Source organism: Humulus lupulus, chromosome 4 (genome assembly GCF_963169125.1).
Source record: "Humulus lupulus chromosome 4, drHumLupu1.1, whole genome shotgun sequence".
NCBI classification, from domain to species: domain Eukaryota; kingdom Viridiplantae; phylum Streptophyta; class Magnoliopsida; order Rosales; family Cannabaceae; genus Humulus; species Humulus lupulus.
Window position 1 is genome coordinate 28,980,547 of NC_084796.1, and position 72,089 is coordinate 29,052,635.

The following is a 72,089-nucleotide window of genomic DNA, read 5'->3' on the forward strand; positions in this document are numbered from 1 at the left end:
TTTGGTATTAGACGTTTTATGGGGTTATCGAGTTATGGAAATAAATATTTGGAGATATATTTGAAGATAGAATGTTTATGAGGGAATATTGGGGAAATTTACCATTTTTCCCTCGGGGACATTTTAGGTACCCCGAGCCTTGAGGTAACCTTAGAGACTAAGTTAAATAAAACAAAACATAAGAAACCATGAGAATTCTCTAAACCGACCCTTTCTCTCTCTATTTCTCGGTTTCCTTTTCTCTCTTGGAAGCTTAGTGAGATTTGGTGGAAACTAACCAAAGATTAAGGATTTTGAGCTTGGATTTTGGGAGCTAGGGATTCATTTCTGCTCAAGGTAAACTTTTAAATGTGTTGAGTTGTGTTGAATTGCTGCTGGTATTTTAGAGTGTTGCATGTAAGCTAAGTTGGGAATTGCTCTTGATTATTTGGGTGAGTTTTTGGGTTAGTTTTTGTTGGGTTTTGCTGCTGGGATTGCTCTGGAAATGTTGAGATGATTGAGTGGGATTCTTAGGTTGATTTTGGGGTAAATTGGCTGGGTTTTCGTGGTAAAAATAGAGGATTTTTCTGGGTTCGAAGGGTCGGGCCGTGGCATTGTTCTTGTTGATCTGCGGCCTTCTAGAGCATTTTGGTGGCCAGGAAGAAGGGCGGGTCACGGTGCGCCTGCCCTATTTTGGGGTTAAAGGTCTCTGGTTGGGGGCGGGCCACGGCATGGCCTCATGGGGCTGTGACGCTTAGTGCATTTTTGGGCTTTATAGAGGTTTTAGGCTTGAGAATCCAAAAGTTAAGGCTCGTGATGGATTTTATCATCCAGATTGATAGAATTCAAGGTCCCGGAGACTATAATTATGACCCAAAATTATTTAATGGATTAGAACTTGATGGATGGATATTTTTGGTGCGTTTTGACTAGGGTTTCAGCAAGGCTCGGACAAGGGGACTATGCTCGGGACATCGGTGCTTAGAAAGCTCGGGACACAGGTAAGAAAACTGTTGTACCCATAGAGCTTGTGTTGCAGGGCATGACCCTATATGATTGTGTTGCAGGGCGTAGCCCTTTGATTGAGTTTATTAGTGTTTAAGTATTTGCTTAATTATGTTATGTGTTCATATATGTGAATGAACGGCAAGAGCCAGGAACGGCGAGGGCCGGGAATGGCGAAGGCCGAGAACGGCAGGGGGCGAGAGTAGCGTTTAGCACGCGGAGTGCGAGTTGCCAGGGCGAGACCCTAAAGGATACCTGGGATATCCTCACGGTGAGGACCGCGAACCCAGGGCCTGGTAAAGCACCTGGGACGACATGGTTGTACATGTTTAGCCTGATGATGGCTTGATTATATGTTGAATGTGAAATGTGCTTATGCTATCTGCTTGTGAGGGTTTTCTTGCTGGGCCTCGGCTCATGGGTGCTCTGTGGTGCAGGTAAGGGCAAGGGGAAAGTTGACCAACCATGAGTACGGAGAGCGTGAAGCGACGCGTACATGTTTGGCCTGTCTGGCTACCATGGCTAGGGGGTATTTGATTTGGGAGATGATTGTACTAAACTTAGATTTTGTCGTTTAGCCGACTCTGGTTATATTTTTGAGTTGTAAATTTCTAAACAGTATTTTGGGATCCCAAATGTTAAATTCTTTAATATTTTCAATAAATGGAATTATTTTCGAAGTATAAGACTCTGTTTATGGTTTTACTACACTTTTTTCTTAAAACCTCGATTAGCAAGTTAATGGCACGTTTTAAACTCACTTAGTAACGACTCTAAGGAAATAGGGCGTTACAACTTAGTATCAGAGCGAGTCAGGGTTTATGGTTTCTAAGGAAGTAGGGCGTTACAACTTGGTGTCATCGGTGACAAGATCGACTAGGGTTAGTTGGTAATGATTGACTTATATGCTTGAATATGTGCTTAAATGCCCTGTTTGCCTACTTATTTCGTATAGAGCATGAGGAATGAGTTAACATATGCATGATGACAGGGCATGGCCCGTTGAGTGTTATATGCTATTTGTATGTTATGCGGATTGTTATTTATGGTTGACTGATACGATTTGGGAGGTGGTTTTGGATGTTATTATCTTGTCTGATGAGTGACGTCGTTGATTGCAGGAATATTGTTGAGATGCCTCGACAATCATCAAAACTCCGCAGCAGTAGGGCCGTGGATGACAACCAGGGTCAAGACCCTCCACCTGCCCCACCAAATTGGCAATAGATGTTTACCGAAATGGAAGCAAGATTGCAACGAATGGAGGAAGAACTTCGACAGTTGAGGAAGCAGGCCCTTCCACAGGTCACTGGGTTGCCAATTCAACAGGTTGTGGTGCCAGTGCTAGTTCAACCTGTTGTGGAGAACATGTGGGAACCTTTATATGAGAGGTTCAGGAAGCAGCATCCTCCCACCTTTGAAGGTGGACCAGGCCCACTGCGGGCAGAGCAGTGGATGAATATGATTTCCTCTGTCCTGGATTTTATGAGGGTTGAGGGGAACGAGAGGGTAGCTTGTGCTAACTACATGTTCAGAGAGGATGCTCACATCTGGTGGGATGTAGTAGTTCAAAGGAGGAAGGTGGCAGTTATGAACTGGGAAGAGTTCAAAAACATCTCCAACAGGAAGTATTACAGTGTTGCAGTTTGAGCTGCAAAGGTTGACAAGTTCATCAACCTGACTCAGAACCGGTTGACAGTTACTGAGTATGCTTTGAGATTTGACCGATTGGCGAAGTTTGCGCCAGATTTAGTGCTGACAAATGCAGCAAGAAGAGATAGATTTGTGCGGGGATTGAACGTTATGATCGCAGGTGATGTAAAGATCACCTTGGATCTAGAGACTACTACCTATGCCCAGGTTGTAGACAAGGCCCTTATAGCTGAATGGGCTAAAGACCAGATTTGGAGAGAGAGCACTGTTAGGCGCGATGCTAGAAGGATAGTGCCTCCTTCTATTGGATCCAGTCGGGGTAGTGGCTCCAGTGAGCAGAAGAGAAAGGCCCCAGATTCTTTTGTTCCTCCTAGCTCAGATAGGAAGGCACGGGGTGCTTTTAGTGGCCATCAGGGCGGAGGTGACAATTGGAGAAGTTTTCCAGTATGTCCTCGGTGCAGACAACGACATCAGGGTGAGTACAGTATTAGGGCCTGCTTTGTCTATGGGAGTGCCAATCATCTGAAGAAGGACTACCCACAAGCCAGGAAAGAGGAGCCGAAGCAGGGTGACAGTCTCGCTCCTGCCAGAGTGTGTACTTTGACTCAGACTGAGGCAGAGGCTAGCCCCTCGGTTGTGACAGGTCAGATTTCTAGTGCTGGGTTTTCTTATACTGCATTGATTGATTCGGGAGCTACTCATTTGTTTGTGTCTGCTAGAGTGATAGATCGGCTGTGTAGACCTACTGTTTGTATGCTAGGGGTTTTCAGACTTTGTTGCCAACTGGGGAACTGGTAGTCTCTAGGAGATGGATTAAAGCTTTACCAGTAGAGGTAGATGGTAGGGAGTTGTCTGTTGATCTGATTGAGCTTGTGATGGATGACTTCGATAAGATCCTAGGGATGGATTGGTTATCGAAGTATGGGGCGACGATTGGCTACAAGCGTAGGATGGTGACTTTTGAACCAGAAGGGGAGGTACCCTTTGTATTTGTGGGGATAGTTAGTGGACCACGAATACCTATGATTTCAGCACTAAAGGCTAGAGACCTAATGTAGGAAGGTTGCATAGGATTCCTGGCGAATGTTGTGGATACCTCTAGGATTGTGCCGGTTGGACGGGGTGAGACCAGATTGGTATGTGAGTTTCTGGATTTTTTTCCAACGGATCTGCCAGGGTTTCTGCCATAGCGGGAGATTGATTTTGTTATAGAGTTGGTGCTAGGGGCAAAGCCCGTATCTAGGACACCTTACAGAATGGCTCTAGCTGAGCTGAAGGAGTTAAAGATTCAGTTGCAGAAGTTACTGGATTTGGGGTTCATCAGACCGAGTTTCTCGCCATGGGGTGCTCTAGTGTTGTTTGTCAAGAAGAAGGATGGATCTCTTAGGATGTGTATTGACTACAAGGAGCTGGACAAGTTGACCATTAAGAACAAGTATCCACTGCCTAGGATCGACGATTTATTTGACTAGTTACAGGGAAGAACAGTGTTTTCCAAGATTGATCTCCAATCAAGTTACCACCAGTTAAGGATTAAAGAAGAGGACATACCAAAGACCGCTTTCCGAATGAGGTATGGACATTATGAATTCCTGGTCATGTCTTTTGGATTAACCAATGCCCCAGCAGCTTTTATGGATATTATGAATAGGGTTTTCAAGGACTATCTGGATAAGTTTGTGATTGTGTTTATCGACGACATTCTGGTGTACTCTCAGTCAGAGACAGAGCATGAGCAACACCTACGTTTGGTATTGCAGCAGTTAAGGGAGCATAGGTTATATGCTAAGTTCAGCAAGTGCGAGTTCTGGTTACCGCAAGTTACATTTCTGGGCCATATCGTTAGTAAGGAGGGGATTCTGGTTGACCCAAGTAAGATTGAGGCAGTGAGAGATCGGCCCAGACCGAGCAACGTTCCTGAAGTGAGGAGTTTTCTGGGATTGGCAGGATATTATCGGTGGTTTTTTGAGGGGTTCTCCAGGATAGCTACTGTAACGACCCAAATTTGCTAATAGGGCTTAGGGCCTTGGTTAGCTGCCTGGAAGGCAATAAATGATTTAATATGTTATTATGTGATTATGTGATAGAGATGCATGTTTAGTTGAATTAAATATGCATGTGGGCCCCGTTTGGATATTAGGGGTATGTCTGTGATTTTAGGCGTTGTGGGCATAAATGTGATAAATATGATATGTGTGTGATGTATATTTGTGTAGCACAATCTAAGACAATTCTAGGGAGTAGTTAGCCAGAAAGTTACAACGAGGTTGAGAATTCGACTCAGGGCGAGTCGAGGGGTATTTTGGGTATTAGATGTATTATGGGGTTATCGAGTTATGGAAATAAATATTTGGAGATATATTTGAGGTTAGAATGTCTAGGAGGGGATATTGGGGAAATTTACCGTTTTGCCCTCGGGGACGTTTTTGGCACCCCGAGCCTTTAGGTAACCTTAAAGCTTAAGTTAAATAAAAAAAAAGCTTAGGAAGTGTTTAGAAACTTAGAAACCGACATTCACTCTCCCTTCTCAGCTGAAGATAGTATCTATTCTCTCTCATCTTTACTCTCTAGGACAACTCAAGGAAACAAGCAAAGGAAAGAAAACAGTAAAGAACTAAGAATTGGAGCAGAGCTTGGGAGACTCTAACCAGAAAACCAGGGCTTGGAGCTTGAGGAATTGAAGTTGGGAATTTAGGGGATCAACTCTAAATCATAACTCAGCAAGGGTAAGCTCTAACTTTGAGAATTATGGTTGATTTCTACTATTTTCTTAGGAAATGCATGTGAGTAGGATTTGATCTGTTCAAGGGTGTTTAGTTGAGTTTATGGAGCAGGTTCTTGATAGGTTTTGTTGTTGAAACTGGGCTAGAACCTTTGTGATGATCATCTGGAATTGTTAGTTTGATTTTGGATAAGATGGTTTGAAGAAAATGCAGGAAAAGATGGAGATTTCTGGGTTTGGAGGCGAGGGTCGCGGCCCTAGGAGGGGCAGGCCGCGACTCGTTTGAACGCAGGGCCTTGGGAGGCCAAGATATTCAAGGTGCGCCGCGGCGCTTGGCCAAGCACGTCGTGGCCCGTGCGTGTTTCAGTGAGGTGTTAGCCTCTGTTTTGAGGCTAGCCGTGGCGCTTGTGGGGTAGGGTCGCGGCTCTTAGTGCCATTTTGTGTTTTAAGTGTGTTTAGGCTTGGGAACTCAAAGGTTAAGGCTCGGGATGGATTTTATCACCCGGATTGATAGAATTCAAGGTCTCGGAGATTAGAGTTATGGCTCAAAGTTATTTAATGGATTAGAACTTGATGGATGAATATTGTTAATGCGTTGTGACTAGGGTTTCGGCGAGGCTCAAGTTAGGGGACTGTGCTCGGTATATCGGTGCTCGGAAAGCTCGCGACGCAGGTAAGAAAACCACTGTTCCCATAGAGCTTGTATGCAGGGCTGAGCCCCAATATGTTTGAATTGCAGGTCATAGCCCTTTGATTGAATTTGTTAGTGTTCAATATATGTTTACTATGCTATGAATGCTATTGTGCAAAATGTTCGGCAAGAGCCGGGAACGGCGCAGGCCTAGGTCGGCAGGGGCTGAGAACGGCGCAGGCCGAGGTCGGCAGGGGCTGAGAACGGCAAAGGGTCGGGAACGATGTTGGGCACATTGAGTGTAAGGCCGAGTACGGCAAGGGGCCGGGAGCAGCATTGAGCATGTGGAGTGCGAGTTGCCAGGGTGAGACCCTAAAGGATACCTGGGATATCCTCACGGTGTGGACCGCAAACCCAGGGCCTGGTAAAGCGCCTGGGATGGCTTGGCCTTATGTGTTTAGCTTATTGATGGCCTGTTTATATGCTATGTGTTTGTTATGCATATCTTTTCTGCTTGTGAGGGTTTTCTTGCTGGGCTTCGGCTCACGGGTGCTCTATGGTGCAGGTAAGGGCAAGGGAAGGGTCAACCAACCATGAGCACGGAGAGCGTGAAGTGACGCGTACATGTTTGGCCTGCCTGGCTGCCACAGCCAGTGGTTTTGAGAGATGATTGTATTAAAACCTAGATTTTGTCGTCTAGTAGACTTGGTTTGTACTTATATGTTGTAAATATTTCTAAACAGTATTTTGGGATCCTAAGTGTCAAACACTTTATGATTTTCAGTATATGGAATTATTTTCAAGGTTTATAACTCTGTCTATAACTTAATTACACTTTTTGACCTAAACTCTTTATTAGCGAGTTGAATGCACATTTTAAACTCACTTAGTAATGGCTCTAAGGAAGTAGGGCGTTACAACTACGCCTTTGATAGAAATGACAAAGAAGAAGACAAAGTATGTTTGGACAGACAGATGTGAGAACAGTTTCAAGGAGTTGAAGCGACGACTGATCACCACACCAGTGTTAAGTTTGCCGACAAATAATAAGAAGTTTGCGGTTTATTGTGATGCTTCCAGACAGGGTTTAGGGTGTATGTTGATGCAAGCTGGAAAGGTGATAGCCTACACATCGAGCAGTTAAAGGAGTATGAGCAGAGATATCCCACGCATGATCTAGAGTTGGCAGCGGTGGTATTCGCACTTAAGATTTGGAGACATTATCTATATGATGAGAAGTGCGAGATATACACCGACAATAAGAGTTTGAAGTACTTCTTTACTCAGAAGGATCTGAATATGCACCAAAGGCGATGGCTAGAGTTGGTTAAGGATTATGATTTTGATATCCTATACCATCCTGGGAAGGCTAATGTGGTGGTTGATCCATTGAGTCAGAAAGGCCCATGACAGTTGTTCAGTTCGAGGCAGATATCCGATAAGCTGGCGGAGGAGATGGCTAGAGCAGGTATAGAGTTGGTGGTTAGTCAGTTAGCCAACATCACTCTTCAGCCTATACTCCTTGAGAGAATCAAGGAGGCACAGGGGAAGGATTCCAAGTTAAGAGGTCACAGGAAGAACGTCTTAGTCGGAGCGGCTAAGAACTTCTCTATCTTAGAGATGGGGTTATTGAAGTACAAGGGTCGGATCTGTGTTCCGATGGATTCTGATATCCGGCGGGAGATCTTAGATGAATCGCATACCACTCCCTATTCCTTATATCCAGGTACGACGAAGATGTACCAGGATCTAAGATCTTTGTAATTGTGGTCGGGCATGAAGAGGGATGTGGTGGATTATGTGGCCAAGTGCTTAACTTGTCAGCAGATCAAGGCTGAACATCAGAGGCCAGCAGGGTTGTTGCAGCCTCTAGGGATTCCAGAGTGGAAGTGGGAAGATATCACCATGGACTTCGTGGTTTGTTTGCCGAAGACCGTGGGACAGCATGACTCGGTGTGGGTGATTGTGGATAGGTATACCAAGTCCGCCCTTTTTTTACCAGTCAGGATGACTTATACTGTGGAGCAGTATGCCGAGTTATATGTGAAGGAAATTGTTTGACTTCATGGGGCTCCGAGGTCGATAGTATCCGACAAGGACCCCACCTTCACCTCCAAGTTTTGGGAGAGTCTGTAGAAGGCTATGGGCACGCAGTTACAGTTTAGTACCGCTTATCATCCTCAAACAGATGGGCAGTCTGAGAGAACGATTCAGATATTGGAGGACATGCTATGAGCCTGTGTGCTATATTTTGGGGGATCTTGGAGTAAGTATCTCCCTTTAATTGAGTTCTCGTACAATAACAGTTATCAGGCAACTATCGGAGTAGCTCCGTATGAGATGCTTTATGGGAGGAAGTGCAGGTCATCTATCCATTGTGATGAGACGGGTGAGAGGAGATATCTAGGTCTTGAGATGGTTCAAAGGACCAATGAGGCAATTGACAAGATTAGAGCTCGAATGCTCGCCTCCCAGAATCGCCAGAAGAGTTACTTGGACTTGAGACGTAGAAGTGTAGAGTTTCAGGTCGGTGACCATGTGTTTCTTAGGGTTTCACCTTTGAGGGGAGTGAAACGACTTCGTGTTCCAGGCAAGCTGAGCCCTAGGTTTGTTGGCCCCTTCGAGATTCTGGAGCGGGTTGGAGATGTAGCTTACAGACTGGTGATGCCTCCATCCTTATCAGGGGTTCATAATGTTTTTCACGTATCCATGCTCCGAAAGTATGTATCTGATTCGATGCATGTACTGAGTTATGAGAATTCGGAGCTGGACCGCGATTTTTCTTATGAGGAAAAGCTGGTTCAGATTCTTGACCGGAAGGACAAAGTCTTGCAGAGCAAGACCATCGCCTTAGTGAAATTGTTGTGGAGGAAGAACAAAGTTGAGGAGGCGACATGGGAACTTGAATCAGAGATGCGGGAGCGGTATTCCAAGTTGTTCAGGTAATTTCGAGGATGAAATTTTTGTAAGGAGGGGATAGTTGTAGCGTCCCAAATTTTCTAATTAGGCTTAGGGCCTCGATTAGTGTGCCTGGAGGACAATAAGTGATTTAATATTATAATATGTGAATTTGTATGAATATGTTATTAGAGATGCATGTTTGGGTGAATTAAATATGCATGTGGGCCCCGTTTGGTTGTTAGGGGCATGTTTGTAATTTTAGCCCGTTGAGGGCATAAATGTGATAATTGTAATAATTGTGATATATCTGTGATATATCTGCGTTTCATGATCTGAGATAGTCTTAGGGAGTTGTTAGCTCGAAAGTCACAACGAGGTCGAAAACCTGACTCGGGGCGAGTCGAGGGGTATTTTTGGTATTAGACGTTTTATGGGGTTATCGAGTTATGGAAATAAATATTTGGAAATATATTTGAAGATAGAATGTTTAGGAGGGAATATTGGGGAAATTTACCATTTTGCCCTCAGGGATGTTTTTGGTACCCCGAGCCTTGAGGTAACCTCAGAGACTAAGTTAAATAAAACAAAACATAAGAAACCTTGAGAATTCTCTAAGCTGGCCATTTCACTCTCTATTTCTCAGTTTCCTTTTCTCTCTTGGAAGCTTAGTGAGTTTTGGTGGAAACTAACCAAAGATTAAGGATTTTGAGCTTGGATTTTGGGAGCTAGGGATTCATTTATGCTCAAGGCAAGCTTTTAAATGTGTTGAGTTGTGTTGAATTGTTGCCGGTATTTTAGAGTGTTGCATGTAAGCTAAGTTGGGAATTGCTCTTGATTATTTGGGTGAGTTTTGGGTTAGTTTCTGTTGGGTTTTGTTGCTGGGATTGCTTTGGAAATGTTGAGATGATTGAGTGGGATTGTTAGGTTGATTTTAGGGTAAATTGGCTGGGTTTTCGTGGTAAAAATGGAGGGTTTTTCTGGGTTCGAAGGGTCGGGCTGCGACATTGTTCTTGCTGAGTCGCGACCCTCTAGAGCATTTTGGTGGCCCGGAAGAAGGGCGGGCCGCGGCGCGCCTGCCTTGTTTTGGGGTTGGACGTCTCTGGTTGGGGGCGGGCCGTGACACGGCCTCATGGGGCCGCGGCGCTTAGTGTATTTTTGGGCTTTAAAGAGGTTTTAGGCTTGGGAATCCAAAAGTTAAGGCTCGAGATAGATTTTATCACTCAGATTGATAGAATTCAAGGTCTCGAAGACTAGAATTATGACCCAAAGTTATTTAATGGATTAGAACTTGATGGATGGATATTGTTGGTGCATTGTGACTAGGTTTACAGCAAGGCTCAGACAAGGGGGCTGTGCTCGGGACATCGGTGCTTGGAAAGCTCAGGACACAGGTAAGGAAATTGTTGTACCCATAGAGCTTCTGTTGCAGGGCATGGCCCTATATGATTGTGTTGCAGAGCGTAGCCCTTTGGTTGAGTTTATACGTGTTTAAGTATCTACTTAATTATGTTATATGTGCATATATGTGAATGAACTGCATGAGCCGGGAACGGCGAAGGACAAGAACGGCAAGGGGCCGGGAGTAGCGTTTAGCACGCAGAGTGCGAGTTGCCAAGGCGAGACCCTAAAGGATACCTGGGATATCCTCACGGTGAGGACCGCGAACCCAGGGCCTGGTGAAGCGCCTGGGACGGCATGGTCATACATGTTTAGCCTGATGATGGCTTGATTATATTTTGAATGTGAAATGTGCTTATGTTATCCTCTTGTGAGGGTTTTCTTGCTGGGCCTCGACTCACGGGTGCTCGTGGTGTAGGTAAGGGCAAGGGGAAAGTCAACCAACCATGAGTACGAAGAGTGTGAAGTGACGCGTACATATTTGGCCTGCCTGGCTGCCACGGCCAGGGGCATTTGATTTGGGAGATGATTGTACTAAACCTGTATTTTGTCGTTTAGCCGACTCTGGTTAAATTTTTTAGTTGTAAATATTTCTAAACAGTATTTTGGGATCCCAAATGTTAAATGCTTTAAGATTTTCAGTAAGCGGAATTATTTTCGAAGTATAAGACTCTGTTTATGGTTTTACTACAATTTTGTCTTAAAACCTCGATTAGCAAGTTAATTGCACGTTTTAAACTCACTTAGTCACTGGTCTAAGGAAGTAGGGCGTTACAATAGCCATGGTCGAAATCCTGAAAAAGTTCAACTTCCCCCACATGAAGATGTTTGATGGAACGTGTGATCTCGATGATCATATCACTCAATACAAGCAGAGAATGTTCACCGTTGCCATCCCACGCGACATGAGGGAAGGATGCATGTGTAAGGGGATTTTTTCTAGTCTGATTGGACTAGCCCTCCAACGGTATACTAATTTACCTAATAATTCTATTTCTACTTTTGCACAATTGACTGACACATTTGTTGAGCAGTTTGCTAGTAGCAGCAAACATGAAAAGTCTGCAAAAGACCTCTACATCATAGTTCAACGACAGGGTGAGCCCTTACGAGATTACATAGGCTGCTTCAACAAAGAGAAGGAATCTATAACCCATTGTAATCAGGACACGACCATCTCAACCTTCCACAAAGGATTCCGCTACGACTTAGGCCTATACAAATAACTTACCAAGTATCCTTGCAAGACGATAGAAGACGTTCTCGCCAAGGCCTGAGCACATATCAAATGGGAGGAGGATGAAGTTAACTATTATCACTCTTCTCCAAGGAAAGACACTCGAAGAGACTCAAGGGTAGACTGACGATCCAAGCCATATCTGTATCCTAGCAGATCAGGGAACAGAAGGAGGGAGTACAATCGATCGTCCGAGACACGTCCCTGAGATGGACCAAAGATACCATAATACAATCTTTCAATCTCACCAGCTGAAGTCGTTGGCGTACTGAAAGGACTCAGAGACAAAGTAAAATGGCTGGAAAGGATGAGGACTCCATCTGACCACCGAGACAAAACAAAATGGTGTGAATTCTACAATAACCATCGTCACCGAACGGATGAGTGCATTGCCTTAAGACTTGAAGTATCCAACCTATTAAGTCGTGGTCACCTGACTGACCTACTCACAGACAAAGGCAAACGAACATTTCAGCAAGAGGCAGACAGGTCAGTCGTCCGAAGAAAAGTAACCCCGCCGAAACCACCTACTCATGAATGAACACTGAACGTAATAACTGGTGGCTCTGAGGTAAGTGTTGTAACCAATTCAGCAGCCAAGAGACATGCCAGGAAGACCAACTAGATCAAAGGAGAGTGTAACACCCTAGACAACCAAGATCGTTATATTGTGTGTTTAAAATAGTGCAGGACTTGCTAACAAAGTCACTTGAATAAAGATGTGATCCTAAAGTCATAATCAAGTTAGGGTTAAAAGATTTTGATCATAAACGGATAATTTTCATTAAAATAAATGTTTAGTACATGAGATCCCAAAAATAGGGTTTAAAGGATAAATTTACAAACTTCCAAAAGTTATATACAATCAAGACCATTCTAATGGCAAAATACACATTTTAGGTTTCTGCCCCTGTACAATCCCTCGACCTTGGCGAACGAACAGTTGACAATGTACACCTCCCCCCCAGAGCTCTCCAACTCATGGTTGATTCATCTTACCCTTGCCTTTACCTGCACCACCTACCACCCGTGAGCCAAGGCCCAGCAAGAAAACCATAACAACATAGCAAACACATAAAATTAGTGATGACAATCAATGAATTACAAGCCAATTATCCAAATATTCAACTAGTCATAAGCATCAGATTAACAACATAAAACATATTTATATTCAACAGCTTATCACAATCATCATACAATATTTAGGCTGAGTTCCCCACCCACTGAATCTGGCTCGCTTAGGCCGAGTTCAGTGTTTATCTAGCTGACCTCAACTCACAGTGGTCGAGTCACATCCTATGTGCAAATTATCAGCCCTGGCACTCTTAGGTCGTTTATTTCATGGTCACATGGCATTATTACAATTATACAGCATATGTATTCAAATACATGGAATCTCAGCCCCAACATAGCCACACAAGTGTGTAGTTTTCTTACCTTTAATTCTGATCGAAGATAATGGAATGGTCCCGCACACGATCCTCAGTCCCGAGCGGCGATAAACCTAGTCACAGTGTCCAATGGGTAATTGTTGACTCCCAATCCAAATAAATACTTAGGAGACAGAAACTAGCCTCCGGGATCTCAATTTCTACTAAACCGAGTAGTAGAAATTGTCCCGAGCGCCTAGGTTCGAACCCCCGAACCTTACAAATTCTAGAAACAATTCTCAGGCTAAAATCCCCAGGCGGGTCGCGACTTGCCCCCAAGTCAGAGAGCAAGTACCCAAGCCAAAGGGGGAGGCGAGTCGCGACTTAGCTTAGTAAGTCATGGCATGCCCCCAAGTTAGAGAGCAACCTAGGCCACACGCACCGCAACGCCCTAGGGCTGGGTCGCCTCCTTCGAACCCAGAAAATATGGGTTTTCTCCTCCTTTTTCCCAGCCAAGAACCTCTAAACTTTAACCCATAATTTTACCTAAACAAGCCTCACCAACCACAATCAAACTAGTTAGAGATTCAAGACCTTAATTCACCTACTGAACATAAAACTACCACAATACAGATTGAAGTTTCTATCCTAATTCAGTGACAATTCATCATTCAATTACGCAACTTAAATCCCATTCTAATAAACTCAACTCTCTAGAAAAACCAAGTTATAAACTTACCTTAACTATGGTGGAATCCACACAAGTTCCAGCTTGAACCCCCTAGCTTTCCCTTCTATTTTCCTTCAATGTCCAGCTCAATTCCCCAGCCAATGCTCCTTCAATTTCCCAAGTCTCAAAGCTTCAACTTCTTCAAGAGTGAGAGAGAGAGAAATCGTGCAAATGGGAGAGAGAGTGCTTGAGTTATTTCTACCCATTTCTGCCTTAGTCCCAAGTAACTTCTGAGTTTATCCCTTGATAGACAAAAGATTCTTTTGCCCATCCTTGCTATACTGAATCCTTTAATTATTCTGAGGGTAAATTAGTCATTTTCCCCCAGTTCCCACTAACTCCTCAAATGTTCCTAATATTTTCCAATTAATCCTGTCACCCAATTAACTACCAATTATTTATTCACTATCTAATAATTCTCGATATATTCTTTGAATTCCCAAAAATACCCCTAGGCTGCACTCGAGCTGAGTATTAATCCCCGCTGTGACTATTTCGCTAATCCACTCACTGGGACTCTCTCGAGCCATACACTGCAAATATATCCACATAATAATGTGGTCTCAACAATTTATCACATATAATCGCATTTATGCCCTCAACGGGCCAAAATTACAAATATGCCCTTATAAGCTATAAAGGGCCCACATGCATAACTAATACTCACAAACATCCATGTCACATAGTCATATAATCATATTAATCATGCATGCCACATAATCATGCATCTACACATTGAAATCACACATATACCAATTATGCCCCTCGTCACGCTAACCAAGGCCCTTAAGCCTTATTAGTGATTTTGGGTCGTTACAGAGAGTCCAGCGGGACAGAGAAGAATACCATCAACCTACCAGCTCAAAGCATTAGTTTCTCAACAACAAAGTCAACCAAACTACTAAACTCGCATCACGATGCTCTTGTTATTGCACTTTACATTGCTAACTGTCTTATTAAACGTATACTTATTGATAACACCAGTTCAACTAGCATTTTGTTTTTAAGTGCTCTCAGGGAAATTGGGATAAATGAATCAAAGATCATAAAGAAGACTACAATCCTCATCGGTTTTAGTGGAGAGCAAAAGAACACACTAGGAGAGATCGAGCTACCTATCTATGTCGAAGGAGTCAATCTGTGCACAAGATTCCTGGTAGTAGACTCTCCGTCTACTTACAACGTGATATATAGGTCGACCATGGATACATGAAATGGAGGCAGTCCCTTCAACGTACCACCAAGTTCTAAGGTTCCCTACTAAATGGGGAGTAAAAGAAATCAAAGGACAGCAGAAAGACTCAAGAGCATGTTACCAAACTACCATGAAGGCCAAACCCGCTCAGTTATAGCAATTACAACAAGACAGACTGACTAACTCCCAGATGGACCAACTAGACATGGACGAGCTGGATGAAGTTCAGATACATCCAGACTTCCCAGACCACAAAGTCCAAAAGGATCACGATTGGACCCTGACATCATAACTAAACTCATTGATTTTCTATCTACCTATTATGATTGTTTTGCTTGGTCCCATGCGGACATGACTGGAATTGACCCCAAAATTATTGTCCATAAATTGTAGGTTGACCCAGACTACCCACCAAGGAAACAAAAAAGAAGAAAATTTGCCCCTGAATGGAACAAGGCCATCAGCGAAGAAGTTCAGAAGCTCATTGATAATAGGTTCGTGAGGGAGGTGCATTATCCTGACTGGTTGGCCAACATAGTCATTGTGAAGAAGAAGAAGAAGAAGAAGAAGAAGAATGGAAAATGGCGAGTCTGCTTCAACTTCACAGACCTCAACAAGGTGTGTCCTAAGGACTCATTCCCATTACCACACATAGACATGTCGGTAGATGCCACAGCCGGTCATGAACTCCTAAGCTTCATGGATGCATACTCAGGATACAACCAGATCCTGATGCATCCAGACGACCAGGAAAAGACAGCCTTCATGACCAACTTAGGCATATTCTGCTACAAGGTCATGTCATTCGGACTGAAGAACGCAGGAGCGACTTACCAGAGATTAGTCAACAAGATGTTTGTCAGCTTGCTGGGGAAGACGATGGAAGTCTACATTGACGATATGCTCCTCAAATCCCTCATTGCAAAAGACCATATCAGTCATTTGAAACAATCTTTTGACCTTCTTAGGAAATATAACATGAAATCGAATCCTACTAAATGTTCTTTTGGTGTATCTGCAGGAAAGTTCCTTGGATACCTAGTAACTCAAAGGGGAATCGAGGCTAATCCAACACAAATAGAATCAATCCAAAGGATACCTTCTCCAACGTGCATAAAAGACGTACAAAAGTTAACTGGATGCATCACAGCACTTAGCTGATTCATCTCGAAGTCTTCAGAACGATGTCACCTATTCTTTAACACATTAAGGAAATCCAAGACATTCGAATGTGCGGCAGAATGCGAAGGAGCGCTAACTAAGTTGAAGCAGTACTTAACCAGTCCACCTCTATTATCGAAACCAAAAGATCATGAGCTGCTGTTCGTCTATTTGGTTGTATCTGAAACAACAGTAAGCGCAGTTCTAATCAGAGAGGATGAAGGTAAACAACTTCCAATTTATTATGTAAGTAAATGCTTACTTGATGAAAATATAAAATCTTAAAAAAGATGCGTGAGTCTCAGGTTTCTCTCCATCCATGGTGAGGAGGCGTAAATCTGTGCAGAAGCCAACCAAATAAGATATCATTCAAGAGCTCTCTTCAACCAATTCTCTTCTTCAATCTCTGGATATGGAGATTACGAAGGAGGAGGATGTTGTTGATGCGACTCATGGGTCTGGACCCAGGGAATTCGTCGATAGTGCGATGGAGGATGATGATAATGTTGCGTAGCAGGAATCTGATCCATGGGTCTCTGTAGGTATTTCGAGGGGGATGCCTCATTCTGATGATGCGCAGGGTCCGGTTTCTTGGGCTAATGAGGTTGAGACTGGGAACTTTCAAGAATCGGCAAAAGCAAACTGGGCTAAATTTAAAGAATCTCTGCCTTCATATGGGGGTATGCAGTTGCAATACTCGAAACCAATGCATAGGGATGGTCAGATCATTGTTAAATTGGACTTGGAAGAGATCGAAGTTGAAGCATCCTTTTGGAAATCAGCTTTGATTTGTGTTGTGATAGGAGCTAATCCTCCATTAGCCATCTTTGAAGGATTCATAAAAAGGATTTAGGGCAAACTTGGTATTGAGAGAGTGGCTCGCCTGAATTCAGGTTTCACCATGGTGAAATTTCGTGATGAAGCTACCTGTGACTTGGTACTCAATGCTGGTGTGGTTTACTTCGACAAGAAACCTGTCATCCTTCGACCTTGGACAACTGATCTAGACTCCTTGAGGTCAGTAAAAACAGTACCGGTATGGATTAGATTACCTGAACTTGGGTTACAATATTGGGGTGTCAAGTGTTTGAGTGCTCTTGTTAGCACAATTGGGAAACCAATACCAAGGATAGGACCATGTTAAGATTTGCCCGAGTCTTGGTGGACATGGAAATAGTTGATCAGCTTCCTCATTTTATCAACTATCTCAATGAGCGGGGACAGGTTATGGAATAGCCGATTGAGTATGAGTGGCTTCCAACTAAGTGCTCTAATTGTAAGAAGCTGGGGCACTCTTCAAGCTCTTGTAAGTTTGAAGCTGGAACTGTCTGGAGGAAGAAAGAATCTCATAACATACCAGAACCTGTTCAGCAGAAGGTTGAGGATGCTGTTAATTTGAAGCAGAGTAGTGCTGTAATGATTCAGAAGCCTCCTCAAGCACAAGCTCCAGTTGGTGCTGGGTCGAGTGATATTGGTTGGGCTATTCCGAAAAGAACTGGGAATGGGAAGACTAAAGTTCTGATTGCTTGTGATTCAATAAGAAACTCCTATAGTGCTTTGCAAGAGATTCAGAAGACTCTACCTGAATAGGTCTGTACCACTAATCCTAATGGAGTTTTGCAACATCCTGAGTTGGAATGTTAGAGGGTTGAACAGGAAGAATAAACAGATGTTAGTATTAGATGTCTGTAGATTGAATAAGGTTGGTATAGGAGCTTTAATTGAAACTAAAATCAAGGGGGATAAAATTAAGGATATTATGAGTTCTACTTTCTCTGATTGGAGGTATTATAGTAGTGACTATCTAGAGGGCAGAATTTTATTGATTTGGAAATCTCACCTGGTTCATGTTAGGTATTATTCAGGAGTCTTCTCAAATGTTACATTGTCGAGTTCGTATTTGTATTAGGAACCAAGAATTATATCTTACTATTGTCTATGGTTCCAACTGTTTAGAAGCTAGGAGAGTTTTGTGGAATGATCTGGCTCAGGTGCATTTGCCTATTCAGCCGTGGTTAGTTTTGGGGGATTTTAATGTAGTGTTTGATAGCACGGATCGTTTGGGTGGGAGGCCTATATCGGGGAAGGAAATGGAGGATGCTCAAAACTAGTTGGCTCTTGGTTTGGTTGAAGAAATGAAGGTCATGGGACCTTATTTTTCTTGGTCTAATAACCAAAATGGTGGGAATCGCATTTATTCCAAATTAGATAGAATTTTCTGTAATGAGGCTTGGGTGGATATGTTTCCGTTAGCATCAGCTTTTTCCCATTGGGATGTGGTTTCTGATCATAGTATTTTGCTTATCAAACAAGTTAAAGTCAAGAACTTGGGGATTCAGCCATTTCGTTACTTTAATATGTGGTCTTCTCATCCTCGATCCATAGAGATTGTGTTAGGTAGTTGGACTAAGCCTATCTGTTCTGGGGGTGATTGTTTGTCGAGGCTGGCTCAGCATTTGATTAGGCTCAAACATGTGCTAAAAAGATTCAACTAGAGGATTATGGGGGATGTTGGGTGTCAATTTAAGCAAAGTAAATCTCTATTCCAGTAGGCTCAGAATGCTTTGTTTGCTGATCCTAGCAATGCTTCTTTAGTCTTGGCTGAAAGAGAAGCTTATTTGGAGTATAGAAGACATGAGAAATTTTTTGGGAGTTTTCTTAGACAAAAGAGTAAGATTACTTATCTTCGATTTGGGGATGACAATACGACTTATTTTCATGCTAGTTTGAAGAAAATGAAGATGTCTAATCGCATAGTTTCTTATATATCAGCTGATGGGTCTGTTGTTGATGATTATGAGCAGGTAACTCACCATTTCCTTCATCATTTTCAGAGCTTCTTGGGTTGTTCGGGTAGAGCTAATGGTAACATTGATATGCAAAGTATCTCTTGTGGCCCGGTTTTAGATATGGCTTCCCAACTAGATCTAATTAAACCGTTCACTTTTCATGATGTTAAAATGGCCCTCTCTAGCATTCATCCAGTTAAAAGTCCAGGTCATGATGGGTATGGGACTGGTTTTTTCAAGGCTATGTGGAAAGAAATAGGCAGGGAGGTTTCACTGGCTGTCCTTGAGTTTTTTGAGATGGGTTTTATTCCTCAAAGCTTAAATGACACTCTTTTGGTTCTAATTCCGAAGGTGGACCAGCCTTCTAATGTTGCTGACTTTAGACCAATAGCTTGCTGTCCTACCATCTATAAATGCATTTCTAAGATGCTCTGCAGTAGGCTTGCTTCAATCCTTCCTTCTTTGATTAACCCTAATCAAGGTGTGTTTATGAAGCATAGAACTCTTGCCTACAATGTTCTAATATTTCAAGATTTGATAAAGGGGTACAATAGGAAAAATAGCTCTCCTAGGTGTGCCATGAAGATTGACCTTAGCAAAACTTATGATTCAATTGATTGGGATTTCTTGGAGAATTTACTAAAAGCTCTTTGCTTTCCTAGTAGATTTATTCGTTGGATCATGATTTTCTTGAGAGGCACCTCTGTAACGCCCTACTCCCTTAGAGTCGTTACCAAGTGAATTTTTTAAAAGAAACTTAGTGCAAAGAACTCATTACCGAGGTTTTTAAAACCAAAGTGTGACTAGGCAAAAGTTAAGGCTGTAATATTTTGAAAATGCTTTATGTTGACCCAAGATTTGGCCAACTGACACGGAGTCAGAATATGCTTGATATGGATGAATATAATGAGAAGAACGTAATGACAAAAGTAAATGAGACACAGTGTTTTATAGTGGTTCGGCCCCAAGATCTGGTAACGACCTACGTCCACTTAGACTGATATTGATCTAAGTATCAGAAGGGTGATCAAAGAACTAGGGTTCAATGAGTTTCACTAACCTCTGAAGACAATACAATATTACTAGGAGAATTACTATAGTCTCAAATGATTCAAAAGCCAAAAAGTCCCTTCCTTGAGCTATCTCTTGCTATTTATAGGCTCAAGGTGGATTACAAAAGATTGTTACAGATATTCTTTCCCGAATAATCGGATATTCAGGAGATTGTGTGAGATAAATTCGGGATTCACAAAGATCTTCTCATAAATGTTGCTTTGTATGCGGAACCATCAACCAGCCTGGTCGCAGGTAAGACTGGGCCGCTAACTACTTCTAATGCGTCTTCTGGTCGATAATCTAGCAGAACGTTTCCAGGTGTCAGCCACGTGTCCAGGGATCACTTGCCACGTCATCAATGCTAATTTTTTGGATAACATTTGCCCCCCAAGTTTATTTATCACGAGCAATAAATAAACTTTTGGACGAGCGACTCTTCGATAACCTCGCCTGACGTGTCAGAACCCTTCGTGTGTTCTTGGAAAAAGTAACCTACTTCTGTCTAATCAAGTCTTTTCGGCTCCCCAGAAAAGATTTTGACGGCCATCCCGCTTCCCCATACTTTGAAAAAGGGAAACTAATGATTACACTTTTTAATGCCACAGACAAACTTATATAAGACCTTCGAAGTCTTCCTTTTCTTTTTACGCACGTCATTGTCTTCACAAGAAAACCTAAAAACCAGAGCTTTTACCGTCTCTGGAGACCGTTTCTTCTGCACTTCCAAGACTCAGTCCGAGAGTCCCTTGATCTCCGAAGACCTTTTCTTGGTAAGTTTTCGAATTCTCATGCTTCAGATTTTCGTGGCGCATATTTCTGTATGTAGACTGTTTGAGATTATCTGTTTCTGGTTTGAGATGCTTGTGAGTAGAACGTTTTGTAGGAAAAAAGGGGTACGAGTTAGTTTGATAAGTCAAAATCATATGTTTAGGACGTAAGATTGAAGTAAAAATTCGATCTTTAGGCTAGTTGGAAAATAGGTTTTTCCCGCCCTAAGGGGAGTTGAAAAAGCTTTCTTGAAAAACTTTTTGCTTTCACCCTTTAATCCGTCTTTCAAACTGTTCGTATGGAACACTTTAATTTTTTGTTAGAATGCTGCTGTATAAAAGCTTGGCTTTTTATACTCATCCAGTGTTATTCTAAAAAGCTTTTAAAAGTTTTCTATCCTCACCTCCCCATTCTTCTGTTTGCAGACATTGATGCCAGATTTGTGGGGGGGGTGAGCGGCCTATTGACGACGACCTTCTCGCCGAGCTGCTCGAGGGTGAAGAACAACCAGCCGACCGGGTTCACGAGATTCCCTTCTCACGGTCCTCTACCAGACCCCGTCCTTTTCCTCAAATAGCCCGTTCAAAATCAGTAGGCAAGAAAAGACCTGAACCTGAAAACAGTCCAAACCATCCTGCCCAGCCTGATCCGCAGGCTAGGGCTCCCTCGACCAGTGGTTGAGAAAATCCTATCCCTGACCCTAATATCCAAACTAGGGCCCGCCCTCGACATCAGAATCCTGCCTGATGTCGAGTGGTATACTGCTCCGACCAGTTCAGTGACCATGTGGATGGTTGCTAACTACTTCAGGAAATACCCTCTCACAGGGGTTTCCATTATACGTCATGCCGCAGACCAGAGGGCTAACCTCCCCGGAGGTGTAAACAGCGCCTGGTCTCGGTATCACATTGAGGCGGGAGCTTACCTCCCTCTTCATCCTTTTTATGAGGGGATGGCCAATTATTTCGGTGTCGCCCCCTTCCAAATAACTCCAAACGGATATAGAATGTTGGCCACACTCTATATCCTATATAAACTTAAGAAATGGCCAGAACCTTCGCCTCATGAGGTCAACTATCTTTTTGGCCTTAAATCTAACCCGCAACAACACGGAACGGGTTTCTTCCACTTCTGTCACCAGGAGACCAACCGGACGTTCCTGAGTGATACCACGCACATCTCGAACGTGGGATAGTACAGTAAGGAGTACTTCCTTACACCGAACATAACCAGCAATAACTTGGCCTTCGCTCGAGGAGGTGAGTGCTTGTATTTGACTGGTCGATACTTTTAATCAAGTTGTTCTTTTTCATTTTTCTCAATACTGAAATCTGTCTTTCAGGCCCATGGTTACGTCCGACCCCAACACCAGACATGGTGTTGAGGTCCAATACTTTGGCCAGGATGACTGACGCAGCAAAAAGTGTCAAGATCCTGGTCACTGATGAAAACCTGAGGCGGTCTGGCCTCCTGGCTCCTCGCCATGAAACAAGAGGGTCCGTGGTAGACGATGCCACTACCGAGGGGGTTCCCGAGCAGCAATCACCTGCGTCCCCTCCTCGGAGGAGGCCAATGGGGGTTACTATCAGGGAGCCCACGGGCAATCCTTCTGCAGAAAGGCCTTCTACTCCCCAAGGCAAGGGGAAACAAAAGGCCAAAGAGCCAGTTGTGGACTTGGGGGAGTCTTCTGATGAGAACGGTAACACTATTTTACTTTTGAACAGTTTGCCAATTCCCTGTCACTTGTTTGATGGGGAAGGCAACTTTACATATACTCCTAAATTAGGGCCAGACTTCTTCATGCCATATAGTGAGTGTATGATTAATAGAGTCAATAGTATAGCGACCAATAGTTGTAGCTCGGGTATTCACTTTGTTACCTCTTTTCTATTGTATAAGGAATTTTCATTTGCCTCTTATCTTATCACCTGCTTATGTTTACTTGTACGCAGACATGGCCACTCCCAACATCTTTGACATGTACCAGGCTGAGGAGGAAGAGGAAGTTCCCCAACTCCGGCGAAAGTCATCAAGAAGGCACACCGGCGAGACCAGCTAGGGGCCCACCAAAAAGAGTCGATCCGAAGATCCTCCAAGGGACGCACCCACTGGGAAAACTTCTGCCATCCTCCGACTCCTAGGAGAAACAGACTCCTTCGGCCAAGCCAAAACCTCCGGCTGCGCCTACCGGAGAGAAAATTACTCGGGAAGAAGCTCTCGGGGCCAAAATCTTGAGCTGCACTCTGCGATCAGCCAAGGATCGCCTTGTACACATCGGTAAGAACGACCTTGTCAAGGATGCAATGGTCGAAGCAGAAAATATGTCAGTTGACCTGATCCTGAACAGGATCCTGAATGAGATTTCCAGTGTAAGTACTCCCTTGTCTCTCAAGCCTTAGTCCTTTATTTTATCGCAATAGGCTTTAACTTTTTCCTTTGTTCACAGGCCTTGCTATCTGCTACCACTGCTCGCACCCGTGCCCAAGCCTCTATCGACCAGGCTCGGGCAAAGGCCATTGAGAGGTATCAGGTGAAGGCAGCCGAAGAGCTTTCGGCTGCAGAGGCTAGGCACGCCAAGGAGTTGGAGGCGATGGCTTGAGAGAGGGATGCTACGGTGACAAAGCTGTCAGAGGCTGAAGCTGCAAAGGAAGCTGCAATAAAGTCGAGGCAGCAGTATCGAGATTCCAGCGTAACCCATCTTCGCGAAATCAAAAGGTTGGAAGAGATGCACAAGTCCAAGGACGAGGCCATTGCTACTCTCGAAGGCAAAGTAAAGTAGCTGGAACTTGACAACTCCAAAAATCTGGAGAGGTACAAGAGGACGACGCTCCGATGTTTCTACAACTTCTGGAAACACAATCAGGGTGCCGACTTCAGCTATCTTTCTGAAGATGTCAGGACTGTCGAGTTGGCTCGCTGTGCTGCCCAACTGAATGAAGAGGAGGCAAGGGCTAGGATCCCTGATTCCCCAAGCCTGGATGTCGTAGAAGAAGAAGTTGCTGCTGAGGATGCTGTTATCCAGAATGCCTATGAGGACCCTCCGGCCCTAAATGCCTCTTGAACTTTTTCATTTATTTTTTCTTTCCTTTTGGTTACACAACCCACGAGTCGTGATGTAAAGACAATATTTTTGTTTTAAAACTTTGCTGCACGGGCAGTAAATCTTTTTTCTTTTACTTGAACAATTACATCCAAGCAGTGATGCTTGCAGTGTAAAAGATTATATCTTGATGCTATAATATTTTTATTTATTATAACATTTGTCCGTATGACCGAACTTAGCATAGTACTTTGGCATGATTTAACAAAATATAAATTTTGAAAAATACTCTAAGTACCCTAGCATGCTTTCACTCATTTTGTTCATGTGTTTACATACCTCATGGTACGCTTTGCTATCGATGTGCCTTATATGCCCCCCAAGTGATTGATGAGCTTTAGGTCCTTGGTCACTTGCCTTGACCATGACCTATTCGAACATTCCTGTTCGTGTACAAAAATGATACTTGTAATACAGCAAAACAACACACGTAATGAACAAATACTTGTAAATGTAAATTCACAAAGGTTGGCAAGAATGACTGGCTGCGCCCAGTCCCTTATAATCTCGTATTAAAAATGGATTAAACATGTCTTTACGAGTGATTCTGGAATAGAATCTTACATATACGAGCGGCTAGCCATACAGCGTGGCTAACCCTCTTTGCTAAACTTGTAAAAAGAAAAATTAATACAAGCCAGTCCTTTAAAAAGGATTGTTTACTGATAATACTTGCACATGTGTTCTCCATTCCAATAGCGTGGAACGAGATCTCCGTTTTAAGCGTGCAAGTTTGTAGGTGCCCAGATGAAGGACTTCTTCAACTTGGTAAGGTCCTTCCCAATTAGGTCCGAGCACTCCAGCAGTAGGGTCGCGGGTATTTAAGAAAACTCGTCGTAGCACCAAGTCTCCGACGTTGAATTTTCTTTCTTTAACTTTGGAGTTAAAGTACCGAGCGACTTTTTGTTGGTATGCAGCAACTCGGAGTTGAGATTTCTCTCGTATCTCATCGATTGAGTCTAGGGACTCCATCATTAGCTAGTTGTTCTGGTCCTGGTCGTAAGTCAAACGCCGATGTGAGGGGGGATCTAACTCGACAGGTAACATAGCTTCATATCCATAGGCTAAGGAAAATGGGGTATGTCCTGCCGCTGTTCGGTGGGACGTTCTATACGACCAGAGGACTTCAGGAAACTTCTCTGGCCACGTTCCTTTGGCTTCCTCAAGTCTTTTTGTAACGCCCTACTACCTTAGAGCCGTTACTAAGTGAGTTTTTAAGACAAAACAGTGTGCAATGAACTCGCTAACCGAGGTTTTGAGACAAAAGTGTGACTAATTAAGATTTAAGGCTGTAATCTTAGAAAATGCGTCGTTTCATTTAAAACTGCTAGTATTAAACATTTGGGATCCCAAAATAAGGTTTGAAAACTATTTATATCTTGAAATAAGTTTACAGTTGATAAATCATAAAATCATAGATTATTACAGCCATTTTCAAATAAACCCCCAACCAAAGCAGTCGGGCAGGCCAAACATGTACGCGCCGCTTCACGCTCTCCGTACTCATGGTTGGTTGATTCAGTCATTGCCCTTACCTGCAACACAGAGCACCCGTGAGCCGAAGCCCAGTAAGAAAACTCATGCAGAACATAACATATGCAGTTTACACAGTTTATCATAACAGATAATCCACAGATAAACAAGTCAACCATTAGACTAAGCAAACACGGCCAAGCCGCCCCAGAGCCTTACCGAAGCCTGGGGTATCGGTTCTCACCGCGAGGATAACTCATGTATCCCTTGGGTCCCACCCTGAATATAGCATAACACATGTATCCACCGGGCCCCGCTCTGACTATAGCATCCCATGTGCTAGGTGTTACTTTCGGCCCACGGCCGCCCCGGCTTACGCCGTACTCGGCCCACGGCCGCCCCGGCCTACGCCGTACTCGGCCCTTGCCGTTCATTTCATCATAATCACACATATAGTACATTCGAAATAATCATTCACACACATCATGATTCATTTAAGGTTAAACATTTGCACATAATACAATCTGGGGCCATGCCCTAACCTCGGGTGTTATAGTTTTCTTACCTTTCCAATCAATAGCTTAGATCACCTGACTCCTTGAGCACGATCCCACTCGAGCCTTAGCGCACACCTAGGCACAAACATAGGTCAAAGTCAACACCAAACCCCAAGTCCGAATACCTAGCCTCGGGACCAATCCCGAGCCCCCGGGAAGTCCCAAATCCCCAAAACAAAGTGGCGGAAACAAGCCCCGAACCCTAGGTCAAAATCCATCATCAAAACTCAAAAATTCCCCTCTGTGAACAGTGCAGCGCTACAGCGCTCTAAAGAGGGCGCTGTAGCGCTACAAGCAGAATGCACCCCCCCAGAAACAGGGACTAGCGCTACAGCGCCCACTGACTAGCGCTGTAGCGCTAGTTGCAGCCCAGAAATTCCAAAATCGCATTTCTGCGATTTCTTTCACCCAATCTCAAACCAAACTTCCCCAAATCTTTACCAAACTCAAAATCAAGCTTATGAACACTCTCCATTCATCCCAAGCATCCCAAATCCTCAAATCCCAAGATCATTTATCCCAAATCTCAAAATCTACCATGAACAACCCTAAACCAGAAATTCATGCAAACCACAAAGATAGAGTCTTAGAAATCATACCATTGCTGCAAATTTCAACCTTGATTCAACCCTAGGCCTCCTTAGCTTGCTCTCCCTCAAAGCTTGCCCAGAAATCCCCTGAGATTCCCATCAATCCAGCTCAAAACACAGCTCAAACCATCAAAACCCTTAAAACCGAAAATCTCTAAAACTTACCTCAAACATTGATGTGTTCTTGCCAAATCTTCAAGTCTAACCCAAGATCCTTGATGCTCAGCCTATCCTTGCTCTCCACTAAGCTTTGCTCCAAGAAAAATGGAGCGGAAAGGTGCAAAAATGCACAAACCGACCCTTGTGAAAACCCCTCTGTTTTCCCTCTTTTCTTTCTTTCCTTTTTCTTTCTTTTCTTTCTTTCTCTCCACAGCCAACACTCTCTATAAATCCCACTAAGTGTATAAAGCCTCATTAACCTATCTCAAAGCCAAATGACAAAAATGCCCTTCCCATTAATTCTAAATCCTTTTGTCCAAGTAGGGCCATTTTAGTCATTTTACCCAATTCCCGCTAATCCTCAAGTGTCCCTAATATTTTCCCGTTGCTTTCTAACACTCGATTAACCACCAAATAAATATCCCCCATCATCAAAATAAATCTCAATCTATTCTCTGAATTCCTGCTTATACCCCCAGGCTCGCCCCGAGCCGGGTATAAATTCCTGTCAACACTTTCCGCTAGCCTGCTCACTGGGATCGCCTCGAGTCACAAAGCACAGATACATCCACATACCACTGTGGCCTCAACAATCAACACATATCAATACAGTTACGCCCAATCATGGCCAAAATTACAATTATGCCCTTCTAACACGATCCGGGCCTACATGCACACTAACTTACATAGTCATGCATCTCAGATAAACAAATAGTCATATAACATGCTTTAAATCATAACCATGCATTTAAATCATTAAAATCACACATAAATCCCATCATGCCCTCCTGGCACGCTAATCAAGGCCCTTAAGCCTTATTAGCGAATTTGGGTCGTTACACTTTTCTTCAGGGTGTCTTTAAGAGTCTTATTTACGGCTTCAACCTGCCCATTCGCCTGGGGGTGTGCGACTGAAGAAAAGCTTTTAATGACTCCATGTCTTTCGCAGAAATCGGTGAATAAGTCACTGTCAAACTGGGTCCCATTGTCTGAAACTATCTTCCGGGGCAAACCATATCGACAGACGATGTTCTTGATAACAAAGTCGAGAACTTTCTTGGTCGTGATGGTAGCGAGCGGTTCAGCTTCGGACCATTTGGTGAAGTAATCGACTACCACGACTACGTATTTTACACCGCCTTTCCCTGTAGGTAGGGATCCGATCAAATCTATCCCCCATACTACAAAAGGCCACGGACTTTGCATCTGTTTCAATTCGTTTGGAGCTGCTCGTGGAATCTTGGAGAACCTTTGACATTTATCGCATCTTCATACAAACTCCATCGAATCCTCGTTCATCGTTGGCCAGAAGTAGCCTTGCCTTACAATCTTTTTTGCCAAACTCTACCCCCCAGTGTGATCCTCGTAGAAGCCCTCATGCATCTCTTTCATGAGTTCCTTAGCTTTTTCTTGTGTAACGCACCTGAGTAGTGGCATTGAATATCCTCTTCGGTACATAATGCCATCGACCAGTATGTACCTAGCAGCTCATCTTTGTAGAGTTCTGGCTTTGTTCCTATCTGTTGGCAGCGTACCATTTGTTAGATACTCCAAGTAAGGCGCCATCCATGTATCCTCCATTCGAATCTCCATACTGGACTCAGCTGCTTGTATGCTCGGCTTACTCAGTCTTTCTACGGGCACAATGTTCAAAGTGTCAGCATCCTTCGCGCTTACGAGTTTGGCTAAGGCATCCGCGTTTGAATTCTGATCCCGCGGGATTTGCTGGAGGGTGTACTTCATGAACTAGGCTAGCAGGTCCTTTGTTTTATTTAAGTAGGCCACCATTTTCAAACCTCGCGCTTGGTACTCTCCCAGGACCTGATTCACCACCAGCTGTGAATCACTGTAGATATCAAGCGTCTTTATGCTCATATCCTTTGTCATTCTCAATCCAGCAAGGAGTGCTTCATATTCCGCTTCATTATTTGATGCAGTGAAGTCGAACCTGATGGGGCAATGAAATTGATGCCCTTCCGGCGTTATCAATATCACTCCCGCTCCAGCGTGGGATTCGTTGGATGAACCATCCGTGAATAGCTTCAATGAAGGAGCTTTGTCTTGAGGCTTGGGTGCTTCAGGCTGTTCACACTGCTCGCTGTTTGGGAGTTCGGTGAACCCTGCAATAAGGTCGGCCAAGACTTGTCCCTTGACTGCTGCTCGCGGTGAATAAGTTATATCGAATTGTCCCAGTTCGACTGCCAATTTTAACAATCGCCCAGCCGCTTCTGATTTTTGTAGGACTTGCCGAAGGGGCTGGTCAGTTAGAACTGTAATAGGATGGGCTTGAAAGTAGGGGCGTAACTTCCTAGAGGCCAGGATCAAGCAATATGCTAACCTCTCAATTGGTGGATATCTTAATTATGCCCCAATCAGTCTCTTGCTGTCATAGTAGACTGGTTTTTGTACGCCTTCCTCCTCTCGCACTAATACCGCGCTGGCAGCCACTTCAGTAATCGCCAGATAAATAAACAAAGTTTCTCCTTCAATTGGCTTTGATAAGATGGGAGGCTGTGCCATATGGGCTTTCAAGGCCTGGAATGCCTGCTCACAGTCTCTTGTCCATTCAAACTTCTTATTTCCCCTAAGTAGATTGAAAAAAGGGACACGCTTGTCTGTGGATTTTGAAATGAATCTACTTAGGGCTGCGATTCTTCCGGTTAAACTTTGTACATCTTTGATCCAATCTGGCGACTTCATGTCGATCAGGGCTTTTATCTTGTCGGGGTTGGCCTCGATTCCTCTTGAATTTACAATAAACCCCAAAAACTTCCCTGATCCAACTCCAAAGGAACATTTGAGGGGATTTAACTTCATTTGGTACTTGTTTAACACACTAAAGCACTCTTATAAATCCCTCACATGCCCTTCTGCCTTCTTCGACTTTACCAGCATGTCATCTACATATATCTCCATGTTTACACCGATTTTCTCCTTGAACATGTGGTTGACTAGCCGTTGGTAAGTCGCACCTACGTTTTTCAGTCCGAAGGGCATTACTTTGTAACAATATAAGCCCGTATCGGTCCGAAAGCTGGTGTGATCCTCGTCAGGGGGATGCATGCTAATCTGGTTGTAGCCTGAATATGCATCCATGAATGAGAGGATCTCGTGTTCTGCAGTTGCATCGACCAGCTGGTCGATCCTTGGGAGTGGGAAGCAGTCTTTTGGGCAGGCTTTATTGAGGTCTGTAAAATCCACACAGGTCTGCCACTTGTCGTTAGGCTTGGGAACCAGCACTGGATTGGAGACCCACGATGGATAAAATGCCACCCAGATGAACCCATTCTCCTTTAGTCTTTCGACTTCTTCTTTTAAGGCCCTTGATCTATCTTTATCGAGCAGCCTTCTTTTTTGTTGCACGGGTGGAAAGGTCTTGTCTATATTTAGGACATGGCTGATTACTGCAGGATCTATCCCAGCCATGTCTTTATGGGACCAGGCAAAAACCTCCTGGTTCTTTCGCAAAAATTCCACCAGTGCGTTCTTCGTGGTAAGCTCTAAGTTTCTCCCAACCTTTACGACTCTGGTTGGGTCTTTTTCATCGAGTTGGACCTCCTCCAGGTCATCGACGAGTCCAACATTTTCTCCAAAATCCCCAAAGTGAGGATCTAAATCTTTATCCTCACTTTGGGCAACACCCTATTTGGTGACTTCATCACCGGATTGGGCTTGTGTATCAACTGCCATCTGCAACCTATCTGAGGTAGCGTTATTCGATGTTCCACTCTTCGCCTTTGTGATCGAGGCGTTGTAGCACTCCCTGGCTTCCCTCTGGTTTCCCAACACGCGTCCTACCCCCGCGTCTGTTGGGAACTTCATGGCTAGGTGCCACATAGAAATGACGGCCCGTAGATCAACCAGTATGGGCCTTCCAATAACGGCGTTATACACTGAAGGACAATCGACCACTACAAAAGTGGCGAGTAATGTCCTTGTTGCAGGCGTTGTACCCGTCATTACTGGGAGTTTGATCAATCCGGCTGGGGCGAGTCCTTCTCCAGAGAAGTCGTATATCGTTTGATTGCAGGGCTCCAAGTCCTTAACGGACAGTTTCATGCGTTCCAGTGTTGATTTATACAGGATATTCACTGAACTTCCTATATCGACCAGTACCCTCTTCACGATCATATTGGCCATCTGGATGTCCATGACCAGCGGATCGGAATGTGGGAACCTGACATGTTGGGCATCGACATCAGAGAAGGTTATTTCACCCTCTTCTGACCGAGCCTTCTTTGGTGCACGGTCCTCCACAGTCATCATCTCGATGTCCTGGTCGTGGCGCAGAGTCCGAGCATATCGTTCTCTGGCCTTTCCGCTATTTCCCGCGAGGTGCGGGCCTCCACAGATGGTTAAGAGTGTTCCAGCCACGGGGGCAGGCTGTAAGGGTGGCGAGCGTTGGCGCGTGGACGCTTGCTCGTTGCCACCCGGAGCTTCTCGTTGGGAATTTCTCGAGGCCCGTCCGTAGTCGTTATGATAACGACAGAACTTGGTAGTGTCTCTTTTCGAAATGTCCTTTCAAATGGGGCCAGGTTTTTTGTAAGGCACACTAGAACTTATTGCCTGATAAAACTCTCCCCGAGACTCAACGAGGGCAGTGTAGTTAGTGAACCGAGGTTCATAATGATTACCCTTGGCTCATTTGTTGTCGGAGGTGGAAGGCTCGTTATATGGCCGTTTTCCACCATTCTTGCCATTGCCGTTACAATTCCCATTGCCCTTGCCGTTGCCATTAGGCTTGGACCCGTTGGCGGCGTTGGCGGGTTCGGAAGCCTTCTTATCCTTGCCTGAGGGCTTTCCATCGTCGGCAATGGCTTCTTCGAGCTTGATGTAGCGATCAGCCCGGTCCAAAAATTCTTGGGTAGTTCTCACCCCTTCCTTTCGGAGACTTTTCCAGAGGGGAGAACGGCATTTAACTTCTGCAGTTATCGCCATCATTTTGCCTTCGTCTCCGACCGTTTTCGCTCCAGCTGCTGCTCGCATAAAACGCTGGATGTAGTCCTTCACTGACTCCCCATCCTGTTGGCGAATTTCAACCAACTGGTTTGCTTCGATCGGATGCACACGACCTGCATAGAACTGTCCGTAGAACTGCCTTACGAACATCTCCCAGGAAACTATGCTTGTGGGTGGAAACTTAAAAAACCATTCCTGTGCAGCTTCAGAAAGTGTTGCAGGGAAGATCCTGCACCGAGCGTCTTCGGACACTTTCTGAATGCCCATTTGAATTTCAAACTTGTTGACATGAGAGACTGGGTCTCCATACCCGTCAAAGTTTGAGAGTGTAGGCATTTTGAACTTGCTTGGGGTTTCGGCATTAGCTATCCTCCGTACGAAAGGAGTGCCTTTCCTCCTATCGTGGTCGATGTAGGATGTCCTTCCCCTGACCAGCTGTTGCACTGCCTGGTTAAGGGCGTCTATCTGGGCCTATACAGCGGCAGGAATCGCTGTGGCCTCTGTTGCCGGGGGGACGTTCTCGCCATGTCGCTCACGGCGGTCGTTGAGTACATCTCTTAGGTCCTCTTCTCTTCTCCGCTGCTCGCTACCCCCGAGCCGGTTGAAGACATTATTTTGTCTGGGCTGCCCCCCAGCATCCCATCTATTGGGTTGGTCATCTTGAGGTACCTGGCTCTTGCCTTTACCTCTTTCTTCATTCCTTCGGCCAGCGTTCCCTTTGCCTGAGTCAGCCTCATTATATCCATGGCCATCCCTGAACCTCAACTGGCTATGGTGGGATCGACTGTTCCCTCGATTTCCATTCCTGGCTGAATCGTCCCGAGCGTTAGAGGGCGGCCTGCGCTGGTCGTGGTGTCCCCGTGCATCATCGTGCCGTGGGGGACCCCGGACCGCAGAGCCTAACTCTGAGTCCCTCCTGTTACCAGGGGATACTGTCCTCTGTTCGGTAGGTTTGGCCCATCATCCCTACGGTGTCTAGGACTGCGAGGCTGATGCTCGGCCTTATTCTGCCTCTGTTGCGGGGGATTACCCCGAGCAGCTTGGGATGGTGGCTGCACCTCAGGGTCCAGCGGGGCGTCGTCATGGGGCGCTTGAGGCTGCTCGGGCCTTTGCGGACTTGAAGGCTGGATCGGCGGGCTTGGATTACGACCCCTCTGGGGTGGTCCATCACCAGGTTGGTCAGGTTGCGAAGCAGGTGCGGGCCGATTCCTTGCCAGCTGCAAGGCTGCTTCGAGAGCTGCCATGGCTTCGTTCTGGCAGCGGTCCATCTCCGCCTGTCTTTCGCTTAGCTCTGCCCGCTGCCGTTCAATCTCCTGCTGCTGCCGTGCCACAACTCAGGCAGCAGTCTCCTGACTGGCTCTCAGATTAGCCAACTCTTCTTGCAACGCGCCCAGGGTACTCTTCAGCATTGCATTATCCATCTCTTCCTCCTCAAAGTCCAGATGTGGCTCATCCTCCGCCACGCTTGCAGGAGGAGGTGGCGAGTTTGACGGTGCAGCGGCGGCCGCCTGTCCAGTTTTCTTTGTAGCTTTCGCCATCGATTTTTCTCAGCAATGATATGTCAAGCTCTCAATGAAAGCACCAGAATGTTGACCCAAGATTTGGCCAACTGACACGGAGTCAGAATATGCTTGATATGGATGAATATAATGAGAATAACGTAATGACAAAAGTAAATGAGACACAATGTTTTATAGTGGTTCGGCCCCAAGATCTGGTAACGACCTATGTCCACTTAGACTGATATTGATCTAAGTATCAGAAGGGTGATCAAAGAACTAGGGTTCAATGAGTTTCACTAACCTCTGAAGACAATACAATATTACTAGGAGAATTACTATAGTCTCAAATGATTCAAAAGCCAAAAAGTCCCTTCCTTGAGCTATCTCTTGCTATTTATAGGCTCAAGGTGGATTACAAAAGATTGTTACAGATATTCTTTCCCGAATAATCGGATATTCAGGAGATTGTGTGAGATAAATTCAGGATTCACAAAGATCTTCTCATAAATGTTGCTTTGTATGCGGAACCATCGACCAGCCTGGTCGCAGGTAAGACTGGGCCGCTAACAGCTTCTAATGCGTCTTCTGGTCGATAATCTAGCAGAACGTTTCCAGGTGTCAGCCACGTGTCCAGGGATCACTTGCCACGTCATCAATGCTAATTTTTTGGATAACACTTTACTTTATTGAAAACTTCAAGTATATAACAACTGGGATCCCAAAATAAGGTTTGAAAACTATTTACAACTTAAAATAAGTTTACAGTTGACTAGTTATTAAAATCACAGATTATTACAGCCATTTTTCGTAAATACCCCCAACCAAAGCAGTCGGGCAGGCCAAACATGTACGCATATCTTCATGCTCTCCGTACTCATGGCTGGTTGACTCATTCTATGCCCTTACCTGCAACACAGAGTACCCGTGAGCCGAAGCCCAGCAAGAAAACTCATACAGTTCATGACATGTGCAAATTAAACAGTTAACATATCCAGTAATCCACAGATAAACAGGTCAGCCATCAACTAAGCAAACATGGCCATGCCACCCCAGAAGCCTTACAAAAGCCTGGGGTTTCGGTCCTCACTGTAAGGATATCCCATTTATCCACTGGGTCCTACCCTGACTATAAGCATCCCATGTGCTAAGTGTTACTTCCGGCCCCGCTGCCGTTCTCGGCTCATTAACCGTTCTCGGCACCTTTGCCGATCTCGCTACTATAATCGCATATAGTATAATTCAAATAACATTCAAACATATAACAATTCAATAAAAACTATACCACAATCATGTAACACCATTTAGGGTCGTGCCCTGCATTAACACTATGGGTCCATGCCCTGTCCTACGGGTGCTACAGTTTTCCTTACCTGTATCCCGAGCTTCACAATGCACCAAAGTCACGAGCACGGTCCTCTATCTCGAGCCTCTCCAAAAACCTAGTCACAACACATATAAAACACTCTTTAATATTAACCAATCCAAAACCATTTCCCAGGACCATTCCCGCACTCTCGAGACCTCTAATTCCTTAAAACAATACCTAGGAACCATCCCCCGAGTCCCCGAGCAAAAGCCCTAAAAACCCAATTTTTGGCTGTCAAAATTGGCCTAGGGCCACGGCACTCCCTTCAAGGGCCGCGGCGCCCAGCGGCTTGCCCTCCTCCTGATGCAACCTCGCGCCGCGGCGCTCCTACGCAAACCCAGAAATCTGGGTTTTTCCTTTGCATTTCCTCTAGCCAAAACACTCCCAAATCATCCCAAACTCACACCTAAGCCCCAAAACCAACTCAAAACTCCAAATAGACCACTCAACAACCCATAAACATCATAACCCAGCTCAATAACACATTCACACTTAAAATCCACCCATTTGATTTCAAATTCAGAAATTTAAACCCATAAACCAAACCCATAAACCAAAGCTTGAAAAACTTAAACCATGCTTCAAATTTCCTAAACCACAACAGAAAAAAATCTTAAAATTGCATAGAATCCTTACTTTAAGTGGAGAATTCACCCTTTGCTTCCTTGATTCATCTCCAAGTTTCCAAATTTCAGCTCCTTCTCCTCTTCTTCTTCTTCTTGCCCTAGCTTTTCTTCTTCTAGTTTTTCTTTTCTTCTCTTCTAATTTTATCAAAACCAAACAATGACAAACCTAAACCGAGTACCCCATATAACCCAGCTGCAATTTGTCTAAACCCCTTGCCAAATGACCATTTTACCCCTCCTTACCTATCCTTTCCTAACTAAACCTCAAGGGCTCACTTGTCATTTCCTATCCATTACAATTCTACTATTTCTCCATCTAAACCTGTTACTCTCTATGGTTACTAATAGTTACCTAAGTTACCATATTACCAGTTACCATAATCTCTCAAGAACTAAGTTACAAAATCCCCGAAATACCCCTAGGCTCCTCCCGAGCCGTGTATAAAATCCCGTTGTGACTTTTGAGTTAACTAGCTCTCCAGGACCGTCTCGGCACGTGCATCACAATAATAACACCACTCTCACGTGGTACAAATCACATAATACAATTATCACATATATGCCCTCAGCAGGCTAAAATTACCAATTTACCCCTATCATACAAACGGGGTCCACATGCATATTTATTTCACCTAAACATGCATACTAACCACATAATCATTTAAATTCACATAAATTAATGCAATATAACAATCATTACCCTCCAGGCACACTAATCAAGGCTCCAAGCCTTATTAGCAAATTTAGGTCGTTACAACTATCCCCTTCTCATAAAAATTTCGTCCTCGAAATTTACCCAAACACCTCAGTCAGTAAACCCACAATCCTGACCATAATTTCCAAGGCCCACCGCCTTTACTTTACTTCCCAACAACACTCTTATAGGAGTAACAATCTTGCTCCACAAGATCTTGTCTAACAGCCATACTCTCGTTAGCCCCTCGTTTACACCGCAACCCTGTTGAAGCTTCAGGGTCTGCTTAGATTACAATGACCACTACATTGTCTTATTCCTGATTCCAGAGATACCCAAAAGTCATCACCTCTACTAGGTGGGATCAATTGGTAGGCCCCGCTGGCCTAACCCTTGGTACAACTTCAGAATTTATGTTGAATCGAGAGTCAGAACTCTCCCTTCTTTCTCTGAACACCATACAAATCCTCGTCTGTTATTACGTAGAGAGATGCAAATCTTTCCTTCCGGAGCTTTATTTCTCTAAATTTAACAATTTACAAGCTCATTTATTCTTCCAGATAGGCAGACACTCCTGCCTTAAGAATTCTAACAACCTCTTTTGGCTTTCTCTTTGAACCAATGTCAAATCGTAGTATTCACTATCTTTCACCTCTTACCATGTCCCATGTCGTGTTACCTTAACAAGACGCCAGTATTGTCACCATGACTTACTCATCAAGGATTACACATCTCTAAATATCTCAAGTACTCGCATACTCAACGCTTAACTCCTTAAGATATCTGATAAGCTTTCAGACTGCTATTCCACTTGCAATCAACTGATAATTCCAGATTCCCACTCTGTTCTCTTTATTCTCTAGTTCCTTTCTAAAATTTAGAATACTATAGGGTCTCAGTTCAGTACCATCGACGTTCTACCCTGATACCAGTTCACCTGAACCAACTACATTAACTCATTCAGCTGAGTTAAGACTTTTCATTTCCAAACACCTTACTTAAAGTCTAATGTGGTCTATTCCTACGATAGACCACCACATCACTTAACCCCTCAGTGTCCAAAGAAAACACTAAATTCTGTCACCCGTTCAACCCTCCCGGTACAACGTACCCCAGGAGGTGGAATGATATCCATTCAAAATTCTCATTCATATGCCAAATTCTAACTGGATCCTTCACTCGATCCTGGTATCCTAACTTGTACCACCATGGCAGGGTCCTTCCCTGCTTCAACCAAAGCCAACACTTTGGATTCCATAGTTCAGTGACACTCACCAGCTACTCATTACCTACTAACGTTATGCCAATCTCAGTCGTTGCCTTGTCCATTCCATTACAATTTATAGCGTCATTCCTTGACTGCCACACGCCTCCCAGTTAAGAGTTCCGCCTCCAATTAAATTTCCCCCTCGTACAATCGAGGATTTCAAACACCAATTACCCATCTGTTACTTTTCACTAAATCTGGGTCTCAACGTTATCTTTCTTCCTAATACCCAACACTCAAGTACCTTATGCCATGCATAACTGTCAACCTAATGTTCCAAGTATATCAACCATGTTCCATTCTTTCACCTCCCGCAAGGTTCGATCCATCCTCGTGTCAATTTGCGCCTGGGCGTGCCCAATCCGTGATGCACTCCCACATTTCCATATCCTCATCATAGATCAGGTCCGTTAGGCTATTCCTTAATGCTTAACTATAACTCACCCATATATCTGCATCACTAGGTACCAATCAACTCTTACCTTATCTACTGAACTCCGATTTAACACCATTCATTTCGTCTAACTTCAAGATTTTACTGTTCTTCCCGTCTCTGATGTAGCTGTCTGCGAAGATACTTATGCGATAGATGAGGCGCTTGCCAATTCTGTTATGCTTTCTATTCTTCAAACGTTCTTCATTAGCTTCTTTGTGACTTTAGATCAAATCTTCTCATACATGTCCTTTCTTCTTGTAGCTCTACTTTGAGTACTCCTCACGAAACCCAAACTGACACTTCACAGAACCTTACCTGTGCTGTTGTAGCTTGAACCAATCTAGAATCTTTGTTACCAACTCCTCACACCTTACTCAGTACAAAATAAAAGTTCCTAAAATGTCTCTTTCTTGATTTCCAGCTGTTAATAACCAGGTCATAGATCAACTCCTGCAGACATTGCCCCATCTTGTACCCAACATCAAACTTTTTGTTCTTAACCGACGATGCTAACAATTCCCGCAGTATAATGCCCTGGCTACTCCAATGGTCAAATTTCTTCGATTGCTTCACTAGATTTTTCTGTCAGCCAATAACATCTTTTACAACATTCCTGATACCAATCCTATCTGTAGTTCGACCTTGAAGTACCCCCAATCTTCCTTTACATACCCATATAATTTTCCCACTAGTCAGCTCAGTTCCACCCAGTCTCATTAACATACTCCAGATGATATCCTCTACAATCCATGATTATCCCTTAACTGATTAACTCTCTCACTGTGACTCATGCCGAGGCTCCCATAAGACAATCTCTGTTGTTATTACTATGCACTTCTTGATCACTTGCATCCCAATTCATCTGCCAGAAGTTTCTAATTCCTTTTTAATAAGTGTTACTACCTTCAGCCTCTCATATAGCACCCATGAGGCAAACTCTCTATGTCTAACTCCCACTCGGAACATTCTCAATACCGAGTTCTTCCAGTTCGTTACATGACCAAAGCATAAACCAGTCAGTTAATACTCATCCTCGAGGAATCCGCCTCGAACTTTGAATGTATCGATGCATTCTTGTTCTCCATTCCCTCACCATGGGAAATCCACCCTAACATGTCGAGTCATTCTATGTAGAAGTCATGCCCTCACTTGGCCTCTTCCCAGGTGGCATCTCCTGCCTCTGATGCATAGCAGATAACTTCCCTGGTTCCTGTCACCATCTTGATAACTACCTTTTCAATCAGGCTTCTTTCCATTCTCAAATTAGGTGCCCTAGCACTGTCTGGGGTCCTTCTACCTCAAAAATTGAGAATCAGCCCTTGCTGCATTCTATCAATAAAAGTACCATCTTATCAATCAGACTTTTCCCCCTTTCTGGCAAAACCAGAAGCCACAGAACTATCCGGGGTTCTTTTAACTCGATTACCACGAATCTATCTTTACTAACTCCATCAAAGGAAGCACTGCCATTGCAGCTCTAGCACTCATGTTGTATGCATCATTCATCAGTTCTTCGAACCACATGGCCCTCTCCACTGTCCCCATACAGATGGTGAGTACACACATCGGAGAGGCACAAATACCTTAGACTATTCCAGATTTTAAATCCTTAAAAGGGTCATCATCATATTCAACTGCATCCGTCTGTATCAATTTCCCGAAACGAATTACCCAATTTGCAAAGCCCAAAAATTTACACTATTGCCACTATATCATTCCAAACCAATCTTATAAGGTCTCCATTCTCCACAGTTCAGATCATGCCTTTATAACCTCTTCTATCAATTCATCATCTAGGTTCTTTCCAACCCATCACGCCCATGCCTTAGCCCAAGTGCCATTACCAGGTATCCCTCTAGCACAATACTTAACACAACCCTTTAGTCATGGGCTCTCATCCTCTTATAACTGAGGGTGGAATTAACTTTTCCCATCCACTAATAACTTCTTTGTCAACCCGAAATTTCCTCAAAACCAAAGGATAACACCCTTTGAGCCTTTCATATAATTTCCTTATTTGTCCATACCCTCACAATGAACCAACACTGGTAACCTTACAGTTAAAGCATACAAAGAAGCTATTTTCCCAGAGAAATCCGCTGTTCTTCTATCCCATCTCAACTAATAAACTCCACAGCTTACTCACATACTAGTGACCCTCTGCTGCTGCTTTCAGGGATAAATGGAGATCTCTAACTCCAACTTTTATCTAGAATCTCCCCTTCAACACAATATCAGATCCACTTAGCCATACTAGGAACAAACAATTTGAGTTCAACTGCCACTACTGACCAAACTCCTCAGCCCTGTGGTTCATACTCTGAACCAAACCATAACTAGATCCAAATAACCACAATTATCATGCACACATAAAACATATTAAGCCAAATCCACAATGCCATACCTTTAGCTACCAAATTTTAACACAACTAAGCATACTCAAGTTTCATCATGCTTCATACAAGCCAATAAACAGATATTACATATGGATTCAATTTAGACAATTAACCACATACACTCAATATGCAAACCATTATCCCAATATTCATCCACATGCATAATAATGTCATTCAGCATGCTTTAATCTCAACATGCAATAGTCAAGGGCCAAGCCCTAACAACATCTCATGCATATGTTAACTCATTCATCATGCTCAATATAAATAAGCAGGAAAACAGGGCATTCAAACATTTGTTCAAGCATGTCAATCATTCATACCAGCCAACCCTGAGTCGAGCTTGTCACTAACAGCGAGCGTACATGTTCGGTCGATCTCCAGAACCAATAAACCTTGGCTAGCTCTGATACCAAGTTGTAACGCCCTACTCCCTTAGAGTCGTTACCAAGTGAGTTTTTTAAAAGAAACTTAGTGCAAAGAACTCGTTACCGAGGTTTTTAGAACCAAAGTGTGACTAGGCAAAAGTTAAGGCTGTAATCTTTTGAAAATGCTTTACTTTATTGAAAACTTCAAGTATATAACATCTGGGATCCCAAAATAAGGTTTGAAAACTATTTACAACTTAAAATAAGTTTACAGTTGACTAGTTATTAAAATCACAGATTATTACAGCCATTTTTCGTAAATACCCCCAACCAAAGCAGTCGGGCAGGCCAAACATGTACGCGTCACTTCATGCTCTCCGTACTCATGGCTGGTTGACTCATTCTATGCCCTTACCTGCAACACAGAGCACCCGTGAGCCGAAGCCCAACAAGAAAACTCATACAGTTCATGACGTGTGCAAATTAAACAGTTAACATATCCAGTAATCCACAGATAAACAGGTTAGCCATCAACTAAGAAAACATGGCCATGCTGCCCCAGAAGCCTTACCAAAGCCTGGGGTTTCGGTCCTCACCGTAAGGATATCCCATTTATCCACTGGGTCCTACCCTGACTATAAGCATCCCATGTGCTAAGTGTTACTTCCGGCCCCGCTGCCGTTCTCGGCTCATTAACCGTTCTCGGCACCTTTGCCGTTCTCGCTACTATAATCACATATAGTATAATTCAAATAACATTCAAACATATAACAATTCAATAAAAACTATACCATAATCATGTAACACCATTTAGGGTCGTGTCCTGCATTAACACTATGGGTCCATGCCCTGTCCTACGGGTGCTACAGTTTTCCTTACCTGTATCCCGAGCTTCACAATGCACCAAAGTCACGAGCACGGTCCTCTATCTCGAGCCTCTCCAAAAACCTAGTCACAACACATATAAAACACTCTTTAATATTAACCAATCCAAAACCATTTCCCGGGACCATTCCTGCACTCTCGAGACCTCTAATTCCTTAAAATAATACCTAGGAACCATCCCCCGAGTCCCCGGGCAAAAGCCCTAAAAACCCAATTTTTGGCTGTCAAAATTGGCCTAGGGCCGCGGCACTCCCTTCAAGGGCCGCGGTGCCCAGCGCCTTGCCCTCCTCCTGATGCAACCTCGCGCTGTGGCACTCCTACGCGAACCCAGAAATCTGGGTTTTTCCTTTGCATTTCCTCGAGCCAAAACACTCCCAAATCATCCCAAACTCACACCTAAGCCCCAAAACCAACTCAAAACTCCAAATAGACCATTCAACAACCCATAAACATCATAACCCAGCTCAATAACACAATCACACTCAAAATCCACCCATTTGATTTCAACTTCAGAAATTTAAACCCATAAACCAAACCCATAAACCAAAGCTTGAAAAACTTAAACCATGCTTTAAATTTCCTAAACCACAATAGAAACAAATCTTAAAATTGAATAGAATCCTTACCTTAAGTGGAGAATTCACCCTTTGCTTCCTTGATTCATCTCCAAGTTTCCAAATTTCAGCTCCTTCTCCTATTCTTCTTCTTCTTGCCCTAGCTTTTCTTCTTCTAGTTTTCTTTTCTTCTCTTCTAATTTTATCAAAACCAAACAATGACAAACCTAAACCGAGTACCCCATATAACCCAGCTACAATTTGTCTAAACCCCTTGCCAAATGACCATTTTACCCCTCCTTACCTATCATTTCCTAACTAAACCTCAAGGGCTCACTTGTCATTTCCTATCCATTACAATTCTACCATTTCTCCATCTAAACCTGTTACTCTCTATGGTTACTAATAGTTACCTAAGTTACCATATTACCAGTTACCATAATCTCTCAAGAACTAAGTTACAAAATCCCCGAAATACCCCTAGGCTCCTCCCGAGCCGCATATAAAATCCCGTTGTGACTTTTGAGTTAACTAGTTCTCCAGGACCGTCTCGGCACGTGCATCACAATAATAACACCAGTCTCACGTGGTAAAAATCACATAATACAATTATCACATATATGCCCTCAGCGGGCTAAAATTACCAATTTACCCCTATCATACAAACGGGGTCCACATGCATATTTATTTCACCTAAACATGAATACTAACCACATAATCATTTAAATTCACATAAATTAATGCAATATAACAATTATTGCCCTCCGGGCACACTAATCAAGGCTCCAAGCCTTATTAGCAAATTTAGGTCGTTACAACCTCCTACTCATTACTGTTAAATGGTAGAATCCAAGGGCAATTTAAGGGAGGTGAAGGGCTTAGGCAAGAAGATCCTCTTTCTCATTTGCTCTTTGTCATTGTGATGGATTACCTTACTTCAATGTTAATCAAAGCATCCAATGATAAAGGTTTCAGATTTCATCATATGTGCAAATCACTCAATCTTGTTAATCTTTGCTTTACGGATGATTTGCTTATTTTTTGCAAGGCTAATCCTCAATCTGTGCAGATTTTGAATTTAGCTCTTGCTGAGTTTACCTTGACTTCAGGCCTTTCTATCAACCATAGTAAATCTCGTATTTACTTTAGTGGGTTATCCGATGCTGCTAAGGAGTCTGTGTTGAGCTGTACCAATCTGCGGGAGGGGTCATTTCCACTGAAGTATCTTAGTGTCCCTCTTAGGCCTACCAAATGTAAAGCATCTGACTTTGAAGTTATTCTCAAGAAGATTAGATTGTGTCTTAATTCCTGGGCCAGCTAAAACTTGTCTTATGCTGGTAGAACTCAGTTAATTCAATCTGTCTTATTGGGGATTAGAAACTATTGGATGAATATTTTTCTATTGCCTCAACATGTGGTTAGAGATATTGATCGTATGTGTAGGAATTTCTTGTGGGGTGTGAAGGGAACCCGCAGCAAATTTCACCTGGCTTCTTGGGAATTTGTCTATCGTCCTAAAGCTTATGGAGGGCTTGGGTTTGGAGAAGGGCCTGCTTGGAACAAGACTATGATTGCAAAGCTTCTCTGGGCCATTTCCTTTAAACAGAACCAATTATCGGTGAAATGGGTGAATACCATATACTTAAAAGGAGTGCCAATCAGAGACTATACTTTGAAACAAGATGATAGCTGGTATTGGAGAAAATTGATCAAGCTGAGTCATTTTGTGTCTGGACCAGATTTGGAAGCTGTTGTAGTGCACGGTCAGCTCAGGTTGGGTAAACAATATACTCATTTTGTTTTTGGTGTGAAGATTGAGTATGGGCATACCTTTTGGTGCAAATTTTCAGTTCCTAAGCACCGTTTTGTTCTGTGGCAAGCTGTCAATAACCACTTACCCACTAGAGATTTACTCCATAGTTCTCATGTGAATATTACTTCCTTGAGCTGCCCTGTTTGCTATCAGATGAATGAATCTCATTCACACCTCTTTTTTTAGTGCATTTTCTCTGAGAAGATCAGACAGGCTATTGCTAACTGGTTGGGAAATGCGATTTGGCCTGGTAATTCTAATGATTGGTATGATTGGTTGGCTGGTTGTAGGCGTGATTGGCTGGGCCAGGTGGTTTTCGCTACTCTTGCAGCTACTGTCTATTTTATCTGGTTTAATAGAAACAAATGTTATTTTGATAATTGTTGTTATCCGGTTACCAAAATTGATCAACTGATCTGGTTTTCTATCAAAACCATAGTTCTTAATTCCATTACTAGGAAGTTGCCTACTAGAGAGAGAAAAATGTTAGATTTTGTTACTACTCTGTAATTTGTTTTGGGGGAGCTTTTGCTCTGGCCTTTGTTTGTAATGTGTTGGTTGATCATAAATTTTCTTTCTTGATCAAAAAAAAAAAATTCCTTACTTGATGCAGAAACTCGATACAGCCAACTGGAGAAGCTGGCACTAGCACTCGTCCATTCAGTAAGAAAGCTACGCCCATACTTTCAGTGCCACCCGATAATAGCACTGACTACATTCCCTCTCAAGACCATTTTACACAAACCAATCAGGTAGACTAACCAAATGGGCAATCGAACTTAGCGAGCACGACATATCATATAGACCACGAACATCGTTGAAGTCTCAGGTATTAGCTAATTTCATTGCCGATTTTACACCTAACAATCAAATCCAAGCAGAAAAAGAACTCTACTGCCTAATTAAGGGACAGTCAGGCGGCATTTGGAAACTCCACACAGACAGCTCAAGTAACGTAAGAGGAAGCGGACTCGGACTTGTTTTGACCTCCCCTCAGGGAGAATCAATCGAGCAATCAGTCAGATGCGGGTTTAAGGCTACAAATAATGAAGCAGAATATGAAGCGATGATTGTTGGACTTGGCTAGCCAAAGCAATTTGAGTCAGAAAAATTAATGCGTTCAGCGACTCACAGCTGGTAGTCAACCAGATGCAAGGAAGCTACTAGGCTCGAGATGATAAAATGACAGCATACCTCAATAAAGCCAAGGAGCTTCAATCAGGCTTTGACAAGTTCACCATCAGCCAAGTACCAAGAGGAGAGAACAATCATGCAAATGCTCTAGCCAACCTCGAGTCATCCATCCAGACAACCAACCATAAGGCAATTCCAATAGTTTATCTCCAGTGGCCAGCATCTGGAAGGGTGAAGGATAGCTGGTCAGTGACATCTCGACTGATCAAACATGGATGACTCCAATACTAGAATACTTGGAAAGAGACACATTTCCTGAAGACAAGAATGAGGCACGACAAATCAAAGCTCAGTCAGCTCGCTTCACCATCATACAATGTAAAATCTATAAACGGTCATTCTTTGGTCCTTATCTAAGATGTATTAACCCTGCAGAGGCAAAATATATATTGGCTGAATTACATGAAGGAGAGTGTGGAAACCATTCCGGAGGGTGGAGCTTGGCACACCTAGCCCTAACCCAAGGGTATTACTGGCCGACCATGAGAGCTGACTCCTCTGACTATGCAAGGCGTTGTGATAAGTGCCAGAGGTTTGCTCAAGTGACTCGTTAGCCTCCAGAACGCTTGGTGGCAATCACTTCTCCATGGCCCTTCATGAAATGGGGAATGGACATAGTTGGCACGTTACTAATTGCACCAGGACAAAAGGTCTATATGCTCACAGTAACAGACTACTTCAGTAAGTAGATCGAGGCAGAATCCTACCATCAAGTCAGAGACAGAGAAGTAAAAAACTTCACCTGGAAAAACGTAATATGCCGATTCAGTGTACCCAAGGAGATTGTAATAGACAATGGGTCTCAATTCATTAGCCCTGACTTCCAAGACTTCTGCAAATTTTGGATTATCAAGCTCAGCTTCTCAACACCAAGGTACCCCCAAGCAAATAGACAAGCAGAGTCATCCAACAAGACTATCATAAATACTATCAGGAAGTGCCTTGAGAAAGCAAAGGGGAAATGGGCAGATGAGCTGTCGGAAGTCATATGGTCCTATCAAACCACAACAAGAACTTCAACAGGCAAGACACCATTTTCACTAGCCTACGGAATGGAAACAGTCATCCCGACCGAAAGCGAAGTTCCAATAGCTAGATACCAATTGACAACCGAGACAGAAAATTGGGAGAACATGTGCCATGAACTAGACACCATCGACGAGAAAAGAGAAAAAAGCACTCTTAAGAATCTCAGCCTACCAGTGAAGTATAACAAGACATTACAACAAAAATATCTACACTCGATCATTCGAAGTGGGAGATTGGGTATTACGGAGAGTATTCCAAATAATAAGGAAGCAGGAGCGGGTAAGCTCGCCCCAACCTGGGAAGGTCCCACCAAGTCACTAAGGTAGTCGGACATGGAGCGTACAAGCTATGAGCCCAAGATGGACGAGACATCGGTAACAGCTGGAGCACTGTCCACTTAAAACAATATCATCCTTAACTAAACTCTGTCTTCTTCCATCTAATTTATTCACAGTCTTATGAGACTTTCAACCAAGCTACATATTGACACTATCATGCAGGGAATTAGAACTATATTTGGGCTTGATCCCTGCAAAGGGTATGTAGGCAGCTCCACGAAGCGCAGCCCCCTATCACAACCATTTTTTTTTTTACTATGAACAGATCAATAAAAAATCCAAGTATAAATCGACTATGTAACTTCATACTTAGATTGGGGGGAATAAGATACTAATACTTCACAAGTCATATAGCCAACCGACATCTGATACAACAACTTATAGAACGCTAACATAAGCTACAACTAGTCAGGATACAATGAAAAAAATAGAAAAAGTCTCATGTTTACAACACTATATAAGAAAAAGTCATACAACAACTAAAAGTACATAGTCATCTCCCAACAGAGAACTTGAACAAAGGAAGAGCGAGTCATCCGCAACTAGGTTATGAGTAGTCATGACGCCAAAAGAAGCTAACTCTTCGACCCGGGTCGTCTCTTCAGCCTTCATCTTCTCCAATTCCTCAAAATCTGCAATGTACTTAGGAACATCCCAGCTATGAGTCTTACCATCCTGAAACTCACTGGCCATTACGCCACGACACTAGATCTCAGCCTCCAGTCCAATCACTAACATCCAATTCTCCAACGAAGCTACCTCAGCTTTCAAGACATCAACTTGACCAAGAGTCACCCTCGGCTTCTTAGCATCAGCTTCCTTGGATTCTAGCTGAATCCTTAAGTCAGCTATAAGTTGATCAGACTCCTTCTTGGAATCTTTCAATCGACCAACTTCACCTCGAAGATCATTTCTCTGACCTCTTACTTCCTTCAAAGTTGCCATTAAGCACTTGATCTTCTTTATCAGCCAAACGACCCCCTACAAACCCTGAAAAATCGCAAAAACGTAAGGCAACATGAGATATCAGCTAGTCGACACAAAATAACCTAAGGGAAATCCCCATACCTGGAACAAATGGGAAACAGTAGTGTCGATTGACCCATCCATACCGACTTGCTCCATCCTTTGATTATCTTCAAGCCATAGCAGCTTGCTGATCTCTCCTAAGTGAGGTCCAATCTCATTATAAACGACAACATTGGAAGGGGATGAAAGGGCAACAGTGTCACTGAACACGCTGAAAGACTCAGCCTGCAAAGCCTTCTTCTTCTTTCTCGCCTAACTCCACGTCAAAACAGGAGGATCAACAGGAGGCGCGATGACCTCCCCGTCAGCATCAGAGCTCCTAACATATTATTTCTTCGCTTGACGTAAACGTTCCAAGGCATTGGAACCAGTTAGAGGAAGTGTAAAGGGTCGAGACATAGCTATGTCTGCAAACAACCACTCATTTGTCATCAACTTAGTTGACAAATTGGGATTATATCCCAAGACTTCTAAACTTCTCTTGATAAACACAATACGAGGATTATCAGGACTTTGGAGAAGAGGAATACCTTTAGGGAGTTATTCAACAAAATTCCACAAAGAACTTCGACAGAGACTCGATTCAGACAACAAATTACTCCACTCACGCTCTGCCTCTGGAATAGCAAGAATACTCTTGAGCCAACTGGAAGACTCCCTCGAATCCCAAAGGTACTCAACCTGAATTCTACTTGCAAAATAATAGAAGATCAACAAAAAAATAAGAATATGCAAAGAAACAGATTAATAAGCAAGCATAAAAGACTCACACGCAGGAGACCATGAACATGGTATCCTACAATCAGTCGGTAACCCCAACGAGACGAAATGGACGAAGAAGTAACGATCTTCCACTTCTAATCTCCATTCTTCAAACTAATAATTAGAGGGGGATCATTCCCCCTGGCCGTTAACTAGTACCTACCCTTGTCATTTAGATGTGTCTTCAAATAATAAGCTCTCAGTAAATCAGCCATCCCAAACGTTATGTTGTGTCTTTCACAGAGGACTTTGAGAGACATCAAAACCTGCCATGAATTAGTCATTAGTTGTCCAGGCAAAATCTCTTGGTATTCACACAACTCAACCACTAATCTGGGGATAGGAAACAGATACCCTTCCCTAAAGGGAAGTTCATATAGACACACCCAACCAGGTAAGTGCCAGTTAGGCCACTCTGCATTAGCAGGAGCATGCAGACTGATGGAATCAAGAATCTCATAATAATGATGAAGATAGGGCAACTCACCTAAACTTATCGAGGACCTAGGATTAGAACTAAGCATACTACCGAAACCGGGCATACCACCATCGATAGGTTCATTAGAATTTTTTCCCCTTCCATTAGCATCACCTAAAGGACGACCGCCCGATTCTACTATTGTAACTCGGTTGCAATCAAACATCTCAGCAGAACTCTGAAATTGAGAACTAAAATCTTCTCCACTAAACGAACAAGACAGTCGAATGACTGAGTCAGCATGACTATCACACCTACTTGTAGACATAATGACCTGATCACCTAAAGCAAACACAATAACTAAGCTTTGAAGGAACATAAAAAAGACATAAAGAACATTCAGCTAGAAATGCAAGTAAGAACCACCAAATGACTCATCAATCAGTCAGACGGACCACTCATTAAGACTCAATTAAGAAAAAATAAGATATCAACAGTACCAATAGACCTAACATCGAAAAAATACGATGAAACAAGGAAAACAGACTATTATACCAAATCAAATTACAATGTGATAAGTTAGACAACAATTGTAACTCCCTGATTACCCCAGAACAGTTACGGTGAACGGTGAACCGGAAATTTGACCCACTACCCAAGTCCTTTGGTTAAAAACGTGATCTAGGTACCATTAACAGGTTAAGGTGAAAAACCAATAAAAAAGAAAGGGTACATTTTATTAAGTAAATAAGCTACTCATGAGCCCTTTTAAAATGTTTACAAGTAGTCCAAGTTACAAAGGAGTTCCTACAGTTCCAAATATACAAACTCCGCCGGCCTAAGCGGCAAAAATAGGGTAAACCCCTAGTCCCTCCGAGAACTCCTTGACCGTGGCGGTCAAGCGGCCCTGTATGTACATTACATCGCCCAAGCTCTCCACTCCAGGCTGGCAAAGCTTTTCCTTTCCTTTACCTGCACCACATAGCACCCATGAGCCGAGGCCCAACAAGAAAACACAATATAGCATGATATAATATCAACAATAATCGTAGTTATTCCTTCAGGATTATCAGTCCAACAAATAGGTGACAATAGCCAAAAGTCACAGTAATGAGCATCGCTCCCTCTAGCCATGTGACGATAGGGTCACCAGGGCTTAACTGATAGGTGATTCTTTCATAAACTTGATCAGGACAGGTGCATGGTGATTGGTCACCAACCTAACCTTCCTCACGACTCTAGAGTCGTGACTATGGACAACGTCCCTTAGCCTTGTGACAAACAGTCACCGGGGTCATATACCTTGGCTATAGTTATCTGGTCGTAGACCAGGCAAGCGCTTATAAGTTCCTCGACCCTAGGGTCGAAATGGCATTAATGCTTCAGAGCCATTCAATGCATGATTCTCGACTTTAGAGTCGGTCCCTGACTAGTCAGTGTCTCAAGCAGGTAATCGGCATTCAATAGCATTTAATATGCAATCCATGTCCACATATATCAATCAACACGCCTTAATATCAAACCATGCATGTCATGTACCTATACAGGGTGCAACTGTATTCATACACTGTTTTCTTACCTCTGGTTCGAGTGAGTATTATAATATGAATGACCCCTGAGAACGATCAACCTTTAAATTCCTCGACGGTCACCTGGTCATAACCAAAATATAGGATTCATCAATAAAAATGATAACCAAGGGTTCCCAAACCAAATCCCAGCCCCCGAGACATCAAATACTACCCAACCGGGTACTAGGTCCAACCCCGAGGCCTATGGTTTGAATCCCCAAGCTAAAAACCATTTTTTAGCAAAATTAGCCTCAAGGGCCGCGGCTCTCCCTGCTTCTGCGCCGCGGCGCGCCTCTAGACAGAGAGGCTCCCTGCCTGCCAAACGCCAAGGGCCGCGGGGCTCCCCTGCTGCGCCGCAGCGCCCAGCCCAGAATGGCTAAGTCGGCCACACGAACCAGTTTTTCTCCCTGTGCAATTCCCTCTCAAACCAGACCTTTAAACCCTCATAGAACCTCTTCCTAACCCACAATTGAACCCCCAAACAACACCCTTAGCTTACTCACATCAAACCCCAAACAAACCAACACCAAAACCCCCTTTGATTCTCACTTCCCACATCAAACTCCATGAATCAAAAGCTAGAACAAAAACAGAGCTTAATTTGAATTCAATGGTCAAAGCTTACCTTAGAACCTGTTTTGAACTTCCCACACAAGCAGAACCAAGTCTCCAACCCAGCCCTAAGTTCCTTTAGCTTGAATCCACAACTAGAGCTCCAAAACCTCAAAGAAGCAATGAAGAGGGTGATGTACGGGAATGGAGGAGGCAAAACTCTATTTTTCTCTGTTTTATTCCACAGCCTTCAGCCACTAAACCTTATATATATCCTCCCCTAAAAAGACCAAAATGCCCTTGTGACATCTAAAGCCTTTCAAACTACCCTAGGGGTAAAATTGGTACTTCTAGCTTAACCCGTTAATTATAATTAACGCTTCCCAATTCCCGCTAATCTCAATATCCTCAAACACCAATATTTCATAACCCGTTACCCTAAAATCCCCGGTAACGTTATAACCTTTAATATCACCCCGAGACTCACCCCGAGCCCCGAGCTCAAACCTGTTATGACCAAACTGACAAATCATGTTTAACGATCGTCTCATGTCGGAATACTCGAACCAATCCAAATTATAATGTGGTCTCACAATATATCATTATTGCACATACAAATATACAATTATACCCTCAACGGGCCAAATTACCATAATACCCCTGTAAACAAATGTGGACTCACATGCATGCATTTAACATTATATTATAATATAATTCTCATAAACATGCATAAACATATTTAATGGCATAATTAAACAGTTATGGCCCTCCCGGCCTACTAATCCAACCATTAACCATAATAGGGAATCCGGGGCATAACAACAATCAGTCAACCTTATAGTCTTTACCAGACAGTCAGACAGACCACTCGGTTAGAGGAGAGAAACACATGAATCAGACATACATAAATCCTAAATGGATAAACAACAAAAATGAAATTGTCACCACTACAACCAGATCAAACACAAACAGAAATTCTATAGGATCAAACAAAAATAATAGTTTGAATAACCTAATCTAACGTGAAGAACACGAAAAACATGCATAAGAACATTAAAAGGAAAACAAAAGGGATAAAATTTACCTCTTGAGAGCTCTTCCACTCCACACCTTGCACCTCCCCTCCAAGCCTTCCTCAAATGTGTGCAAAGGTGGAAAACAAACTCCCCTTATATAGGCATACAACTTCGTTAGATGGATGCCATGTGTCAAACACCAGAAGGCCATGCCAAAGGAAACTCAAATTTTCTTAAGAAACATTAAGGGGGGGGGGGGGGGGGGGCTAGGGAAACTTGGCAAGCCACTTGACAGTGTGTTTGGGAAACTAGATGATACACTTGGCCACGAAGGTGGAGCACTCAGCCCGCTCAGCCGTCTCTCCTGGGCACACAGCCTCCTCGGCCCGTTCGGCTGTCTCTCCTGGGCATGTGATCGCATAACAGGCCACTCGACCTGACTCACTCGGCCACCACGCGGACTGCCTGGCCGAGCCATCCAGCCATTCGGCCGGACTGTAGAGCCACACGAACACCTGGCCACCAGCCCACTCGCCCATCTGACCAAAAGGCCACATGACCACTCGGCTAATAGCCCATTCGGCCACTCGACCCATAGGCCATTCGACCACTAGGCCACTCACCCCACTCGGTCCAACCAGCCACCTAGCCACTTGGCCACCTGGATACTTGGACACTCACCTCGCTTGGCCAGGTAACCTTAAGGTTTCACAGTGCTTAGAATTCGACATTATAGACTCTCTAGCTAGAATGAATTCTAACTAGAAAGTGAGGGACAAACTGTAGTGGACAAAATTCGTCTACAATTAAAGTCCAACTAGTCAGCCAGACTAGCTCGCCAGGCCTAATAAACCACTAAGGCCCTAAACCAATGTAAATGGGCCACACATATTGAATAAGCCATCTAAACGAACCAGCTGGCACCTAGGCCCGAGTCCGGGTGCATTCAGTCAGCCAGAGACGTTGAAGCTGTCAAAAAACCTGCTCCTCTTCGCTTTATTCTCTTTTACTCTCTTATTGAAATAAAGGCTATTCTCTTTCTGATCGATCTAGTCAAGCAAGTCGAATAAGTCAGTCTGATCTGACCGGAGTTGACCCAGCTGTTCAGTCCCGCCGTCATCGCCACCATTACTTTGACCATTCCATTACTCATCTATCCATCACTATTTGATTATATCCATAATAGTTTTATTACTTTCAATTAGCTTTCGTTACAACCCGACTAACTTGAGCGTCGGAGTCCCTTTGACTGACACCCTACTGGTGCTCCCAATTGAATTCTCGTCTCTCTCTTTGTTATTGACAGGTTGCTGATGCCCATATAATCAATTGTGGGAAATCACATCTACAATTTTTAAATATAAATGACAAAAAAAATTAAGATTATATATTATTATAATACTGATATTTTATAATATTTGAATTTATATTAATAAATATTTATTTTTAATTAATTTTAAAAGTATATTTTGTTAAATATTTAAAATATTTAGTTAAATGTAGAAAAGAAACTGTAAAAAAAAAAAGTTAAATAAACACTTTTTTGTATAAGAAATTAGGAGAGATACGAAGATTTTGCTTATCAAATGAAAAAACAATGTCGTATCTTCAGCACGTGCGTGGAAAGAGAGAGAGCCCCCAAATTCACGTCGGCTTGTGCTTGTGATGTGGAGCACACCAGCACGTGCGTCGTAGAGTACATTTCATATCAATTCATCCCCTTAACCAGAAAAGCTCGAACAAAGAAGATCTCATATAGACCGAAACCAAACCTTTCTTTTTTCCTTAAAACCCATTTTCAAAGTTTGGATTTTTCACATTATCATCTTTAAACAGATCCATTTTTTTTTTCCTATTACAAAAATCCTGATCCAGGAGGATCGAAATTCACTAAAATCACCGATCATCATCACCGGAAGCTCTCGGCCTCATCGGCATGGCCGGCGCCGCCTCGGCGCTCTTCCTATTAGACATAAAAGGCCGGGTTTTGATCTGGCGTGACTATCGAGGCGATGTTACTTCTGTTGAGGCTGAGCGATTCTTCACTAAGCTCATCGATAAGGAGGTTTTTGCTTATTTCCCTCTTTCTTATACCAATTCGAATAATGAATTACGAAATTTCACGTTATACCATTGATGGCTTTCGATTTTATGATTTTGGGCATTGTTGGATATGATATGCTCTATGGTTACAGGGAGACCCACAGTCTCAGGATCCGGTAGTCTACGATAATGGCATTACATACATGTTTATTCAACACAACAATGTTTATTTAATGGCTGCTTCACGGCAGAACTGCAATGCTGCTAGCATTCTGCTCTTTCTTCACCGCGTCGTTGATGTATGTCACCAATCTTTTTTTTGGTTTGGGTTGGGAATTGCTGATTTGATTGATGCAGTTAATTCTATATTAGGTTAATTTGCCTTTTTCACGACGTAGGTGTTTAAGCACTATTTCGAAGAGTTAGAAGAGGAGTCCTTGAGAGACAACTTTGTGGTAGTGGTATGTGCTATTCATTGCATCACTCAGTTCGTGTTGTGTGATATTGAATATTGTATTGTTGAATAATTTGGCTGGTACTTGTGATTTTACAGTATGAGTTGCTTGATGAGATAATGGACTTTGGTTTCCCTCAATTCACGGAAGCTAAAATCCTTAGCGAGTTTATCAAGACTGATGCTTATAGGATGGAGGTTACTCAGCGACCTCCTATGGCTGTCACTAATGCAGTTTCATGGCGAAGTGAAGGCATTCGATACAAGAAGAATGAAGTAGGTTTATTGTGGGCGGTAATTGCTTCTCATTGTTTTTTACGATGTTTGGTGTAGACGTGACATGTGGCCTCTTTTTCTTTTTTTTGTTTCAGGTATTCTTGGATGTGGTCGAAAGTGTGAACATACTTGTGAACAGCAATGGCCAAATAATACGCTCAGATGTAGTTGGGGCGTTAAAGATGAGGACATATTTGAGGTACTAGATTTTTTTCCCCAGGTATTATTTGTAATTATGCTTTAAAACAAGTAGGCTTCATGGTGTCTAATTGTATGAATTTGGCTTAAATTATTTTTTCAAGTTTTATTTCCAAGATAAAATATTTAAGTAATGTTAACCTCCATATGTTGTTGCCCTGTATTTATTCAATATGATACACTTCTCGCAAGTTTCTATCTCATTTTTGTAGTGCAATTTGAGTTGGAGCAAGTAGTAGTTGCATTTGTTTGCAGCCATGTACCTGCTTCCATGAGCTTGGTGCTGTTACTTACCGCAAACATTTAGGACTTTCACTTGGCATGCAGAACATGGGTGTTTACTTTCTTTCTTTTTTTCGGTTATCTTTCCAATTACTAGAGCCTTCACTGTGTTTTGTGAACATTTTGTTATTATGAGCAATACCAACGGAAAATTTTTAATTTATTTTTAAGGCCACTTTTTTCCCCTTGAGTCAATCTTTTCTACTTATGGCCCTGTTAGTATCTTCCAACTTCTGTACTGTATATTTATGTGGGAGGGCTCCTTTTTTTTTCTTTTTGCCCCCCTTTCCTAATGCTTTTAAAAAACTTTCATACATCTAACCTTTTGTGGATTAATCCAGCTTACTTGCTTGAACTCTTGCAGTGGTATGCCAGAGTGTAAGCTAGGCCTTAATGATAGAGTGTTACTGGAGGCTCAAGGTCGAACAACAAAAGGGAAAGCTATTGATTTGGATGATATTAAGTTCCATCAGTATGTTGCACCTTTCCCAATTTTTGTTTCTCTTGTTTCTTGGATTACCTTCATTTTTTTTGTTGGAACCATTGCAGACCGTTAATATGTTTCAAGTCAGACATTCTAATTGCTTTTTTATTTTCCCATAACATTCCTTTTTGGTTGCCTAAACCTGTTAGGTGTGTACGTTTGGCTCGATTTGAAAATGACCGAACCATATCCTTCATACCTCCAGATGGAGCTTTTGATCTCATGACTTATAGACTCAGCACTCAGGTTCATTTCACATTTAGTGAACTTTTAATTGTATAATATTGTTTATTTATTTGTTAGGCTTATATATATATATAATTATTTCGTTTTGTGTTTGGCAGCCAATGGTAGTGATTAAACTGCTTTCTCATTTTACATCCAATATAGTATTTGTGACTCTGTTTCCCCCCCTTCAGGTAAAACCTCTTATTTGGGTGGAAGCACAAGTTGAAAGGCATTCTAGAAGTCGTATTGAAATTATGGTAAAAGCAAGGAGCCAATTTAAGGAGCGCAGGTGGAGCTTTCACTATGTTTTCCTTATTATTTATACATACAATTACATACATATATATAAAAAATATATAGTTATATATATATGTCTAATCTATCTCTTTTTCTATATAAAAAGTGTGTAGATAACATAAATTCTTGTTTTTAAGGGTTTTATTTTTTTGTTAACTTTAATTGAATATACTTTTAAAAGTTATTAAAAATAGATATTTATTAATTATATTAATATAAATTTAAATATGATAAAATATCATTATTATAACAATATATAATACATAATTTTTATTTTTATTAAAAAATTTATTATTTATATTTATAAATAAAACATGTTTTTTTATTACTTAATGTAACTTAACTAAATATATATTTATATTAAATAACAACAAACATTATAAATATATTATATATAAGTATCGGGTGTACAAATAATATGAGTGTAACTACATAAGAATTTGGAATAACATTTATCTTCTATCAAGACTATAAAACTAAACCAATTATAAATGTGTGATTTGATTAATATCATGAATATTTTATATATTAAATAGTGTAGTTTATGATCTAAAATATTATCATATATATATATATATGTATTTTGAAAAAACCACTAACAATGTTTAGGATTAATTTTTATTAAATGTGTTTATGTCATTCTTTTATATATATAATATTGTTTATTTATTTAAAATTTATAAGACAATCATAAAACCTTGATATATTTAATAATTTTTTTAAATAAAACTAAGCAAGTGTGCACTTATTATATATAGGTGGAATTCAATTTTTTCTTTCTTAGTATTGAGTAGCATCAAGTTTCCTTTCCAATGGTTAATGGCCATACTTCCTACAAATTGCAAATTGGCATTCTTCGTTGTATATTTCCTTTTGTTTTGCTTAGAATCGGCGTTAAAGGACTACTTTGGTTGCCTTACATATCAAATTTAATTTATTTGTCTAGTCCTTTTTAGATTTGTGAGGGATGTTTATCAAGTTTCTGATTTAAATCGCTATGAACTATGTGGTACAGCACTGCAACAAATGTGGAAATTGAATTACCTATCACTTCTGATGCTACAAATCCTATTGTCCGAACATCAATGGGGAGTGCTGCTTATGCTCCTGAGAGTGATGCATTAGTCTGGAAAATAAAATCTTTTCCTGGTAATAAGGTAAGATCATGCCAAGAGTTGACTCTCGTACCATTGTATATACTGTATATTTGATTATTATAAAGTCATCAAGTTTTTGCATTGATTTTTGCAGGAATATATGTTGAGGGCTGAGTTCACTCTTCCTAGTATAACTGCTGAAGATGCAGCACCTGAAAGAAAAGCTCCCATCCGTGTGAAGTTTGAAATACCTTATTTTACTGTCTCAGGAATTCAGGTATGTTTTCTGAGCATTGTTATATGGCCCAACTTGTAATCTGGTTTATTATAGTCTCAAATTAGAACTGGAATTTGAAATCAGAATCATAAATACTTGCACCAGAAACAGGTTGGCTTATTTAAGGTGAAACTAAATTTGCTGAATATTCATGTAGTAAATTAGAGTTGAAATATATCTTGAGTTGCTAGTGACTAGTGACTAGTGACTAGTGAGAGCAGGGTTGCTATGTTCTTAGACTTGCTATTTTGTCAATCAAGATAGTGTTATTTTTATCATATGCAACTCAGTGAATGATATGGAATGCAGTAACAATGCAAGGTGGGTGTATAAGGGAGGTGCCATGTTTGAGGGGTGGTAGATAAAATAAATAGATCCTGCTAGTAATATAGAATATGGCCATGTTTTTTACTATGTTTGATCATTTTTAGTAGGTTTCTATCTTCTCTCAAGAAATGTATTATAAGTAATAAGTTATAATCATCAATATGTTTGAGCTTGTGGGTGTGGCAATGAATTCAAGTGGTCCAACTCATGGTTACAAAACTTTGTGTGTGTGTAATGAAAAGAATGCAGATATTGAACATGATAAAAGGTTGATTTCATGAACACCAAAATCCAAAATGAGATAGTCTTAATGGAGTAGCTCAAATGTTCAGATGTGTGGTTTGCTCCCACAATATTTGAGGTTTGAGTCCTTCATGGGTACTGACAATGCAATTGCGATAGTTTTCTGATCCTAAAATATTGTAGGGTTTGGTGGGAGTTTAGTTAAATAAAATTTTTTTTTTAACCAAAATGAGAAAGGCTTCACCAGTCAGTAGTCATTACCATGCATGCACAATTCCACCTTCGTTCATTGTTCCTTGGAAAGGAACAAACTTATATAGACTTAATTATCGTTAATTTGAATTATGATGTTTTGAATAATATGAACATTTAAAACTGGGACTTTGTAGGTTCGCTATCTAAAGATCATCGAAAAAAGTGGATACCAGGCTCTTCCATGGGTGAGATACATAACAATGGCTGGCGAGTATGAATTAAGACTCATTTAAAGGCTACTCGAATGTGTAGATTTTGTTTTTACTTTGAGAAGTTTCCTTCAATAATTTTGGTAATAGTGATAATTCTCCTCTTGTGATCTCGCAAAATTTTTGTTCAAATTGTATGATCTGTTTGTCATGATGCAAATGTTGTACCAAGAATGTTTTTTTTTTTAATATGCTTCTTTTTCCAAAAATTTTGTTAGTATTGATATAATTCAGAAGCAAGAATTCATTCAACACTATTCTTATTCACTTTTATGTTGAATATTGATAATCCCCCAGTCCTATTATGATTTCTTTTTTCTCCAACTGAAATGTAGTCTATCCTATTAAATTGCCTAAAAATATATCTTAGATTTCGATAACTGCTTATCCCAAGCATAGGTTTATAATATCATATTCCACTTATTTTAATTTAAATTGAAATATATAGAGAACTTGCTACTAAATTGCACTAATTGTGTTATAGCATGTCCTGTTGGGCATCCAAGGCTGCTATATAGCAATGCTCTTTTTTAATTTATCATGTGTCCTGGACAATGTAAAATAAAAAATTTAATTATATTATTTTTTAAAATGAAAATCACTTACCGCCATTATTACATCAGTTTCAATTCTTAATATTCCAGTATTAATTCATAATTTTAGTATAATTTTTCTATTGTCAAGTCATGAACCATGTGAAATTACATAGCTAATGCTCATATAAATATAAATGTATATATATATATATATATTTGACAAACTGATGCTTATATTTTAACCAATGATATTATTCTATTTTGAGAAAAATTGGTGTGCTATATTTATAAATAATGTAATAAACGAAAAAAATATTCAATTATAGATTTGAATAGCATTTAATATTTTTCTCCTATTTCAACATTAATTCATTTTATTTGTTATTTCGATGACAAATAAGTCATAACATGTGACATGTGAATGGAATAGTTTTTTAGATTTGAATACTCATTCATTTTATTATCATCTAATCTATTGTTATATCATCTCTATTTTTTTTCTTCATATTATAGATATTGTTTCATGTGAAAGGCTCATACAAGTTGATATATAATTATTAGTACAATTAGATCTTATACTAATTTTCTTTATAAAAATCAATCATGAAAAATGATACTTGAATTTAAATAAAAATAATTATTTCTTTGATCAATTTTTGTATCAAAAGTGATGAAATGAATACAAAATCAACTTATCGTTTATCTAACAATTATATTGTAACATAATACAATCAACGAAAATGATTCTCGGAGTTCAAAATTTATTAATAATGATGAAACTCATAAAAATATTCTCACAGATTTTAATAAAACTATTGAGTCCTATTATATTTTTGTCTTTTCTCCAGCGGTTACATAGTAACCTATAATGCATATAAAATCAACTCAAATGATTATCAAATTTCAAAATTTAATTCTAACTCATTAACACCTAAAAAATGTCGCTCAATTTTTGAACAAATAGTGATGAAATATTCCCATATATTTTAATGTAACTATTATTCAGTCTCACTATATATTAATCTAGTAATACTTTTTCTAATTTTATGAAAAATTTGAGCAACTATTTATAGTATCATAATTTTTTTCTCTGTAATTAAAACAAAAGATGAATTATTATATAACAAAAATAAATTAATAATATAGTTTTAGTTTCTTTATTATCTTAAACTTAATGATGTGTTATAGCGATTATATATATTTTTTCTTCAAACAAACTCGATATCACCACAATATATAATATTTTATGTCTCTTCAAAAATGGTATGTTTATATAATTCACCTTAAATTATATATATACATACACACATGTATTAAATTACGAGAAGTTTACATAAATATGAGAAAAATATATATAATTTCTAAATTTATGGAAAAAAAAATAATTGTACAAAATATAGTAAGTTTTGGAAAAAAAAGTTTAAAATATGGTAAAAAATTACCATAAACTTAATTATCTTATTTTCTCTTCTCTCCTCACGATCTCTCTCTCTTCTCATTTCTTTCTTTCTCCTCCCCCATTCAGTGTCCATCTCTGATTTCTTCCGGCGATGCTACCTCCACCGCTGCCTCCAACTATGACGACGACGAACTGATTTTTCTTCTTCTTCTTCTTTCTTTCTTTCTTTCTTTCTTCTTTTTCTTCTTCTTCTTTCTTTCTTCTCATTCTTCTTCTTCTTCTTATTCGGTCTTTCTTATTCTTCTTTTTCTTTCTTCAAATCTAGTTTTATTCTTTTTCTTCTTTTTCACATCTGATTTTGAACTTCATATTTGATTTTTCTGGGTTTTTTTTCTTTCTAAATCTGTTTAAGTAACCAGGTACTTGACTTCATATTTGATTTGATTTAAGAAATGTACTTAAGAAAAGTTGACTGCTATTATTTAGTGTAGACTAGGGTAGTATAAGAAGCTATGTAGTTAGCTGATTAGTTTTTTTGGTTGAAAATGGCAAAAGTTGTCAAAAGGTTCTTCCCTCTGATGTTTAGGTCAATTGGATATAGGTTTAGCAGCCAAACGTTCATCAAATAAGGTTCTAACATAAATATTTATGTGTTTATTAATTATTTAAAGAAATAGAACTAGAACGTTTGCTCAAAAAATGTATCGATAGGTTTACAAAATTTATTCAGAATACAAGTACAAGAAATAAAAAAAACAAGCAAACAAAACTTTTAATTTTTCTGGGTTTTTTTTTCCAAATCTGTTTAAGTAACCAGGTATCATGACGCCTGATTCATTTTATTCATATCAGATTTTTTTTAGACCTAGGTGTAACCAGTTACAATAGCGATTAATTTTGATTTTTTGGTTAAGATTTGATTTTGTTTTCACACCTGACTAAGCAACCAGGTACCATAGTAATTGGTTATTTTTTTTAGATTTGATTTTTTTTTTCAAACCTCGCTGTAACTAGTTACGATTATGATTAGTTTAGATTTTTTGTTTGAATCTTATTTTTTTTCCAAATCTGGCTAAGTAACCAGTTACTATCGCAATTGTCTCTGATTTTTTTCATTTTTTTTTCAGACCTAGTTATAACCAGTTACCTTCACCATCAATTTAGTTTATTTTTTTCATATAATTTTTTTTTCTTCCAAATCTCACTAAGTAACAGATTACAATTCAATTGATATTTTGATAATGGTACATTACTTAAAAAAATAAAAATTATTTTTATAGTTGTAACGAGTTACTACAACACCTCTCAAATAATAAAACTGATTTTTATAGTTGTAACCGGTTACCACACATCATTAAAAAAAATGGACAGTAGCATAAGATTATTATTACAAAAAAAAATCAAAATTGTTTTGATAGTGGTAACCAGTTACTGTGGATAAAATGTTGATTAAAGAAGATAACAAATGGAAGAAAAGAAGAAGAAATGAGAATAAAAAGTAATTGGTTACACCTAGGTCTAAAAAAAATCAGATATGAATAAAATGAATCATGCATCAAGGTACCTGGTTACTCAAACAGATTTGGAAAAAAAACACCCAGAAAAATCAAATATGAAGGCCGATTCATTTGGGTTTCTTACATATCAAAAGAGTAGTTTTCAGATAAGCAGCTAAATGATTGCAGTGTCATAGAGGCTTCCTTTGTGAGTGACATTATAAGAAGATTGCATATGGAAAAGTGTGGCCTCCGCCTTTTATTTCAGCATGATGAAGATGAGTTTAGCTATCTCACTTGTTTTCATCCCTTAATTTCATTCTCCTGCAAAATAAGATTCAGTGGTCAACCCACGTTTAGTTACAAAATCAAACATGTTTGAATTTTTTTTTTTGTGGGAGGCGGCACTATGGACTTGTGGATATTGATTGAGCCAAGAAAATGAATCCTTACTAAAGAATGCTGGGTGATCTCGTACGCAGTACAACACATGGAGCCATAGTTGTATTAATTTTATTTTATGCATTTATATTATTATTTTTGACTTTTTTTAATTTAAAGTTGATCAATCACCTCATTGATAGTTGGATACTGCTTTAATTTCATTTTCTTTTATACTAATACATTTATTTTTATGCTTTATCAAATCTGATTTGATAAAAAAATATTTTATCAAATATAAATGATAAAAATTAATACAAATAAATTAAAATTATAAAAAATAATCTCAAAATAATAAAAAATAGGTACTACAAAAAGTATAAAAGATAAAATATGGTATGCAAATAAAATTTTACAGATATATGGGAAAAAAGCTCCCATAAACATGTAAATAAAAAAAATATGCCACAAAAAACTGCCATATTTTTCAAAATTTATAAAAAAATCTCATATTTGGTGTAATTTCCTCATTAAATTACCACTTAAAACGGTCTTATAAATCAATTATTTTAATTATTTTTTAATTTACTTAATACTTTTTTTAATTTTTATATTAAAAAAAGTGAGAAATTATTTGAAGTATCACAATTTTTATTTTAATTTCTCTTTTATCTTATGTAGTTAGCACAAACGATAAATCATTACACAATAAAAATAAATTAATATTATATGGTCTAAATTTTCTTTATTATCTTGAACTTATAAATGTGCTAGAGCCTCTCTATTTTTTTTTCTTCATTCAAACGAACTCAATATCAGCACAACATACATAATCTTTTATATGCATCTTCAAAAATTATGAACATGACTTTGTTACATAAAAAAATAAGTGATACAATATATATGCTTTTTTGTTACATTATATTTACAAGTTTAAATAATATAAATATATACTATAAAAAATTAATATACATATATCAATATACAAAAAATCTAATTTTAATATTGGTGTAAATTTGATGAACTCAAAAGATTATAACTAATTGGACAAGATTGTATTAATCAATCACCCATATAAGAAGAAAAAAATATTAATTGTTGGACAAATCAAAGTGGACGAAAGATGAATACTTTATTTATAGCCTACAAGTGTAACGCCCACATGTGAGATTTTTACAAAAAAAAAGAAAAATCATTACTCAACATATACAAATAAAACTCAAATTCACCTAAATTCTAATAAAATAGATGAAATAGTTATACAAAATTATCGAATGTCACATTACCTCTCCAAAGACTTCGCCTGGATATTTAGAAAAAAAAATTATATATTTCTTTCAAAATAAATTTTTAATAAAATAAAAGGAGAATTTTTTTTTATTGATACAACAAATATAAAAACTGAAAAGAAAAAAATACTTTCAATATACAAAATATTTAACTTATATTATAAAATTGCATCTTATCATCATTGTAGTTAATGTTCTTGTTCAATAAAATAAATCAAGGGGTGTGAAATTTATGTTAATATGTTTCTTATATTGTGATTTACACATTTTTTTTTATATAATTTTAAATTACTATTTTTTTTAAAATTGTATCTTCCAAATTTGAGTCATCTAATTCAAAGTTAAATTCAAAGTGGCATGTAACTTTGTTAAGATTAATGCCCTAAAAGCATGTAAAGATATTTTATTGAATTAAATAAAGAATAATTTTATTATATTTAAATATTATAATTATTGTTTGAATTAATTATATGATAATATCAAGAAAATTTCTTATTTATTCATGAGAATATGACATTGTATTAGTACGAGAGAATTAAGATCATATATAATAAATAAAATAATCAGCAACATATTAAAGTATGAAATCTTTAATGAATGATTATTAGTACGGTTTGCTAAGCATACAAGATGCAAGTGATTTAGATTCAGATTACTAATGTGGATAGACTTCTTAGTAAATTTGTTGTATATAATAGAGATAATATATGCCATGACCGATAAAAATTAATTATCTTTATAAACTTTTCATTTGACATAAATATTTGACTCTTATCATAATAGATGATCTATGATACCCACATTTTTTTAATGAATATTATACTATTTATTTTAAGTGGTGGAACCCACTTTTTTTATATATTAATTTTTTTTGTCTCTTTTTCTTCTTTGTCTCTCTCTCTTCCTTTCTTCTTCATCTTCTTCTCCTCGGCAGCCATGGAAGCCACCATGGGTGACCATTTTTCGACCACCATCTAATGCCACGTACTGCCCAGAAGTGTTCACCAGCCGTCGGTGAAGTCAACCACTAAGGGGCAGCCTCTCACTCACCGTCGTTTTTCCGGAGTCGCTAGTCAAAGTTTCGTCATTTCAACTTTGAACGTAATTCTGGCCAACCCCGGACACCCCTCGACGAATGGTTGGTATCATTGGAACCAACATGAAGAGAGGAACATTGCCCACTAAGTCCTTCCAGTCAACTCGCCATTTTTCTCCAATGAGATTTTGAATATCTCTGCCCTTTTGGAAGCATTTTCTGGCGACACCGGCGATTAGGGGTGCACAAGGGACCCGCAAAACCCGCAAACCCGCAAAACCCGCCCGACCCGAACCCCGTAAATCCGATTTTTTGAAAAACTCGTCAATTTCGGGCTTAACCCGACCCGAACCCGAAATATATCGGGTCGGGTTCGGGTTTAAATATATGTCATATTCGGGTTCGGGTGTAACCCGATGAACCCGAACAAAATTTAAAATAAAAAAAAAAAACAAATATGCTCTAAAAAAAGTAAATCAGTTTTTGTTTTGTTTTTCTTCTCTTCTTCAACCTTTCAGTCCAGCCAGCCCCTTACTCACGCACGCACGGCGCCGACCGACAGAGCCAAGCCACCACCACCACCCGCACGGCCAGCCAGCCACCACCAGACCAGATCGCTTCCCTCCCTCTCCGTCACTCACGCGACACGCCTCGCCGTCGCTAGGCACCCGCACGGCCAGCCAGCCACCACCCGCACCACAAATGGCCTCTCCGTTCCGGTGCTACGTTCAGTTAGTTTTAATAAGTTTAAGATTATATATATATAATATATTCAGAAACATTAATATGTATATATATATATATATTCAGAAACTTTTTTGTTTGTTTGTTATTTATTGTTAAAAATAAGATATGTGACCCAACAACTTAGTTGAAAAAAAGTCAAGAAATTGTTATGTAAAAGTAGAACACAATTAGTTGTGGATATTTTGCTACAGACCCGAAAAGTTTATGCCTTATAACTCACAACCATATTTTTTTAAAAAGATAGTATTTTTGAAAAAAATGGCATTTTTGCAAATTTGGGCTTTTTGGTCCAAAATCACAAATGGCCCAGCCAACCCGAAATGAAACCCGAACCCGGCTGAACCCGACCCGAGTGAACCCGAACCCGAAAAAACCCGAAAATTTCGGATCGGTTTCGGTACCATTTTTCTTAACCCGAAACCCGCAAAACCCGAACCTGATCAACCCGAAACCTGAAAATCCGACCCGTGTGCACCCCCTACCGGCGATTGTTTGGACTAATGAGTTGTATATCTTTGATGTAATCATCGAGAGGATAATTTTGATATACATCATGCATATAATCGTTGACATTGTTGGTGCACCGCTCACTGTCGCCGCCAACTACCACTGTGCATCACTTGGGTGAGGTTTCAGAACTTGAAATTTTAAATATAGTCATATTATATGTCGTTAGACATGATCTGGAATGAGGAATGCAATGTTGATAATCATTTGATGCACGTAGGAAAAACATGATATTAAAATTGGACTAAATCACTCTAGAATCATCGTTAAGCTTAGGAGCGTCGCTTTGGACTGTGATTGACAATTCTAAGGAGGTAGGGACTCAACTTGATTTTTGGACTTATTTTACTTGTATTGAATTCCATTAAACATATTCCAATTTTGATATTTATGAAATGTTTGAAATAAATGAAAAACTTAATCTGCATGTGTTTTTCTGGATTGTTCTTAGGGCATTGTGTGCCAATGATATTTTATATACATATTGATGCAGGTTATAATTTTTGGGTTTCATTCATATGCAGTCGTTATGCTGCCCAATTTTTCTAAAGATTTAGGGAATATGTTTCTTGTTATTCGTGTTTACCTACTTTTGGTTATACTGTTGGAAGCCATAGTGATCATGATTTGTGCATGTTGTTGTTTCATGATCTAGTTTCTGTGCCATCATAGGTAGATTAGGTGTCCACTCACCTGTAGGTGTAAAGACCTAGCATCTATATATAGGAAGTGTTATGAGCCTCCCCCTTGTGGTGGTTATCAGGTCTGGCTACAAGGTTTTGGATGTCGGTTTTCTATGGTTGGTAACAGGAACTAGGGATTTAGTGGATGGTGTGAAGTGCATGTGTAGATATGCTCTTGTGATTATGTGTGGTCTTTCTGTCTTTGTTATTGTTTACACATGGTGATGATATGTTTTGTTTTAAAAGCTAACCATGCAAGGATTTTTATTAAGACTATGGGTCCTTTGTGAATAGTTGTATTCCTACTGGCTTTATAAGCTCACCCCCATTTATCCCTTCTAGTTGAACGCTCAATTTGAGATTGATGGATACCGAGATGGTTAAGGATCCAAAGTCCATATTTCTCCTAGTTTAGTCCAATCTAGTTTTCTGTAAGGTTTCATGTTCAAGGCGAAGTGTATGACTTGTTAATTATTCCTGATTCTATTAAGGTATATGTTGTACCCCAAAATAAACACGAACTGAATCACTCAGCACAGGGTACAGCTGGCAGATAAGCGCATGGAGAAAGCGTGCAGTTAGAATATCTAGCTAACTCTGGTGTGAGCAGTTCGAGTCAAACTTGGCAGTACAGCAACCAAATAATATCCAGGTTGCCTCTTGCGCTAATAACGTAGTTCGAGATGCATGATGGCTAGATCGCCTTCTAGATACTATGAACTTGGCCCGTGTCAAGTTTAGTTAGCTCTTCAACATCCAACTCGAGGGAAGTGTTCAGCTCGCGGAATCCTAATCATGACGCACAATGAAGGATCCCAAAAGACTCAAAGATTCCTTATACGCTCATTAATGCCAAGATTTTATTATACATTTATTACCCGAGATAACGAATGTAAACTCCATAGGCAATCATATCCCTATGTAAATGGAATATTATTTTGATTTATTATTTACCATATTTATGCACGCGGTTACCCAAAGCTGTCCAGGAAAACCCTTTATAAATATCAGGGGAATGGACAGAAAAAGAGACGACTTCTTGATACAGAAACTCTACTGAAATTGTAAGAAACAATTTCACCCAGAGCCTAAAGGAGATTAATAAGATTCTCTCATGGACTAGGTGGATTTTAACCACTGAACCAAGTAAAATTGTGAGTGTTTATGGTATTGCTTAATTATTTAATCACGATTTAGTAAGAAAGCCTAATATATCAGTTGTCGGATTTCTTAATCCACTGTTGGCGAAAAACCGCGTCAATAGATTGGTGCTTTCGTTGAAAGCTTAATAGCGCTTAATCCCCCACCCAAGTTTCACCCAACGCTCACCATGGTGGTTACCCAGTCTATGCATGACAACGAGATGGAACAACCAGGTGATCAGGAGGTGCATCATACGACCGTTCCTGCTGGAAAAGGCCCAGACGCTCAGCACCGTCCTGGAAAGTAACACGTGGGCCAAGATGATACTGGGAGCTCAGCATCATGCCCACCAAATTCTAATCCAGGGTATCTGATAGCCATCGAGATGGAAAATGCCCAGTTAAGGAGCCATCTCGCTAAGGATAATAAGCAGATTAAGGAGATCTTGGCTTGATTACCCCATCCTGCAATCGATGTTAATATTGGAAGGAAGCAAAGTGGGTCCCATAGGTCCCACAAGAAAAACCAACCCAATCTCAATCGCTCTGTCAGAACTACAACTTTGAGCTCCATACCTTCAGAGTGAAATCAACGGAATACTCAACCTGCTAATCCTCATAGGAACAATTGGCCCCATGTTAGTCGATTTGTCAAAACTGTGACCTCGAGCTTTGTGCCTTCTGAGTAGATTCCATGAAATGTTAAAAAAAAAACCCAACCGGGTGAGCTGGGACCAATTCAAGGAGGAAAAACACCCGAGCAAATCCATTTGTGACACGATCAGAGCCTCCAGCGCAGAGAAATGAACATGTTCTACCTCCAACCTAGGAGATCGGGGTAGAGCAGGGATGGGTTAACCTAGTGCGCCCCGATGGAACGAGGATAGCTTCACCGATTAGACACCCGTTGTCATCGATTCAACATCTGATGCCACCTCGCCCATAGAGGAATGCTCTAGCTCGAGGGGATAGCAGGAAAAATCCTCCTCCCTTAGAAGACATCTATGTTCCATGGCCTCGCACTAATAATCCAGTTCCTTGATCCCAACCACAGGCTGTAAATTTCGCTAATGGAAGTTACTGAATGGAGAGCCAGTGTGGAGGCAAGTCTGAGAGGGATCTAAGAAATCATTTGAGCTCCACACAAAGTCTTCATTCCAACCCACATCCTGATCTACGTGATCATCTGAATTCACAAAGGAGTTATCTAGTTTGCCATGATGACTTGAGTTATACTCAGCACATGGGAGATCTGTCTATTGTATGCGACAATGGGAATGTCCCACCTAACCGAGCTCAAGCTTGGAGGGAAAACAACTCGTCTTACGTACAATAGAATGTGGGCTAGTGATCAGCTCCCAAATAACCTAAAGGCCAGGATCCAATCCCCGAGCGAGTGACCTTGATGGAAAAACATATGAAAAGACTCCTATCTGGAAAATGAGTCGATGATTGTGATTTTGATGAGGACCTCGAGCCTTTTTCTCCAAACATCGCGACAACTCCTTATCTTGTTGGCTTCAGGATGTCGACCATGCCCACATATGACGGAAACACTAACCCGTCCAACCACCTCGAGACATTAAATATGTTAATGATGACCCACAATGTCGAGTTCAACTTAAGGTGTATCTTGTTCCCCACAACTCTGACCGGACCCGCCAGATTTTTGTTCAACAAGTGCAAAAGACATTTAATCACCTAGTCGAAGAAGTTTTCTTCTAAATTTAAGAGACAGTTCCGAGCTTCGAAGGAAACTCGCGTTGAGTCTGATTCACTCGCTAACATAAAACAACAACCCAGTGAGTCCCAGAAAGCATATCTGAACCGATTCACCAATGTAGTAGCATGAGCTAGGGATGTTGATGATAGTTCCAAGCTCATGGAAAAGAGGACAAGGATCATGGTAGGAGGTGATTTATGACAAGAACTCCAGCGAAAAGGAGTGAAAAGTGTAGATGAATTCCAGCTATAGCATTGCCATGAAGGGAAAATCATAACTCGGGCAGCAAGAAATGGTCGTTATTGAGGGAGGAGAGGAGCCTTGGGTAATGAAAGTTTCCCATGTGGCGGAAGAACCTCAGGAAGAAAGTAATGAGGTCGCCCAAGAAGACGAAATTGACCCAAGATTAGGTGAAGACAAGTCTAAGCTCCAAGCATTGGAAGAGCTCGAGGAAATCAACATTGACCCAGAAGTACCTTCAAGGGTAGTAAAAGTTGGAAAAAATCTTGGCACCGAAAGGAAGAAGGAGCTGGTTGAGTTTTTGAGAAATAACCTGGACGTCTTTGCCTGGTCACATGAAGATATGATGGGAATCAGTCTGAATGTAATAATACACACTCTAAATTTGGACAGGAATGTGCCTGCAAAGGCACAAAAATGAAGGCTTTTGTGGAAAGAACGATCATAAGCTTTAGAAGAAGAAGTAGCTCACCTACTTGTAAGTGTTGATTCATCAGGGAAGCAAAATATCCGACTTGGGTTGCTAACCCTATTTTGGTCCCAAAACCCAATGGAAATTGGAGAACTCGCATTGACTTCTCCAACCTTAATAAGGCATGTCGTAAGGATTGTTTTCCACTACCTTGAATCGATCAGTTGGTAGACGCAATAGATGGTCATGAGCTCATGTCTTTCATGGATGCATATTCTAGATATAACCAAGTCGCGATGAACCCTGCAGACCAAGAGCACACTAGCTTCATTACTGAGCATAATGTATACTGCTACAAGGTTATGCCATTGGGGCTGAAGAATGTTGGTGCAACATACCAACAGATGGTCAAAAAAATGTTTGTTAACCAGATCTGAAAAACATGGAAGTGTATGTCGATGATATGCTCGTTAAATCAAAGACTTCCAGTAACCATGTATCTGACCTGGAAGAATATTTTGGTGTGCTAATGAAATATGACATGAAGCTAAACCCCCAGAAGTGTACCTTTGGGGTTTCATCAGGAAAATTGATGGGATGGGATTCATAGTCAACACAACGGGGATAGAGGCAAACCCAGAGAAGATCAGGTCGTTATTAGAAATGCCCTTGCCCAGGTTGCGTAAAGAAGTTCATGTTGGGTTTTATGCCCTTATAAAACCATGTCGGACATGTAGCATGATTTCATATTATCAATAAAAGTAGTAGAAATCATTTAGTTTGACAACCGTGTTGCTTGCGTGTTTTATTACATGATTATTGAAATAATACAAACATTTATAAAATCCCGAACATATGGATAGTTACAATTATAGTGACTAGGTCACAGTGGATTATAGTTGTAATTATATGTTCAAAAGAACGAGTCCTAAGATTAGATCAGTGCATTGGATTTTCACTGATTAGGCAATCTACGATATGATCTACTTACACATTCAGGGTGTGATGTCTTGTCCAAGGCATCGACCAAGTAGATAAGATCGGATGTATTTAGTTACATCGGACTAGGACCGATATTGATTATTGATTGATAAATAAGTATCGTTTTTATCAAATCTAATCAATGTCACAACGTTGACCATATATTAAGCCGATCTTAATTCTGAGTGATAATATTCTGCTAATTATATTATTTAAATCTTTTGACTTGTTCGTTACCAGCTTACCCTACGGTCTAGCCCATACTTACATCTTGGAGATTTATTAGTGTAATTGAGTGGGAGTATTATTCATAGATACGAAATCTATAACTTCTGTATGAGAAGTGAAAAGATGATTTCCTTAATTGCTTTGTTCAAAAGGTTAAATGATTGAGATCTCATTTCTGTGATTAAGTTCACGGAAATATCATTTATAAGGAACTTAGTGGGAGTTAAGGATAAAATACTGATGAGGGATAAAACGGTAATTTGCACCCAGCTCGTTAGTAAGTCATCGATAGAGGATTGACTGATTGTAATGGTTATAACAATGGATAACGTATATATGGTTTTGAAAATACATTCTATGAATTCAAGAGTTCAATTCTGAGTCTATAGTGGAGTCACGAGGAATTAATAAGGTAGTGAAATTATTCGTAAATAAATTCACGGTAACTTGTTGGAGCTTGATTTCATGGATCCATGGTCCCCGCATCACCTTTGAGTAAATCATCTAGAATGTCTCAATTAATTGATTTAATTATCAATTAGGATTTTTAAAGTTGACTAGGTCAATTTTGGAAAATTTACAGAGATATGAGATTTAGAGAATAAAAGAGAATATTTGGGTAAATTTATTAATATTGATAAATTGGTATCAATATAAATAAATAATATTAAATCAAGTTTCAAATTATAATTAGTTAATTTGAATAAGGATTTAATTAATTAATTAAAAAAAATAAATAAAAGGTTTTGAATTTAGGCCCAATTGGGATTTAAATTCAAAATAAAGAGATTGGGCCCAAGTTCATTTATGGCAGCCCAAGGCTTTTAGTTTTGTTTATTATTTTTAATTAATTTAAATTTAAATAAATCTCATTAAGTTGCCTATATAAGGAATATGATATCTAGGGTTTTGAGTAGCAAGTCAGTCTCAGTTGATTTGGGTAAGTGAAAACCTAGACACTCTAATCCTTTCTTAGCCACAATCTCTTCTTCTTTTCTAGATCTCTATCTCATGTGTTGAGAGCCAGCCCACACTAGTTCTAGGTTGATCAAAGGCTTGGTGAGGAAGACTGTGTTGCTGATCTTGTTCAATCTCTTGATAATACTCTGCTACAGAATGGAATCAAGGGTTAGAGAGATTGAAGGATGGAGTTGTTTCAGTTCCGCTGCGTAATGCAAGTTTTTACTTTACTTTGTATTTGTATCAATTTCATAGGAGCATGTTCTAGGAATTTGCATGTTTGTTTGATAATATATAAATTGCATGAAAATAAATAAAGATCCTGCAATGAGTTTTTCCTACAATTGGCCTCAGAGCCACAGGTTGCTAGTTTATTTTCATGAATGAACATGTATGAAATTGATTGATAT

General features: G+C 40.7%; 1 protein-coding gene across 1 annotated transcript; it reads left to right on the top strand.

Annotated features, from left to right (window-relative positions):
• The first annotated feature begins 52,974 nt into the window (after positions 1–52,974).
• Positions 52,975–58,171, top strand: LOC133830260 (AP-1 complex subunit mu-2). The gene is made up of 11 exons (XM_062260192.1): positions 52,975–53,314; positions 53,445–53,591; positions 53,691–53,753; positions 53,846–54,022; positions 54,118–54,221; positions 54,867–54,974; positions 55,136–55,232; positions 55,406–55,503; positions 56,527–56,668; positions 56,763–56,885; positions 57,845–58,171. Exons 1-11 carry the CDS (start codon positions 53,186–53,188, stop codon positions 57,941–57,943), a joined length of 1,287 nt encoding a protein of 428 aa, XP_062116176.1. The 5' UTR covers positions 52,975–53,185; the 3' UTR covers positions 57,944–58,171.
• Positions 58,172–72,089: the final 13,918 nt, after the last annotated feature.

Excerpts from the sequence above, each read along its gene's own strand:
- LOC133830260 (XM_062260192.1), top strand. The coding sequence starts at position 53,186 with ATGGCCGGCGCCGCCTCGGCGCTCTTCCTATTAGACATAAAAGGCCGG. Across the intron at positions 53,315-53,444 it reads CTAAGCTCATCGATAAGGAG|GGAGACCCACAGTCTCAGGA; the intron begins GTTTTTGCTTAT and ends CTATGGTTACAG. Across the intron at positions 55,504-56,526 it reads AGCCAATTTAAGGAGCGCAG|CACTGCAACAAATGTGGAAA; the intron begins GTGGAGCTTTCA and ends TATGTGGTACAG.